We start from the raw sequence: 72,089 nt of genomic DNA, 5'->3' as shown, positions 1-72,089 counted from the left end.
AGACAGACAGATATTTCAAAGTAGAAAAAACAGCCTTCAGGTGAGCTCCAGTGTGCACGCTGTCAGAAGAATAGCTAATCCAGCATCAATATGGTCATGGAGGACACAGCACCACGGAGACTCTTTAGCAGTGTAAAAAAGTTGCTGTAAAGTTTTTTAGACAGGAACATAAAAAAAGTGCATACAGAGCTGCAACGTTTCGGCACGCAACCCCGCCTTTGTCAAGTCATGCCGAAACGTTGCAGCTCTGTATGCACTTTTTTGATATTCCTGTCTTAGTAAATTTTACAGCAACTTTTTTCACTGCTAAAGAGTCTCCGTGGTGCTGTGTCCTCCATGGATAGATAGATAGATAGATAGATAGATAGATACTGTAGATACTGTATATCAGGGGTCTCAAGGACGCGGCACGCGGGCCGCATGCGGCCCCTGGGGCTGTCATCTGCGGCCCGCGGGACACTGAGCCGCTAGACTCTGGAATTCCCTGACATCGCTGTCCACATGTAAACAGCGATGTCTGGGGCTTCCCCAGAGCCGGAGTCCCGTGCAGATCGCTAGTATCGGCTCTGCTCCGGGACTCTGTGCAATTCCCTGACATCGCTGTCAATATATGGACAGTGTGTCAGGGTCTTCCCCAGAGCGGAGTCCCGTGCAGAGCGCTAGTACAGGCTCTGCTCCAGGACTCTGTGGAATTCCCTGACATCGCTGTCCATATATGGACAGTGTGTCAGGGTCTTCCCCAGAACGGAGTCCCGAGCAGAGCGCTATTACAGGCTCTGTTCCGGGACTCTGTGGAATTCCCTGACATCGCTGTCCATATATGGACAGTGTGTCAGGGTCTTCCCCAGAGCGGAGTCCCGAGCAGAGCGCTAGTACAGGCTCTGCTCCGGGACTCTGTGGAATTCCCTGACATCGCTGTCCATATATGGACAGTATGTCAGGGTCTTCCCCAGAGTGGAGTCCCGTGCAGAGCACTAGTACCGGCACTGCTCCGGGACTCTGTGGAATTCCCTGACATCGCTGTCCATATATGGACAGTGTGTCAGGGTCTTCCCCAGAGCGGAGTCCCATGCAGAGGGCTAGTACCGGCTCTGCTCCGGGACTCTGTGGAATTCCCTGACATCGCTGTCCATATATGGACAGTGTGTCAGGGTCTTCCCCAGAGCGGAGTCCCGAGCAGAGCGCTAGTACAGGCTCTGCTCCGGGTCTCTGTGGAATTCCCTGACATCGCTGTAAATATCTGGACAGTGTGTCAGGGTCTTCCCCAGAGCGGAGTCCCGAGCAGAGCGCTAGTACAGGCTCTGCTCCGGGACTCTGTGGAATTCCCTGACATCGCTGTCCATATATGGACAGTGTGTCAGGGTCTTCCCCAGAGCGGAGTCCCGGGAAGAGCGCTAGTATCGGCTCTTCTCCGGGATTCTGTCGAATTCCCTGACATCGGTGACCATGTTTGGACACGCGATGTCTGGGGCTTCCCCAGAGCCGGAGTCCAGTGCAGAGCTCTAGTACAGGCTCTGCTCGGGGACTCTGTGGAAATCCCTGACATCGCTGTCCATATATGGACAGTGTGTCAGGGTCTACCCCAGAGAGGAGTCCCGAACAGAGCGCTAGTACAGGCTCTGCTTCGGGAGTCTGTGGAATTCCCCAGAGCAGGAGTCCCAGTGATGTCAGGACCACAGCTGGAGTCCCAGGTAGAGCCTACTAGCGCTCTGCCCGGGACTCCAGCTCTGGGGTTGCCCCTGACATCTCTGTCCATATATGGACAGTGATGTCAGGAGCAGAGCTGGAATCCCAGGCAGAGTGCTAAAAGCGGCTCTGCTCCGGGACTCCAGCTCTGAGCAAGCCCCTGACATCACTGTGGCAGCATCTGCGGAGGGCACGGCGGCAGCATCTACGGAGGGCACTGCGGCAGCATCTACGGAGGGCACTGCGGCAGCATCTACGGAGGGCACTGCGGCAGCATCTACGGAGGGGACTGCGGCAGCATCTACGGAGGACTCTGCGGCAGCATCTACAGAAGATTCTGCGGCAGCATCTACAGAAGACTCTGCGGCAACATCTACAGAGGACTCTGCGGCAGCATCTACAGAAGACTCCGCGGCAGCATCTACAGAAGACTCCGCGGCAGCATCTACAGAGGGCACTGCGGCAGCATCCACAGAGGGCACTGCGGCAGCATCCACAGAGGGCACTGCGGCAGCATCCACAGAGGGCACTGCGGCAGCCTCCACAGAGGGCACTGCAGCAGCATCTACAGAGGGCACAGTGGCCCTATCTAAAAAGGGGCTGCCCAATCTTGACATGTGTGTCTGCCAAACGCTGCCAACTGAGCCGCCGGACTGTATTTAGCGAACGTAAACTGGAAAACTGGATTGTTGAAATAAGCACGTGGAGAAATATCTCAAATTTTAAACCTAGTGGTAGTATTATAGTAATGTAGTATTAATTTTATAGTAATGTAGTATTATTATTATTATAGTAATATAGTGTTTATAGTAGTTCAAATAAGTAATTTATTAACAATAATTTTGTGTTGTATCAAATTTGAAAGTAATGCGGCCATTCAACTTCCCATTTTTTCTATATGCGGCCCACTTACCCTGCCGAGTTTGAGACCCCTGCTGTAGATAGTAACTGTACAGACTGCACAGATACCATTGACTCTACAATTAATCTCAAACTATACATTTAGGAAGGAATAAATGTATTTTATATTGTCATCAGTACCTGTTTATACAGCACTTTTATATTATGCTGCTCTGAAAATCTTTTTCTGGATACACAGATTTAGATAAAGATTGTGTGCACCCTAGTGGTCAATGCAGGGCAGAGCGGCCCGGATGTGCTGGCGTCTCCGCGGAGTGAGACTTCGGCAGGAGGAGAGAGGTCTGCGGTCGCGGCCGTCAGCAGGTAAGGGGAGTTTGCGGCCCGCGGCCGTGGCAATTACACTTCCCCCCCCCTTTTACGCCTCCTCTTCATGGGTCCAGAGCGAAAGAGGAAATTTTTAATGAGGGTAGGGGCATTAAGGTTCTCTTCTGGTTCCCAGGACCACTCCTCAGGACCAAAGTCTCTCCAGTCCACCAAAGAGAGAGTCTTCCTCCTACCCACTTGCAGTCCAGGATCTCCTTTACCTCGAACACATGAGAAGAACCGATGGGAGCAATTGCAGGAGTAGGAGTCTTACTGTAGCGGTTCTGAACCACAGGTTTCAGGAGGGACACATGAAAGAAGTTGGGGATTCTGAGGGTAGAAGGTGGCCGAAGCTTATAGGAGACAGGGTTTATCTGTTGCAGCATCTCAAAGGGTTTGAGGAACCTGGGAGCCAATTTGTATGAGGGCACCTTCAAGCGAATATTCTTTGAGGACAGTCAGACTTTGGTTCCCAGAGTGAACTGAGGTGTCTCTCTTCTTCATTTATCAGCTTTTTGCTTCATACAATCGACTGCCCCCTGATTAGAGAACCTGGTCTGCTGCCAGATTTGTAAAAAGTCCCCAATCGCATAGTCAGCTGCGGGTACCTGAGATGTAGCAGGAACAGTAATAGGAATTTGTGGATGTTGGCCGTAGACAATGTAGAATGGCGTGGAAGTAGTGGACTCACTTGAAAGAAGATGTACCCAGTCATCATGCTGCATGGAGATTAAGTGACGAAGATAATTCTCCATGATTTGGTTAATCCTCTCGCTCGACTTGACCATTAGACTGAGGATGATAGGCAGAGGAGAAGTCCAATCTCACATCGAGAAGTTTGCAGAGGGCTCTAAAGAATTTTGAGGTGAACTGAACCCCCCACGATATGAAGAGGCAAGCCATGCAGATGGAAGATATGTAGGATGAAGAGATTTGCGAGTCAAGGAGCTGATGGTAGGCTGGCCCACGGAATAAGGGCATGACCACACGTGGCGGATTTCCTCCGCAACTGTCCGCATCAATGCCGCACAGAATCTGCGTTGCAGATTCTGCTGCGGATCTGCACAAAATGTGCAGTAAATTGATGCGGACTAGCTGCTGCGGACTGCGGGAAAAGTACTTCCCTTCTCCCTATCAGTGCAGGATAGAGAGAAGGGACAGCACTTTCCCTTGTGAAAGTCAAAAAAATTCATACTTACCGCCCGTTGTCTTGGTGACGCGTCCCTCCTTCGGCATCCAGCCCGATCTCCCTGGATGACGCGGCAGTCCATGTGACCACTGCAGCCTGTTATTAGCCTGTGATTGGCTGCAGCCGTCACTTAGACTGAAACGTCATCCTGGGAGGCCGGACTGGAGACAGAAGCAGGGAGTTCTCGGTAAGTATGAACTTCATTTTTTTTTACAGATACATGTAGATTGGGATCGGTAGTCACTGTCCCGGGTGCAGAAACAGTTACTGCCGATCGCTTAACTCTTTCAGCACCCTGGACAGTGACTATTTACAGACGTCTCCTAGCAACGCTCCCGTCATTACGGGAGCCCCATGGACTTCCTCAGTCTGGCTGTAGACCTAGAAATACATAGGTCCAGCCAGAATGAAGAAATGTCAAGTTAAAAAAGCAAGACGGATCCGCAGCACACATAACATGTGCATGACAGCTGCGGACTTCATTGCGGAAATTAGAATCTCCATTGAAGTCAATGGAGAAATTCCGCCATGAGTCCGCCACTGCTCCGCAACAGACAGAGCATGCTGCGGACACCAAATTCCGCTCCGCAACCTATGCTCCGCAGCGGAATTTTACGCCTCGTCTAAACGAACACTGCTAAATTAAAGTGTAAGTCAATGGACAAACGGCTCCGCTGCGGATTAACGCTGCGGAGTGTCCGCAGCGGAATTTAAGTGAAATTCCGCCACGTGTGAACCCAGCCTAAAATGTGCCATTTTAGAGAACTGGTCCACCACCACCCAGACAGTATGGCATCCTGCTGAGGGAGAAAGATCTGTGACAAAGTCCATTGCAGTATGCTGCCATAGAGCCTTAGGCACAGGCAGGGGTTGGAGCAGGCCAGCAGGTTTGGAGTGGGCAACTTTATTAGAAGCACAGACCGTGCAGGAAAATAAATAGTCCACATTATTTTTGGGCAGCGTGGGCCACCAGAAATGACGAGCTATCAGGTCTCAAGTCTTACAGACACCAGCGTGCCCAGCCAGTTTGGAGCTGTGTCCCCAGCAAAGAAATATCCTCCTGTCTGCCAAACGAACAAAAGTACTCCCCGTAGGGATGTCTATAACTTGCAGAGGATTAGCAGTAATAATGCAGTATGGATCTATGATACATTGAGGAGTCACCACAGTTTCCTCTGTTTCAAAATGACCTGGACAGGGCATCGGCCCTCACATTCTTGTCAGCTGTTCGGAACTGGAGAACAAAGTGAAAACGGGTGAAGGAAAGCGACCACCTGGCTTGACGGGGGTTTAGCCTTTCAGCCAACTGGATATAGGTGTGCTTTTTATGGTCAGTGTATATCAGGATGGAATGAACTCCGCCCTCTAGCAGATGTCTCCACTCCTCCAGTGCCAGCTTAATGGCCAGTAATTCCCGATCCTCAATAGAGTAATTGTGTTCTGCAGAATAAAACAGCCAAGAGTAATAGCCACACACTACTGCCTTTCCCTTGAGGCCTCTCTGGAACAGAAGTGCACCTGCACCAACAGAGGAAGCGTCCACCTCCAATGAGAACTGTCAATATACATCAGGATGATGGAGGATCGAGGCTGAAGTGAATGCACTCTTGAAGCTATTAGATGCTGATTCTGCCTCCGGAGTCCACACCTTGGCGTTCACACCTTTCTTGGTAAGGGTAAAGATGGGAGTCGTCAGTGACGAGAAATTTGGGATAAACTGGCGGTAGAAATTAGCGAATCCCAAAAAATGCTGTATGGACCGCAGACCCTGAGGACGTGGCCATTCCAGAACGGACTTTACTTTCTCAGGATCCATCTTGAGGCCTTGGTCAGAGATGATGTAGCCCAGCAGGGGCAGAGAATTTCTTTCAAAAAGGCATTTCTCCAGCTTGGCATACAGGCGATTCTCCCTTAATCGCAACAGGACTTGACGGACATGCCCCCGATGAGTCGTCGAATCTGGGGAGAAGATCAGAATATCATCTAGATAGACCACCACACAGACATAAAGGTGATCTCGGAAGATATCATGCATGAAATCCTGTAAGACTACGGGAGCGTTACATAGGGCGAAGGGCATCACCAGGTATTCATAGTGCTCATCTCGAGTGTTGAATGCTGTCTTCCACTCGTCACCTCGACGGATTTGGATCAAGTTGTAAGCCCCACACAAGTCCAGTTTAGAGAATATCTTGGCTCCTCGTATACAGTCAAATAATTCGGGGATCAGTTGCAATGGATATTTGTTCTTGACCGTGATCTATTTGATACCACGGTAGTCAATGCAGGGTCGAAGAGATCCATCTCTCTTTTTAACGAAGAAGAACCAAGCTCCGGTCGGGGAGGAGGGTTTTCGTATGAAGCCCCTCTCCAGACAAGGAGAGAGGGTATACCCGTCCACGGGGTGGTGAAGCATCTGGGACCAGTTCAATCGGACAGTCGTAAGACCGGTGTGGGGGAAGCATCTCAGCCTCCTCCTTGCTGAAGACGTCCGCAAACTGAGCAAAATGGGGAGATAATCCCGCTAATGACTGAGGCAGAGAAGGCTGGACAGAGCAGATCTGTAACAGGCAGCAGTGAAGACATTTGGAGTCCCATTGGAGAACTTCTCCAGAATTCCAGACCAGGCCTGGGGCATGTAACCGAACCCAAGGCAAACCCAACAAAATAGGATTGATTCACTCCTCCCATTCTGCCCTGGGTGATTGTTTAATGCTGGTTTCTACCATCCCCATATATATGTAGGCTTAGTCCAAGTTCTGGGTGTAGGTGCAGCGTAGGTTCCCACCTCATAGAGGTCGCCTTGTCGTGGCAGGTGGGCTCACACAATTTGATCAAAATGTAAGAACCTCCCTATTGTCATGTCCATGGCTTCGGGCCGTCAGGTTCTCTTACCTCCTGACGGCCTCAGCCATGGGTCGGCGAGCACTGGCCCCAGTCTCCTCCTTAGGAGATGCCAGCGCTCACTTCTACTCACCTTGGCCGGGTCCCGGACTTTAATGCTAAATTAGCCCATAAGCCCCCTGGACAATAAGAAGGGCCCAGCCCCTTCCGGCAGTGCCTGAGCGTTGCTTGTCGTATCCTAGTTTGTCTAAGCAAATAGCTCCCAGTGTTTTCCAGTTCCCAGTGTATCCGGTATGCCGTGCTATCCTGGTCAAGTGCCGTGCTGTGCTGTGGTCATGCTGTTCTGTATTCCACGCCTGTCCTGCTACTCCACGCCCGACGTCTACTCGCTTCCTAGTCCCAGCCGAGCCTGCCTTGCTGCTGTCTGAGCTGCCACAGGTACCCTATTCGAACTATAGACTTTGACCTGCGCCCTGTTGGCCAGCTGCCATACCGCCAAGGTGGTACGGCCCAGTGGGTACACGAACCCTACGTGACATTACGCTCAGGCCATGGACCCCGCTGGTTGATCCAAGACCAAGATGACGTCACAAGAGATGCGGACGGATATGCTGGACCTCCGGTCTCGACAGAACCAACTCCTCCAGGCCTTGAACATTCTCGCGCATTGGCAGGAAGCACGAGTACTGATCCTCAGACTACACCTCCTGACAGTGTTGATCTTCGTTTTTATTTGCCACTTCCTGACCGCTATGATGGAGACGCAGGTACCTGTCGTGGATTTTTGAACCAGTGCCAGATCCACTTCAGCCTGTATTCTAGGGCATTTTTGTCTGATGGCGCAAGGGTCGCTTTCATCATCTCTCTTCTTCCTGGCAAGGCCCTTGCATGGGCGAACCCTATCTGGGAGAGACAAGGACCAGAGACTCGTGACTTCCAGAGGTTCCTCCTGACATTTCGCACAGTGTTTGAGGAGCCTAGACGAGTCTCCTCTGCCGCAGCTTCCTTGCTGAACCTGCGCCAAGGAGACATCTCTGTGGGCGAGTACGCCATCCACTTCCGCACCCTGGTGGGAGAACTGTTATAGAATAATGAGGCCCTGGTGGCTACATTCTGGCATGGACTGTCTCCTAAAATTAAGGACGAACTCGAGACCCGCCATCTACCCTGGATGACCTCATGCTTCTGGCTGCCCGGATAGATAGTAGGCTGCGAGAACGGCTCCAAGGTGTTCGTCGGGAGAGAGCTCTTCCTATTCCGGTCCCTACCTTGCAGCAGCCCCTGCCATCCTCAGATGCCGATCCTCCTAAGGAGTCTGTGAGAATGGACCAATGTATGCTATCTACCCAGGAGAGACAATGCAGATGCACTTCGGGACTCTGTCTTTATTGCGGCCTCGGAGGCCATCTTTTGCGGCTGTGCCCTCAAATGCCCCAAAGCCTAGGGTTCATAGGAAAGACAACCTTGGGCAAAGAAGGACTCCCGTCTAAATTGTCCATACCCATGACCATAGTGTCCGGTGAGTAAACGCATCAGGTCTCTGCGCATCTGGACTCTGGATCCACTGCTAATTTCATTTGTAGATACCTGGTGGACCTTCTTCAATTACCCACTACCCCTCTGGAGAGACCGCTGATGGTTGCATCAGTAAATGGACTACCTTTGCCAGACCCAGTTATAGCTGTGAAATAAGCTGCTGAGGCTCCAAGTAGGGGCTCTTCACTCCGAACTTCTTTTGTTCTATGTCCTATCCAAAGCCGTTAACCCTGTGCTGCTGGGCCTGCCTTGGCTCCGACTACATGTCCCAGTCCTGGACTGGAATTCTGGAGAGGTTCTCCAGTGGGGCCCTGAGTGTCACAGCCGATGCCTGGTGCAGATTTGTTTGGCTCAGCCTTCTCTGCCTCGGTCACTGGCAGGATTGCCTGATCATTATGCTACATTTTCGGACATCTTCAGCAAAAGGGAGGCGGAGGCACTGCCCCCACACCGGGCGAATGACTGTCCTATCGAGCAGATTCCTTGTGCATCCCTTCCCCGTGGTAGGATATATCGTCTCTCCTTCCCAGAGACTCTGTCCATGTCCACCTATGTTAAAGAGAACTTAGAGAGGGCTTCATACGGAAGTCTTCCTCACTGGCAGGAGCCGGGTTCTTCTTCGTCAAAAAGAAGGATGGCTCCCTGCGTCCTTGTATTGACTACCGGGTTCTCAACCAAATCACGGTGAAGAATAAGTATTCGTTGCCACTGATCTTTGAATTGTTCGATCGTATACGTGGTGCCAAGAATTTTTCCAAATAGACCGGCGTGGGGCTTACAATCTAAACCGGATTCACCAGGGTGACGAATGGAAAACTGCATTTAACACCCGTGATGGACACTATGAATATCTTGTAATGCCCTTCGGCCTGTGTAATGCTCCCGCGGTCTTCCAGGAGTTTGTTAATGACATTTTCCGTGACCTCCTCTATGTTTGTGTTGTGGTCTATCTTAATGACATCTTGATATTTTCTCCAGATCCTATGATGCATCAGAGACATGTCCATTAAGTTTTGATGCGGTTAAGGGAGAATCGTCTGTACGCCAAGTTGGAGAAGTGCGTGTTTGAAAAAGATGCTCTACCCTTCCTGGGCTACATTGTCTCGAATAGAGGTCTCAAGATGGATCCTGAAAAGGTAAAGTCTGTCCTGGAATGGCCACGCCCTCAAGGCTTGAGGGCCATACAGCGCTTTCTGGGATTCGCCAATTTTTACAGACAGTTTATTCCAAACTTCTCCTCACTAACTTCTCCTATCTCTAACCTCACTAAGAAGGGCATGAACGCCAACGTGTGGACTCCTGAGGCAGAGTCCGCATTAAATAGCCTGAAGAGTGCCTTCACGTCAGCCTCTATCCTCCATCATCCAGATGTTTCTCTACAGTTCTCGTTGGAGGTGGACACATCCTCTGTCTGTGCTGGTGCACTCCTGTTCCTGAGAGGTTCCAAGGGCAAGTCAATGGTATGTGGATATTTCTCTAAGCTCTTCTCTTCCGCAGAACACAACTACTCGATTGGGGATCGGGAGTTACTGGCCATCAAATTAGCTCTGGAAGAGTGGAGACATCTACTAGAGGGCGCAGCTCATTTCATCCTGATTTTTACGGACCACAAGAACCTCACCTATCTTCAGAAGGCCCAACGGCGAACCCTCGTCAGGCCAGGTGGTCACTGTTCTTTACCAGGTTCCAGTTTGGGCTCCATTATCGCCCGGCCGACAAGAATGTGAGGGCCGATGCCTTATCCAGGTCTTTCGAGACAGAAGACACCATGGAAGTTCCACAGAACATTATTGATCCGTCTTTCATTGTTTCTGTCAATCCCCTGCAAGTTGGGGACATTGCTCCAGGGAGGACTTTTGTGCGCCTGGCTGACAGAGGGAGAATGCTCCGCAGGGGACACTCCTCTAGACTGGCAGGTCACGCAGGGACCCGTAAGACCCCGGATCTGATTGCCCGTCATTTCTGGTGGCCCACGCTGCCCAAGGACATTATGGACTTTGTTTCCTCTTGCTCAGTGTGTGCAGCTAACAAGGTCGCTCACTCCAGACATGCTGGCCTGCTCCAGCCATTGCCTGTGCCCGATGCTCCCTGGCAGCATATAGCTATGGACTTTATCCCTGACCTGTCTCTCTCTGCTGGATGCAGTACTGTCTGGGTGGTGGTGAATCGATTTTCGAAGATGGCCCACTTCGTTCCTCTGAACGGTCTTCTTTCTGTTCCTCAACTGGCCAAGCTTTTCATCCAACACATCTTCCGCCTGCACGGCTTGCCGCAGCATATTGTGTCTGATCGGGGGGTTCAGTTCACCTCGATGTTCTGGAGAGCCCTCTGCGGACTCCTAGGTGTAAAGTTGGACTTTTCCTCGGCCTACCATCCTCAGTCCAATGGTCAGGTCGAGAAGATCAATCAGATCTTGGAGAACTACTTGCGCCACTTCATCTCCAAGCAGCATGATGACAGGGTGCAATTGCTCCCGTGGGCTGAATTCTCCTGCAATAATCACACCAGTGAGTCCACAAGGCATACACCGTTCTTTATCATCTATGGCCAACACCCACTAATTCCTCTCCCGGTGTCTGATATGTCCGAGGTACCAGCTGCTAATACTGATTTTAGGGACTTTCTGCAGATCTGGCAGCAGACTCGATCCACCATCCTGCTGGCGCATGAAACAGAAGGTGGATACAAGGAGAAGATAACCTGTTTCTTCCTGGCACGAAGGTTTGACTGTCCTCCAGGAATATTCGACTGAGGGTGCCATCATACAAGTTTGCTCCAAGGTTCCTCGTACCCTTCGAAATCCTGCAGCAGATCAACCCTGTCACCTACAAGCTTCGGCTGCCTCCTACCCTCAGGATCCCCAACTCCTTCCATGTCTCTCTCCTGGGACCAGTGGTTCTGAACCGCTTTACCAAGACTCCTAGCCCTGCGGTTGCCTCCAGTGGCCCTTCAGACACCTTTGAGGTTAAGGAGATCTTGGACACCAAGAAAGTGAGAGGAAAGACTTTTTATTTGGTGGATTGGAGGGGGGGTTGGCCCTGAAGAGAGGTCCTGGGAGCCAGATGAGAACCTCAATGCTCCTACTCTTCTGAAGAAGTTTCTCTCTCGTTCTGGCCCCAAGAAGAGGGGGTGTAAGAGGGGGATACTGTCATGTTCATGGCTCCGGGCCATCAGGTTCACTCACCTCCTGACGGCCGCAGCCATGGGTCGGCGAGCGCTGGCCCCAGTCTCCTCCTCAGGAGACGCCAGCGCTCACTTCCACTCACCTCAGCCGTGTCCCGTAGGGTGCACGCTCCTAAAGGGGCAGCGCGCTCACCAGACTTTAATGCTAAATTAGCCCATGACCCCCCTGGACTATAAGAAGGGCCCAGCCCCTTCCTGCAGTGCCTGAGCGTTGTTTGTCGTATCCTAGTTTGTCTAAGCAAATGGTCTCCCAGTGTTTTCCAGTTCCCAGTGTATCCTGTATCCTGTATTCCGTGCTATCCTGGTCGTGCCGTGCTGTGCTGTGGTCGTGCTGTGCTGTATTCCAAGGCTGTCCTGCTACTCCATGCCTGAAGTCTACCCGCTGCCTAGTCCCAGCCGAGCCTGCCTTGCTACTGGTAACCTATACGAACTACAGTATAGACTTTGACCTGCGCCCTGTTGGCCAGCTGCCATACCGCCAAGGCGGTACGGCCCAGTGGGTCCACAAACCCTATGTGACACCTATATTAAGTAGATTTAGCAGTAATGCATATTTATTTATATTTAGTGGCTTATGTGGCGTTAATGATCGCAGTGTGCTATCGCCATTTTCTTGTGTGCTGTAGATAGATAGATAGATAGATAGATAGATAGATAGATAGATAGATAGATAGATAGATAGATAGATAGATAGATAGATAGATAGATAGATAGAATATCCAAAAATGGAGACAGCACTCTGCGATCACTAATGCCACCTAAACTATAAATAATTAAATATGCATTGCTGCTGAATCTACTTACAATAGTGAGGTACTTAGCGCACATTTTGATCAAATTGTGTGAGCCCACCTGCCACGACAAGGTGACCTCACTTATAAGGTGGATCAATGCGCTGCTCATACACCCAAACCTGGGACTAAGCCTACATGTACTTGGGGATGGTAGGATTAAACTAATTAAAATCACCCAGGGCAGAATGGGAGGAGGTCAAGATCAAAAATGCATGCAGTCACTATCCCCACATATATGTAATATGTAAGAGACAACAAAGTTTTATCAGCACATTCCAACAAACTGAAACAAAATGTGTATACAGGTGCAAGGAAGCCTAAGACTGCAAAACAATACAATATCCAATAGTGTTCAGTTGGTATTAGTGTTCTGAGAGTGCTGTCGCCATTTTTGGATATTGTATTGTTTGCAGCTGCATACACGATTTGTTTCATTTTGTGGGCATGTGCTGATCAAACTTTGTCGTCTCTTATGTAATAGATAGATAGATAGATAGATAGATAGATAGATAGATAGATAGATAGATAGATAGATAGATAGATAGATAGATAGATAGATAGATAGATAGATGATAGATATTTGGATAATTGAGAGAGCTAATGTAGGGTTTGAAAAACTTTTCTCTTTTTTTTTCTACAATATTAATGTCATCAATAACTTATTAATTCACTTCCAGTCTTCCTCAGAATGTGTTCTTCTGTTTTGCAGTCGGAGCTCGTCTATGAGCACTCCTTATACTGTATACTGACAGGCAATAAATAACACACATTTGTGTATGTTTATAATGTGGACCGACTCTTTGTCTTTTTGTAACATTGCTAATGGCATAAAATTGTCACCTGGACCCTTCATTTTCTAATGGATACTGCTTCTTGTGGTGTGGTCTGACCGGCCTGGAGACTTTGTGAAGGGGAATATTAGTTACCCCTTATAGATGTCATGCCCTCCCCCACACACACACATACACACACTGCTTGCTTTTGCAGCTGTTCGATATAAATTCCTTGCATACAACTAAATCCTCCTTGTTTGTTTTTACAAACAATAAATAGCCATCAGTCCCCTCCCAGCCGCCTCATGCAGCCATTTGCCAGAGAGACACTAGCCAGATTAGTGTGAATTGTGCAGATGGCAACTATCACTTCACCAGTCTCATAAACACTGAAACTGTGCCCCCCCCCCTTCATCCCAAGATCTCAATACTACATTATCAGTGTGTACAAATCGCTAGCAGATGATATTAAGTTGCTTTCATAACACACAGGGTCCCCTTGCAGTGTGACATTTTTTTTCATTAGTAGACCCACCAAATCCTCTTAAATTTATAGATCGCTGCTCTCTAACCTAATTGTCAGGAGCACAGCAGGCCGCAGGCTTAACCCAGGCTCACCAATTACATCTCCGTGCCCTGATTATACAAGACACACAGGAAACAAAAGTGTTAAGAGAATGACATGGCCTTTTTGCTTCTTTTTGAACTGGTGTCATGGATGTTTTTTTTGTACATAAATGCCAATATTGGGTTGAATGATCTGACACTCAGGACACAGGAATCTCGAAGACATACACAACTAGTCCAAGGATTAGAACCACAAGCGACATATACCTGTGTCCTCTGTGTCCTCTGTCGTCATAAATTTTTCTAGCAATGAGAGCATTATTATTACTATTATCATTTATGTAGTGACATCGATTTTCATTATGATATATATGTATCGGAATATTGATTTATGTATTTGTCTATGATGCTAATAATAATTATATAAATGTCTTACTGTTTAACTTCTTTATTATATATATGTATATATATATATATATATATATATATATATATATATATATATATATATATAATGTACAAACTAGAGAACAAAAGAGTCCATATTTATCGAGTATGAAAAATAGACAATCTTTTGCTGCTATTTTTAGACCATAGTTCTTACAGTTTGCACGTCACCTTAGGCTAAGAAAACATGGTTGTTTTATTTCAGAAACATCGCCATTGTTGTCCATGGGTTGTGTGTGGTATTGCAGCTCTGCCATTGAATAATTTTGAGCTGCAATATCACATATTGCCCATGGACAAGAATAGCGCTGTTTCTGAATGTCTGAAAGCCGACCTGCTTTTCTACTGTCATACAACCCTAGTAGGTATTGCACAATTTTCATCTTAGCTATATCTCTTTTTCTGTTTGTTTGTTTTTATATGAAAAAAACGTTCAGCCAGATGTGAGCTGTGACTTGGAGAATAGGATTATCCATTTATATGCAGCCTAATTGCAAAGAGTTTTTGGTTTTTAGTACTTCCTGCGTGTTTTTTTTTTTTTTTGCACGTTGTTAGTTGTACATATTTTTGTATTTTTGTCCCCATTGACTTAAAACAGAAACATCACAAGAAAAGAAATGCATGTGTACTTTTTTTTATATGGGCTTACACACAAATGTTAACAAATAAACTGTTTTGGTAACATTTCCTACGACATGGATGACCCAAAAGTGGGACAAGGGTTAGGCAGAGTAGGCAACCGCCTAGAAGATCACTGGGAGAGGGGCGCAATTTATCGATTAAAGAAAGAAAATACAACTCTTTGCCTTTTCTTTGTGCAAGCAATTTGATGCTGTGTTCATATGAATTTTAAAGTTGTAGGTGCCGGGTAAGAGAACACTGCATTCCATTACTACAGAAAGATAGTAGGGTGCCCATTCATTGATACATTGAGCATTGCACTTATGTGAAGGGGATAAAAGAAAATGGGTAGAAAGTCTTATAAAGGCTAGGCATTGGTGGGGAGCGGTGGACAGGGGGCAATTAAATGGTTGCAAATCTGTCAGCTATGATGCTGAACTTTAAGTGACTGAGGGTGGTGGGTGCACATTCTGAAACCATTGACTTGGACACCAAAAGAGCTCTTCCCATCCCTGGGAGACCCGGTGTTCTGGGCATCGGTGAGGGTCTCAGCTCATGGATTTCCATAGATGTTACCTGCAGACATGTCTCAATGACGCGTCAAAGATAATGCACAGAAGAAATCCTCTTTAGGACTTTAGAATGTCCATGTCATTTGGAGACAATGGTGTTTTCATAAGACTAGTCTCATGTGAAGAAATAGTAGAGACTTAAAGAGGCTCTGTCACCACATTAATGTGATCGGCGCTGTTTATGTAGATCACAGCAGGGGTTTTTATTTAGAAAAACAATAAATTTTGACAGAGTTTTGACATATATTAGATTTATGCTAATGACTTTCTTAATAGACAACTTGGCATGTTTTTACTTTTTGACCAAGTGGGCATTGTGGAGAGTAGTGTATGACGTTGACCAATCAGCGTCATAGACTTCTCTCCATTCATGTACTCAGACATCGTGATCTTGCGAGATCATGATGTGCTGTCACATACTCACACATTAACTTTACTGAAGTGTCCTGACAGTGAACAGACGTCTCCTCCAGCCAGGACACGATGTCTATTCACAATCCCGACACTTCGGTAACGTTTGTGTGGGACTTACAGCACAGCAAGCATGATCTCGATGTGCTGTGCTGTAAGTCTCACACAGACATTACCAAAGTGTCGGGAGTGTGAATAGACATTGCATCCTGGCTGGAAGCGATGTCTATTCACTCTCAAGGTACTTCAGTAATGTTAATGTGTGAGTAAGTGACAGCACATCGTGATCTCGCAAGATCACGATGTCTGAGTACATGAATGGAGAGAAGTGTATGACACTGATTGGTCAGCGTCATACACTCCTCTTTAAAACGCTCACTTTGTCAAAAAGTAAAAACACGCCCAGTTGTCTATAAAGAAAGTAATTAGAATAAATCTAAAATAGGTCATAACTCCATCAAAATTGATTGTTTTTCAAAATAAAAAACACTGTTGTAATCTACATTACAGTGCCGATCACATTATGTAGGAGATAGAGCACTTATAATGTGGTGACAGAGCCTCTTTAAAGAAGACCCCTCACTAGGTCATATAAGTTGAACTGATAACTGACCTGAATAGCACTGTCTCCCTGATTCCAGCACTATTTTTCCTTTTTTCTTGGACCATCCTGTTCCAGAGATATGGCACACTGTTGTGTTGTCTCCCTATGTTATAATTTGCTGTAGTTAGGCAACGGGGTGGAGCTAACTTTCCTGCTTATGATGCTGACCAATTAGAGCGAGGTAGCTTGAGGGAAGTTCACGCCCTGTTGGCTAACTACTGCAAATTTGCATAGAGGGAACCAACACAACAGTGGGCCATATCTCAGGATTGAAAAGAAAAACAGTGCTGTAATCAGGGAGACAGCGCTATTCAGGTCAGTAAACCAGTTCAACTTATATGACCTAGTGACAGGTTCTCGTTAAGCTGCCTGTACACATAGGATGACTCTCGGTCAAGTGTGCACTTTATTTTACTAAGGAGGGGCAATAAGAAGTTTCCATACACCTCTAGTGCAGCTTATCACCCAGTGGAAAAAAGGATCAGATTGGTTAAATCTCATACTGTTGAAAACCTTCTTTTGATCAGGGGAAAGAAAGGGCCTTTTTACACCGGCCAATTATCACAAACACCCATTCCCGATAATTGCCCTGTTTACACAGATCAGCCGATAAACGAGCAAACGTATGTATGGGGATGAGCGATCGGAGTGCTCTTCCCCATACATTACTGAAAATAGCTCCTTGTGAAAGGAGAAAACGAGCGCCGATGAACCAGCTCTCTCGTTGATCGGCGCTCGTTTACACGCCCTCATCGGGCCGTGTAATAGGACCTTAAGACTATCGCTACCTATATGACTGTATTCAGGATCTGTATCACCAAGATCCCAAATACAGTGCTTATAGATTCTATGGACCAATTTTATATGAAGGCACATGGAGGGTTTTCTCACAGATTCCATGAGAAAATGATGTCCAACACATGTCGTGTTATGGTGGTATTCATATGGAAGCTCTACATTGCGGCAACCATAGTGTAGTCCGTGCGCCAACATACAGGTTTGTTGGCCAGTTTTATAAGTGTTCACACATATGTGACCCCATGATACACTAAGTACCCCGAACTGGTCATGTTTTCAGAATTCTCTAAGGGGCATCCTTAAATCATGACCCGTTGGAGAAACTTGAGGATTGCAGTTGAGAAACACTGGTATATACAATAATACGGTCACAAACATTTCGGAAGTTTTCTTTCAGTAAAGTCCCTGTATTCTAATATACTCATCTTGTAAATTCATCCCCGTTCTTGTGCCTCTGACCACAGCAGTAATGTTACCTGTAACCACTATTAGCTGTTCTGGACAACACGCCATTGTTCTGAGATGACAACAGGTCGCGGCAGGGGACCCTGTGACTTGTGGCCGGGAAGGTATATTAGAAACGTTTTAACATGTTAACCCACTTGAAAATGATTTCAAGGAGTCAGAATCCCTACTTTACAGTGTTCTATGAAATCACATAAATATTCAGAAAATTAACCCCATTTTAAAAAAAAAATAATATTTGTACACACTGCAAAAACTTTGTGAAATGAGTCACTGTTTGTGGTGCTGCTGCATTTCATACCGGTAAGTCTTATTTATTAAGTATTCACAATCCGTTAAGTAGCACAGGCTAATAATAATGTATTAGTAATATGAAGGGTGACATATTTATTTTGCAGCACGCACATTCTTGACCCTCTTGTTTTCGCTGTATGCAGAAATGACTAAACAGATGGCAGCCAATTAATGTATTACAAGGAAGATTAGAGCCTTTTCTAATTCATTATTTGTATTAGTTTGCTGCCCTTATAAATCCATGCTACATATTTTTGGACCTCTTACGACAAGTAATTTCATGAGGTGGACGGATAAATTCTCATAGCTAAGCCGATAGAGCTTGTTATTAAGATGGCCTTGTGCAAATTGATTATGCTCAAAATCCCTTTTAATCAGGATTATTTAAAAAGCCCAATTATAAAAGACTATTTCAGCATCAGAGAGAGATTAATCCACCTTTCTGATTAGAGGCATTTCTCCTTACCTCAGTTCTACAGCACAGTATATGTTAGCCTGATATTTAACATCTAAGCACCTACTAAAATGACACTAAACCCAAAAGTAGAAAGCCTAAAAAAAATTAGCATTTAAAAAGAATAGGTAATATTATTACTGGATGTTCTCAGACCTGGCGATATGTGAAATAAACTAGTGATCATGGGGCAGACACTGTTCTCAAATTCAAGTCAGTAATTCCATAGTAGAATGCAGGTGCCCTGTGCTGTCTGTTGGTGACTCCCCCCCCCCCCACCCCAATATAGTATACTGCAGTGTACATGTAACCATAACATATGAAAGCTACATAATATAGTGCCCAAATAACAGTGCCAAGCATTGGCCAAATAATACTGCCAAACAGTTGCCTTAATAACAGTGCTAAACAAGTGCCCCCACTACCATATACTGTAAAAATAATATACTGTACAGTGATTAAGTAGCAGTGCCACAAAGTGCCACACAATGCCTAAGAAAATACCATCAAACAGTGTACAAATAATACAAATTACTACGTAGTCGACTATGCTATTGATTCTGTCAAAACGACGGAACCCTCCACATCTGAGATAAACGGAAACCATTGGCACCGGATCCGTCACCATTGAAATCAATGGTGATGGAAACGGAAACCTTTGATTTCCGTTTGTGTCAGTCAGGGTCCCGTTCCGACGGAAAGCTCAGCCGGAACGTCAGAACGGGACCCTAGCTCAGATGTGAACGAAGCCTTATAGTCTGAAAAAGAAGGTACTTCTGTACAGAGCTGCTTAATATATTGGCGCTAGATAAGTAACAGAAATAAATACATAGCAAAATGAAAGTGCGGCCCCATCACACGCCATGGATTAGTTGAATACCCCTGGTAGCCCCGTCCACAACTGTGAGAGGCCAGCAGGTGATGCAGTCAGGTAATAAGATGTTCCTCATCCATGTGCCAATTTGGGAATCTGGAGATTGTACTTTTCTGGGGGCAGGTTCCTCCACTTGTCAGGCCCTATAGCATTAGCCTATCTTACCTCTATGAGAGGTGTGCAGCTTGTATTTATAAATGGATTTTTGATCAATGCTTCCATTCATAAACCAGGACACCCACTTTGGGGTCTTAGAACACATAGCCATTCAGACAGCTTATTATTACCTAGTTTTGCTTGTCATTAGTTTACATTAATATATTGTATGATGATAGTGGCTTTCCACATGAGAGACAATTTTATAGTTTGCTATAGATAAGTAAAAATACACCCGTGCTGGTGGTAGACTTGCAGCACAAGATCCAGGTTGGTCCTAAACCCCCATTCCCTACACACAAGTCCTAAAAAATTATGGGCAATGATTTTCGGCACTCATACCCTCTACTCACATGCAGGTGGTATAGTACCAAGGATCATTGTTTATATTGTTATTCACTCCATTGTTTTTCTGCGTCTCTCTCTTCTGCTCGATCCGGCCATGCCCTCCTCTTCTTCAAGGTTGGCGGCATTGGGTTGCTAGGATATCTGGCGCTTCTAGTTGGCATCGGTCCTAATAGTGCGGTTAAAGGGGACGTCAGTCTTCACTCCTCAATTGCAGATCAAGGTACATCCTTTGTTTGGCTATTGTTCCTATTTCTATTTGTCTCTGTTCCTGACTCTAATCCTGACCTAGATGTCGAACTTGATTACGCTCCAGTCTCAACCTTTGGGTTTGTTGCTTGGTTTCTGTGGTTCTTCTCCTGGTATCTACTCCTGGCCTGACTCCCGACTACGATTCTGTCTCATCCTCCAGCTTGCTACTTTCTGACTTCTAATCCAACCTCTGGCTACGTTCCTGCCACCTGCCAACAATCAGTAACTATTCTGGGAACCTCAACCTGGGAATCCATCCAGAAAAGAGCATACCTCCTTGCGGGGGTTATGGGTGAATAACAGGGTGATTTCTAAGACTCTGCACCCCATCCTAGACAGAGCTAAACAGAATGCCAACCCTGTATAAGGGCTCTATAACAGGGAGAGATTTTCTACTCGGCAAACGAGTGCTGATCGACAAAACATCATGTTAGTCGGCGCTAGTTTGCTTCTTTGAAATGGAGCAATAATCAGAATGTACGAGGACAAACAAACATTAATACGAGCGTTTGTCCCTACAAAATTGGATCTTGTCTGAAACACATCCGCTGTATACACAGGGAGATGTGCTGTTGACAAGCGATCATTTTTTGGGTCCCATAAAAGGTTTACAGGGCAATGATCGGGTGAATGAGCGTTCATGTGAGCGCTCATTCACCCGATCATTGGCCCGGGTAAATGGGTTTTTACTCTAAACCCATGGCTAATTTCCATTAGGTTAAGATTTTATAATTGTGTGAAATACATGTTCTTATTAAATCGTTTAATATATTTTATAAGCTTGCATAGAATAACACAGCTCAGCAAAAGATCAACAGGAAACTGAGCAGCAATAACTTAAGCCCAGCCATGGCTTTCAGACTACTATAATGGCCAGTTAAGATATTTAGTACAATATACATTGTCAAGTCTTCCAGACAGGAACTTGCTCTTTCATTGACAGGACTTGGGTTATTGTATTTTAATGTCTAGGACTGAGTTTTTAGTATATACTCTGTGCAACATATACATGGAAACAAAATCCAGCTCTTGAGGCTGAATTGCCCAATTGATTTTCTAATGTTAGCTGGCGATGGTTAATAATTGTAGTCATGTGTGCGGTGACATCTGTGTGGGGAAGCTGTTATTTGAAACTGTGGTCATTTATATCTGTCTTATAATGCAGAGCTGAACTTTGAAATTGGTGTGGACCAAGACTGTCCCATCCAGCTGACAAATCACCTTGCAGACATAAGCCAGCCGACCTGAAATTTGTCCCGAGGAAATGTAAATTCCATCTTTTGTTAGAGGTATAACATATGGCAGTTGAGTTTTAGCCTCAGTTTCTTGTAGTGTCATCATGATAGGATATTGCGGTTTTATGGGAAATGATGTTCATAGGGGTGTAATTGAATAACATTGAGAGTATTATTGAACTGTGGTCTATGCTGTTTGCCATATGGCTTCATTGTGAATGGGGAATTATCGCTGCCTGTTACAAAGCAAATCTGCCTAATTAGAGATATCTTCATACAAATTAACATAGAAGACTCGGTATGCATATATGAGAACTTATAGGACTTGTGTTACACAGTGTAATTGTGACGCTGTGATAGAGAATATACGGTAAGACTGAAAGAACTGGAACATTTAGAAACTTCTTGGTGTGCAGTACAATGAAAAATAAAGTAACACTACAGGCCCAACTGATTCACTGTGTTATGCCTAGTGCGAAGCCCCGAGGGGGCAGTGCATGACTTAAAGAGGCTCTGTCACCAGATTTTGCAACCCCTATCTGCTATTGCAGCAGATAGGCGCTGCAATGTAGATTACAGTAACGTTTTTATTTTTAAAAAACGAGCATTTTTGGCCAAGTTATGACCATTTTCGTATTTATGCAAATGAGGCTTGCAAAAGTACAACTGGGCGTGTTGAAAAGTAAAAGTACAACTGGGCGTGTATTATGTGCGTACATCGGGGCGTGTTTACTACTTTTACTAGCTGGGCGTTGTGTATAGAAGTATCATCCACTTCTCTTCACAACACCCAGCTTCTGGCAGTGCAGACACAGCCGTGTTCTCGAGAGATCACGCTGTGTCGTCACTCACAGGTCCTGCATCGTGTCAGACGAGCGAGGACACATCGGCACCAGAGGCTACAGATGATTCTGCAGCAGCATCGGCGTTTGCAGGTAAGTCGATGTAGCTACTTACCTGCAAATGCTGATGCTGCTGCAGAATCAACTGTAGCCTCTGGTGCCGACACGATGCAGGACCTGTGAGTGACGTCACAGATCTGCACTGCCAGAAGCTGGGCGTTGTGAAGAGAAGTGGATGATACTTCTCATCAGAACGCCCAGCTAGTAAAAGTAGTAAACACGCCCCGATGTACGCACATAATACACGCCCAGTTGTACTTTTACTTTTCAACACGCCCAGTTGTACTTTTGCAAGCCTCATTTGCATAAATACGAAAATGGTCATAACTTGGCCAAAAATGCTCGTTTTTTAAAAATAAAAACTTTACTGTAATCTACATTGCAGCGCCGATCTGCTGCAATAGCAGATAGGGGTTGCAAAATCTGGTGACAGAGCCTCCTTAAGCATTTAAAGAACACCAAAGAGAGAAGTCATGCACCTCCCCCTCAGGCCCTGCACTAGACATAACACAGTGTATCCGTTTTGCCAGGAGTGATCCGTTAAATGGTCAGTGTCGTTTGAACAATCTTTGTAAAAATCCATAGTACAAGCAAATATAAGAACCTTTATAATATATCTTATTAGGGAAAAATGTCTCTTTCTCCACTTATGAGCCACTTCACCACTTCATGTCCTCACCCTAACTCCTGCACTGATCATTAAAGGCCCTTTTACACCGGCCGATAAGCGACCGGTACAGCGAGCGCCGATCAACGAGACATCGTTGATCGCCGCTAATTTTCTCCTGTCACACGGAGCTATGGATGGGGATGAGCGGTCGTTACTCTGATCGCTCCTCCCCATACTTTATTATCATGTCGGCAGCGTGTTTCCCTCTTTACACAGGGAGATGTGCTGCCGACAACGATAATATTTCATTTTTTTAAAACGATACGACCAGCAGATGATCGAGCATATGCTTGTTCACCTGCTGATTGTTCCCCTATTTACAGAGCAATTATCGGCAACGAGCATTCTATAATCGCTCGTCTGCCCATTAATCATCCAGTGTAAAACTCCCTTTCCTCTCAATTCACTGCTAAAAGATTAAACAGATTATCAGTTCACTGATTGACCAGGTTACATGCTGCCCTAAGAAGTCTTTGGAGGGAGGAAGGGGAGGTTTCTGCTCGAGGGAGACAGAGGCAGAGACACACAGAGACGCCACTGCAGTTTCTAGTAAGTGTTCTATCTCACCGCAGTGCTGGATTAACTGCTACCTACACTGATCAATACTGCTGTATAATATCCTTCTGCTGCTGTTTCTGAAGGTATGCTACAGAAAGATTGGGAAGCAGGATGTTCTCCTATGTGTGCAGTGTATGGGAGACATGATAGCTGTTAAGGTCTACCCACTAGCTCAGAGAAAACTGAAAATTAGAGATAGAGCCTGCAGAGGGGAAAACTGTTAAAAAAAAAAGCAGAATACAATTCATATAATGGCCAGAAATAGTGTTATTCCTCATGTACACACACAACAATGTATTCTTAAAAATCACCAAATGACAGGTATAGTTGTCATCTAAACTCTACGCTAGGGCAAAACTAACTGACTGTACATCTCTTGGAAGATTTCCATCTAATATCTGTACAAGAGATCTTTAGCTATCCTATGAAAACAAGATGCTTAGGCAGGAAGTGTATATAATCGTAAGATGAGCTCACAACTGTGTATCTTCCAATATACAGTACATAACTAAATACTTGCCATATTAATTATTTTCTAAGGATTTAGCAATTATTTAGCAGATCCTATTAAGTTAATTTAGACTTCTGAATTACATGTTTCTAGGCATAGTTAGTGGTGGCCAATAAAATGACCCATGATCACGGACAGTGCCAAACCATGGCGTCAGTGTTGTATAACCTTTTCAATGCATCATCCCAGATGGATGATTGAAGTCTATAAATGTTTACTGTAATGTTCCTATAGTACTCTACGAGTCAAAGAAATGCCAAAAAAAGTGACCTTTTTTCATACATTTGAAAGGGTTTCATTTAGATACTTCTTATTGAACGTACTATATAGTATAGCCTGATATGCCATTTGTCACCACAAGAAGTTGGAATAAGTTATGGTACGTTATCTTTACAATAGAAGTTAATGGGTTGACCAGTCTTAAGGCTATGTTCGCCTTTAAACCAAATTTTTTTATTTAATAAATTCATGTTTTTAGTGATTTCAAACAACTTTTCAATTGGCTTTAAAAGATTTAACTTTTTTAAGATACAGCTTCTTTGTATCCTGTATACATAGAAGCTGTATCCTGCCATCTAAGCCGATTCCGTCAGGTCAGCTGTACTGACGGCTCCGGTGAAAGCTAGAAAGTATATAAGCCCAAAGTCCAGACAGTTTAGCTCACATAAAATTGTCTAGACAGTATACAACTGTAGCAACCTCTCCTCATCGAGAAGAAGTATTAGGTCTATAGGATTTTCACAGTCTGGATATAAACAGAAATATTTTTATTCACTGACAGCAAAGAGATATCTTAAAAGTGGTAAAGAATTGAAACACAACATGTTTCAGAAATGCATAACATTTGATAAAATAGTGATTAAGCTTTCTTTACGTGAAAACAAAAGGCCACTGTTTTTTAATAGCATTTCAGTGAATTATCTGATTTATTATAGCACATATTAAATTACTGTCCAACTATTGTTTGCTAATTATCCTGGATTTAACCCCTTGGCCTCTAAACTAGCTTTTTTTCCGCAGAAGGGGTTAATGTAATTGTCCCACCCATCAGCAACCCTGTGGCATTCTTCGGCATTGTTCTGAGCTGTGCAGTGACACAGCCTTGTGACTCTCTCCACTCGCCCCCTTAATGTATTATAGGCTGATAATTATTGTGTTTTCCCTCCAGCTAGTAATTAAAGGACAGAGGAGAAGAAAAAAAAGAAGTTGAACTTTTGCATTTTGTTGTAGAATTGATCCATCTGCAGCAGCGGGAAACAATGACTTCACAAAGTGATACACAACAAGATGAACTGTATTTTGGTTCATCTTGACACATCTTGTAGTGTTGGACAGTAGGTGGATTTCTTGATGTGTTCGGAACAATGTGCCCATTAGATTTAAAGGGCTCTGCCAGCTAGTCGTATTATGCAGAATAGAAACAACCTAACCACGGTTGCTTATCATGGTATATAAAATTTGTGATAGTTGCTGGAAATGAAACCTTAAATTCCATAAAAAACATATAAAGATAATATTTATAATCAATAGGAAGTTATTAACCTGAATAATCATTGACAATGTATTTATTGTATAAACAACTCCCCTACGTGTTTCATTGCTCGCCGCCACTCATCAAGGGGCAATTGTCACTTGGAGTGCCTAGATTCTATGGCTAAAGCTGGTCACGCACATTAGATTAATGTCAGAGAAAACTCTCAATTTCCCGATTGTCATCCAACTACAAATGTGGAGAATTTCAACATGCACATTCCTTTGTCTCCCAGCAGCTAAGGTTCTGCCGGAAGTGTCTAACAGAAAAGTACTCATTTTTGTACAATCGCTGAGGCCAATTGTAAATAATACGTAAATGTAAAGTCACCTTCATGTGACATTCCCAAGCTCACAATCGATTGCGGCTTTGTTCTTGTATTGACAAGAGCTTTCAAATGAGCCCCCCACTCGACCCCCTGTGCCATTTAAGATTTTGCTGCCCTCATCCACCCCACCGCCGCCAAGGGGATGTATTTTTTTTTGCGCTAACTGGTAGATTTTATGACCCCATTAAATCCCACCAAATTTCAACCCTCTACCTCGAGCCGTTCAAAAGTTATGAGGGTGTTCCAGAACTCTTGGTGGGCACTGTATAATGTCTGTGGTCACCCAGGTTTGCAGCTGCAGGGGTGCTGTCACACAACCTGAGGGATCCCAATAGGTCGCATATGAAGAGACCAATACTGTGAATGACATGTGATAGTTGGGTGTCTGTTACAGATTTTACATTGAGGCCAAGAAGCTTCAAGCTACACACCACTGTGGCCACAATTCAGAATTAATAATTTTGTAAGATTGTAAAATTTTAAGGCTATGTCCAGAAGATGGATTTCTCTGTTAGAAAAATCAGTTGCGAATTTGGCCAGGAATCTTTGGCAGAAATCAGAGGCTGACCCTCAGTTTCATCTGCAGCGGATCAGCAGACGGATTAGCCCCATTTAATGGGGTTAATCTGGAAACAGCATCATGTTACTTCTTTATTCCGCAGATTTTCAAGCGGTGTTCATAGTTCATATGCCACGGATTTCCCATTGACAACAATGGAGGTCGTAATTCCCACAAATTAAAGTTTGATTTGAAAGTCAAACGTGGAATCCATGTCGGAATTTGTGTGCATATTCCAACGTGGGCACATACCCTTAGATACCCTCTTTAAAGGGAACTTGTCACACTGAAAATGCAGTCTAATTTGCAGGCAGAATGTTATAGAGCAGGAGGAGCAGAGAAGATTGATATATAGTTTTGTGGCAAAAGAATTAGTAGAATTCGTAATTTATTGATCAAAACTGCTGCTCATTATGAGCTGAGGAGTCCAGTGGGAGGTACTACTCAATGATTGACAGCTATCTCTGTATGCACAGTTATTCTGGGAAGGATGTCAATCACTGAGTAGGACCGCCCACTGGACTCTTAAGCACAGAATGAGCAGACGTTTACATCAATAAATACTGAAGTTCTACTTCTACTGAATCTTTTCCCACAACCTATATATCAATCTGCTCAGCACCTCCAGCTAGGTAACATGCTGCCCAAAGATTGGACTGAATTTTAAGTGTGACAGGTTCCCTTTAATTCTCTCCAATAATCCACCAATAATTCTGACCCATGAAACTAATTTGCTCAGTAATAGACAATATGACATTGCTTTTAAGCTTAAAGCTAACAATGCCACCCCTTACATACTAGACCCCTATGCAACTGCATAAATTGCGCATATGGTATGTCCATTCCTCTGTGTGTCTGAGATAGAGAAATTAGATTGTGAGGACTGAGGTGAATGATGACAATTTCATACAGCTCTACGGAATATTTGGTGCTCTATAAACGTGAAATACCCGTTATGTGCACCAAAATTAATATGGAACTGTTATACAGCCTTTTCCCGGTCAAAGTTGCAAGACATTTATAATATTCTGAATCATTTCTTTTGAAAAATGTTTGCAGGTGCAACATTTTTCAGAGTATAAAACCTGGCCGGTGGTACACAGGGTCCCTATGGGTCTGTAGTATGGACCTGTAGGCACTCTGTGTGATGCTGTATGATGCTTTAGTAAGAGAATATCTCGGTACTACAGCAGTCAATAGAGCATGCCACCAAAGAACCTCCATGGGTCCATGTATTGAATCGAAGTCACACAGAGGTACAGTATGGGCCCATAGCAGGGCTATGAGCTCTATATTACTAGATCTAAGTTGTGTAAGGACTAACTAGACCTACAAATAACACTTTGATGCATGGCCTCCATTGTCTCTTGCTACTTTATGAAGACTAGCACATGGTGGGAGTCACAGTAGTGTAGGAATAAATGAATTTCCATGAGGTTTTGTGTCCATTTGAGAATTGCCGCATTTGGCAGCTTCCTGCTATTAGGACAATATTCCAGTTTAACTAATTTCAAGAGATTGAAATGCATTGAGCTGTTCAAAGCCTTTTAATAAATTACACCAGGAAGTCAGACATTTGAATGGGAAAACACAGGATCTTATCAGTGCCACTGACTTTATTGTTTTGCCAGGATGTCTTTCTTTGTCATAAAACAATAACTAGCGTTGAGTGGTGTTCACCCTACAGACACAAACTAATTGTATCTTTTAATCTGGGTCAAACTGCTCCGGTTTATTACAGGACCAACCAAAAGAACAACAACAGCAAAAAAAGACAAAGAAGAAAAAAAGTGGGGAAAACATTTGCTAATAATTTAGCTGCAGGATTGTAGAGAGATAAACACTAATGACTGAACACAATTACTCCAGTGAAATCTGAGACCTATTTATCTTTTGAACCCGGCTTCAGATGGGATGTGGGAAATAATTATTTATTTTCCCAGGACAAACAATCGGGCTCATCGTTAGTATGCACCTCTGAAATTATATGAGAACACATCCTCTATCCTATTTATTATGCATAGGTTTACATGGACAGTGTCAACAATACACACACCACTTGTAAACTGAATGATATTCTACCATGGGGGGAATAATGGGAGGAATGTGCTAATTTTGTAAAGAAGGAGGAGATAATAAATTTAAGTATAAGGTGGAAAAATGCTGTTAAGCTGGGTGCCCTAGGTAACACGTATTGTGTTGTTCTTGCATGTGCAAGTTCTTTTTTTAAAAAAAAAACAAGACAGTAATACAACTGAATACAAACTTTAAACTATAGATAGCTAAAAAAAAAAAAAAATCTCGTGGGCTGTTCCCGGTATGCAATGGTTAGTACCCACCAAAAGTGGTCTAAATCAGGACAACCGGTGATGGGTCATGAGCAACCAAGACTTATTAATGTGTAGGGTGAGGGAAGGCTAGTCTGTTTAGTCTGATCCCATAGAAAAGCTACTGTAGCACAAATCGCTGAAAAGGTTACTGCTGGCTTTGATAGAAATGTGCCAGAACACCCAGTGCATCCCATCTTAATGCGTTTGGGGCTGCGCAGCTTCAGCGTGGTCCTATTCTGACCTCTGTGCACTGCCAAATGTGCCCACAATAGGCGTGTGGTCATCAAAACTGGACAATGGAGCAATGGAAAGAGATGGCTTGGCCGAATCATGTTTTCTTTTATATCATGTTGATAGCCGGGTGCGTGTTTTTCGCTTACTTGGGGAAGAGATGGCACCAGGATGCATTATGGGAATAAGGCACGCCTGCGGAGGAAGTGTGATGCTCTAGGAAATATTGTCCTGGGAAGCCATGGGTCCTGGCATTCATGTGGATGTTACTTTGACACTTACCTATGCATTGTTGCAGACCAAGTACATCCTTTCATGGCAATGGTATTCCTTAATGGTAGTGTCCTTTTTCAGTAAGATAATGCGTCTTGCCACACTGCCAAAATTGTTTAGGTATGGTTTGAGGAACATTACAACGAGTTCAAGGTGTTGACTTTGCACCGAACTTCATAAAATCTCAATACGATCAAGTATCTAAATTTATATCTGTGTTGAGCATATGATAAACTCTATAAGAATGTCTGTCTGGAATTACACGGGCCATGCATGGGTAGGTTGCTCATTGGTACATCTACCCATGTTTGGAAAATTAAGGTAGTGAGGGATCTATGAGAAAACTTAAATATTGATAAATTGCATAGAGATTTCCCCAATGCTTAAAATCCCTTTCTATAACATCATCAAACTAACTCAATATCCCATAATACTAAGTAGCCCGCTACCTGCTGAATTGGGCTGAATAATTGTACTGCATAAAATCAAAGAATTTTAGTCCGCTTTGGACAATGCTTTTGTAGAAGGGTCCCATGACGATAAGCCAATCATAGGGATCAACTATAAATTGTGGGGGAATCCAGTAGCTAGTGTCCAATTCCTTTGCAGCTCCACCACAGGAGAAATTAAGCATTACACAGTTTCTATTGACTTCCATAAGTTGTGTATGCAATACATGCATGTGATAAGGAACCAAAATGGGGGTCCCCTCTATTAACTGAGAACCAGACAATCCGTTTAAAGTGCAAGGATTATAATAGTGAACTCTATAGAGAGAGCTGATAGCATCATTCACACATATATATACTGTATATGTAAATGTTCCTGAGGGTTCGCAGAACTGAAGACAGGGTCGGTCTTAGGGGTGTGCAATTTATGCGGCCACACAGGGCACATCACTTGGCACCACTAGCCCTGGTGACCAATGCACTTAGAGCTAGAACCCCTAATCTCATACTTGGTGTCTGAACCTATGGAAAGGCAACTGCACTCTATCCAGGAACATTAACTTGTTTAATGATTGGGCAATTTTATTTAGGCAACTGTCTGGGCATGTTATTTGGGCACTGTATGGTATGGTTATTTTTACTCTGTATCATTGTATAATTTGCAATACGGTAAGGGGGAGTTAATAGAAAATACTGCACAGGGGACCATCCAACCTAAGGCCAGCCCTAAGTGGAGGAATTTGTGGGATAAAGTAGTGATCATGGGGGCAAGGATTTGTCTAGACTACGGCCTTGCCCTAGCATGTATTATACTGAACAGCAAATATAATATAATGTAAGTAATATAGATAAATACACATTTATTGCAAGACATTAAACAGTTTATACATGAAGAAAGTAGATGGAATTAAGGAACATGAGCCAACTGGCCACAAGATGACCACACACTCAACCTGATGGTTGCTGTCAAATCTCTAGGAAATCGAATCGTTTTTCATCCACATCATTAATTGCAATGATATAAATGTACAGTTGCAGCTGTTTTACAATGTCTTGGGTGGCAGAAAATATCCTACTGCAAACACCGATGCAGCAATTAGGCATGTAAATGACTGACACCGCTATCGACAGTCTGGGAACCCACACTCTGTACAGACATCATTTCCTTTGGCTTCACACTTGTATGTGATATTATATAGTAAAGCAGAAGACTTCACAGAAAAGCCCCTTCTTTCTTCTCACCTTATCTTTATTGACTCTCACAGGGGGTTGGAAGTTGAGTAAACACATGACTGACAAAAGGAAAAGTACAAGATGACATTTGCTATTTATATTTTATTTTAACACAATGTAAGATGAGAAAGTGATTTATAGAAAGTTACAAACCAGATATGATTCTGCTACATTAATTGAACATACAGATGGGGCTGTAAAAAGTATTTGCCATTCCCCCTACCAGAAGTCCACGATTATTTCATATTTCACATCATTCGATTCTGATCTTGTGGTGGCAGGAATGGTGTCTGGCTAATGGCTCCCATACCTACTAGATTCATGTTAGACTAAGAAAAGATTAAAAGGAATAGAAATCAGATTATATCTCTTTTTTACATTCACAAAATAATGTCTGGAAAATGGGATTAAGATATTATGTGAAGCATGGAGACAATCGGATTCACTTTTTTTTGACTGGCGACCACACACCCTTAAGTTCTATTTACACGGCCCAATTATCGGGCGTACAAGCGTTTGCATGAATGCTCATTGACGGTTATGATCAGGGCAGGGATTAGTCGACGAATGAGTAAACACTCGTTCATCGGCTGATTTCTTAATTTATGTTGCCCTGGAAATTATTATAGCTGTCGGCGGCACATCTCACCACGTAAACAGGGAATGTGCTGGCAACATTATGTAAACTGCATGGGGACCAAGCGATTGCATTAGCGACAATTCGTCCCCATACAGTTTACATTGGCTTGTGTAAAGGCCTTATAAACGAGCGCCGATCGGCCTGTAATTATTGGCTATTGGCGCTTGTTATGGGAACATATCTGTCCATGTAAACCAGTCGATAGGCACATATATTACATATTCATGTGTGGATCTGTATTACTACATCTATAGACTGCTGTGGGGTAGTACTGTACCTATGTGTGCCTTTCATTTTGTACAGAGGCGCATAAAAGTTTTTTCTTATAGATTAATAATTAATGTTCCAACGTTTGCCATATTACACAGGTTTTCTCTCGGTAGGGACTCGGTGTGCCGCCATAATGGGTCCATGCAAACGGCTTTGTCATGAGCATGAGGCCTAAACAAGATCATCTGTGTTTAGATAAGACTTGTTACTTAGTGGGTTTCTACTGTCTTACATCCTTTATAGTTATAGAAATGAAATTCTGAATGTAGGATAAGAAAGGGAAGTCAGTGATTTGGGTGGAAAGACTGAACAATTAGTGGGATCTACCGCCAATAGTCATTGGCTATATTTGGCCCCCGGAAATTCATGTTTCATCTTCCTTACAATAATAATGGATCATAATAACCAACAAAGTAACACCCAGCCACTAGATTAATAGTAACAGAGAAGCAACATTGTACTCTACACGTCTGAGAATATTGCAAAAATTTAAAATAAATAGATGTAATTGTCCAGCAAAGCCATTGATGTTTAAGAGATTGGAGATTACCATTCAATGGAAAAATGGAAAACTTATATTGGACATAGTATGTATATATGGTATCCATGGTATAGTGGATTTGATCATTATATGTAAATGCTTTTCCAGTTCTAGCAGAGATCATTTGGCACAAATCATAGTAATATGATCAATGTGTGATTGAAGCTAATCCTATGATGTATAAACAAAGCAGTATTATAGGATTAAGTGGCATATTCAGCTTTGCTACATTAAGGGACATATTCAGCTCTGCACCATTAGGTGATATATTCAGACATGTATTCACATAAAACTAAGGACACAACTTGGAAATGTACGTGCATTGTCCATTATTAGAACTTTAAAATAATGACCTCCTTAGTCCTTACTATTAGCATGTACTTGTAGAAAGCCAACTAAACAGGTGGCAGTGTGGGAACAGTTTATGGAAGTCCAGTCTATCTTTGAGCTAGACAACTCAGATTATATTAAACAGTTCCAGATGACACCAATGGAATTCTTGGACATAAACAACCTGCTTAGCCCTCTAGGTTGTTGATCACAAACAAAAACATCTTACATGGGCTGCAGGGAAATCTACAAAAACATCACATTATTATTTTAGCGTTCATCCATTATGTACAAAGTTTTGGTTCACAGACTACAATGTACTCAACATATTACAGTTGCCATATAAGTTTGATTATGTACCTTTTTGCATCACAAATCCTTGTGATCAATTACCATATACTTTGTTTTATAACTACTTACAATTATATGTAAGATTATTTTGTGGAATCATCGTTGCTCCTGATGACATATATATATATATATATATATATATATATATATATATATATATATATGTATATATATATATATATATGTATATATATATATATATGTATATATATATATATATATATATATATATATATTGCATTGATTTTAATATTTGTCATAATAATATGTGCAATTTGTAATACAGGTTCTTCTTATAAGGCAGAAGACCCTTTGGGCCCCCTCAATAAGGCACAGGTGCAACTGCTAACCCTGTCCCCCTATAGCTATGGCCTTGATAAAAAGTATAAGTAAAAAATGGTCCATGTCTCCTAGACCCTTCTGGCGGTGGTCATATATATATTCAAGCAATAGAAAAGGATAAAGGAAGAATTCAAGTGTTGATCTTAGATGCTCATAGTATTTATTTTATAAATAAGTTCACTAAAAAACAGCAACTTTTTAGGCTATTACCTGCCCTTTATCAGTCTATTAAGTGTAGTTGCTGGAATGGGGCTCCACTCCTCCATGGCCAAATTCAGTAGTAAAGGACTTTTCACACGGGCCAATGATCAGTTGAACGAGTGCTCGTACAAACGCTCGTTCCCGATCATTGCCCTGTGTAAACAGGGCAAAAGATCAGTCAATGAACCAGCAAACGCTAGTACATCGGCTAATCGAATCTTTTATGTGAACCAAAAATGGTTGTTAGTCAGCAGCACATCTCCCTGTGTAAACAGGAAGATGTGCTGCCGACATGATGCAAATGCATATAGACAAACAATCGTGGTAATGATCGGTTGTCCCAATACATAACAGGCAATTGCTCCTTGTGAATGTAGCAAACAGCGGCTGATCGACGTGCTGTATCGTCAATCGGCATCAGATGCAACTTGTTTGCACAACCAGTATTGGGCCTCCTAAAAGGACCTTAAGAGAGTTCAGGACTTAAAAAATCTTATAATAATTTTGGTCTCCATTGTCTTTTCTTTTCATCATAAGGAATGTAACCAAGCAAGTACTGATCATCCACATAATAGTAATGCCCGGCACACATTTATTCAAACAGCATGATATTTTACCAATAGTCCATATGGCGGTTTACCAAAAGTATATATTGCTATCAGCAAAGTTCAGCGTGGAGATATTTAGTTACCTGGAATGAGCATCATTTTCACAGGACTTCTGAGGAATTACCTTTTCATTGGTTACTGATTTTTGGTATGCTGAAAAGTTACTTATCACATTAAACACAGGGAAAATAAAACCGTTCTTTGGCTTATCTCCAAGTGATCGTCATTCATTGTTCCACCGCCCTTTCCACTCTTTCCTTCCAAATTTCAATGTTAGCAATAAATGCACCTCAACACTTGTCCCTCCTAGGTGCCGGGCCCTGTCGCAGCTGCTATGATTGCCACCATGGTAGTTACTCTCATGTTTCCTGACAACCTACTAGCATGTTTAATAAAATTGCCAGGGATTCAGAAATGTTCCTATCACCAAATAATCTGTAGTATAGTACATAAGGTTGAAGAGAATTTAAGCTAACTGCCTACTTGGAGTCAAATTCAGTTTTTTTTCATGGGCAATAATGGTTTTATCAGGTCTTCATAAAAGAGGCCTATACTGCCATTTTTCATAAATAACTTCTTGGTAGAGACATACAATAGCCTGAGCCTGACCAGAGTTCCACACTTGACTTTAATATCTTCTAGTGAAAGTTTTGACGTAGTTGCGGGCCTGTGCTTGCAGTCTTTCCAGACCCTACAACATCATTGTATATTAGTCAAGTTTTAAAGTATTCAACCTTCTCCTTACCAGAAGTATAATAATGACTCAATGTATTTTTTGGGGGGGAAATGAAAAATTGCTTCACTTCATCTCTGTCTCGTCCCATACAGAGGGGTATCGGCAAGGCGCAGATTAAATCATCTGTTATCGACTACTCATGAGATAGACTATGGAGGCACCTGCGGTTTAACAGATGCTCAATCAATTATAAGGACACCAGTGAACATACACTGTATGCCTCCATTAAACATCAAATGTAAACTCTTCATGTTTGGCCTATTCCTATAAATCATAATTTTGGTGCTATTGTATTTAGTCCATGGGAGTTGAACGTGTAATTATATATATATTCAAAAAAAGAGGCAGCACTCCACAGAATGAAAATAAATCTGGTGGGTTTATTCCATGCATTACGTTTCGGTTCCCAATCTGGAACCTTTCCCAAGTTCCAGATTAGGAACCGAAACGTAGCTCGTGGAATAAACCCACCAGATTTATTTTGGAGTGCTGCCTCTTTTTTGAAGCATATTGACATAGGGCACTGGCCAGACTCCTGTGGCATGCACCCTAAAGTTTGTTATTTCCACTGTGCTGCCTTGGACTTTTCTCTTATATGTATGTATATATATATATATATATATATATATATGTATATATACATATATATATATATATATATATATATATATATATATACACTACCGTTCAAAAGTTTAGGGTCACTTAGAAATTTCCTTATTTTTGCAAGAAAAGCACAGTTTTTTTCAATGAAGATAACATTAAATTAATCAGAAATACACTCTATACATTGTTAATGTGGTAAATGACTATTCTAGCTGCAAACGTCTGTTTTTTAATGCAATATCTACATAGGTGTATAGAGGCCCATTTCCAGCAACCATCACTCCAGTGTTCTAATGGTGCATTGTGTTTGCTAACTGTGTTAGAAGGCTAATGGATGATTAGAAAACACTTGAAAACCCTTGTTCAATTATGTTAGCACCGCTGTAAACCGTTTTGCTGTTTAGAGGAGCTATAAAACTGACCTTCCTTTGACCTAGTTGAGAATCTGGGGCATTACATTTCTGGGTTCGATTAAACTCTCAAAATGGCTAGAAAAAGAGAGCTTTCATGTGAAACTCGACAGTCTATTCTTGTTCTTAGAAATGAAGGCTATTCCATGCGAGAAATTGCAAAGAAACTGAAGATTTCCTACAACGGTGTGTACTACTCCCTTCAGAGGACAGCACAAACAGGCTCTAACCAGTGTAGAAAGAGAAGTGAGAGGCCCAACTGAGCACCAAGACAAGTACATTAGAGTCTCTAGTTTGAGAAATAGACGCCTCACAGGTCCTCAACTGGCAGCTTCATTAAATAGTACCCGCAAAACGCCAGTGTCAACGTCTACAGTGAAGAGGCGACTCCGGGATGCTGGCCTTCAGGGCAGAGTGGCAAAGAAAAAGCCATATCTGAGACTGGCTAATAAAAGGAAAAGATTAATATGGGCAAAAGCACACAAACATTGAACAGAGGAAGATTGGAAAAAAGTGTTATGGACAGATGACTCGAAGTTTGAGGTGTTTGGATCACACAGAAGAACATTTGTGAGACACAGAACAACTGAAAAGATGCTGGAAGAGTGCCTGACGCCATCTGTCAAGCATGGTGGAGGTAATGTGATGGTCTGGGGTTGCTTTGGTGCTGGTAAAGTGGGAGATTTGTACAAGGTAAAAGGGATTTTGAATAAGGAAGGCTATCACTCTATTTTGCAACGCCATGCCATACCCTGTGGACAGTGCTTGATTGGAACCAATTTCATTCTACAACAGGACAATGACCCAAAGCACACCTCCAAATTATCCAGATCTCAACCCCATAGAGCTGTTGTGGGAGCAGCTTGAACGTATGGTAGGCAAGAAGTGCCCATCAAGCCAAACCCAACTTGTGAGAGGGGCTTCTGGAAGCATGGGGTGAAATTTCTCCCGATTACCTCAGCAAATTAACAGCTAGAATGCCAAAGGTCTGCAATGCTGTAATTGCTGCAAATGGAGCATTCTTTGACGAAAACAAAGTTTGAAGGAGAAAATTATTATTTCAAATAAAAATCATTATTTCTAACCTTGTCAATGTCTTGACTATATTTTCTACTCATTTTGCAACTCATTTGATAAATATAAGTGTGAGTTTTCATGGAAAACACAAAATTGTCTGGGTGACCCCAAACTTTTGAAAGGTAATGGCTTACATATATATATATATATATATTTATATAGGACTTTTGCCATATACTGTAATTTGATCAGAAAGTGTTTTGTGTTTGTTTTTAACATGTAACATGTCTGCATCTGTTTTTTCTCTGCTTGCCACTTTCCAGAATTGTTCCGCTTACATAAACAATGTTAGCTTAGCTAACAGCGGGCACATATTTATTTTTTTATGTCAGTTGTGTCAGATCAGTCTGATTTAGAAGTGTGTGTAAACTGTTTACACTGTAAAGATAAAATGAAAATAGTCAGAAGCTTCTGGGAACAAATGGGTTGTGTAATTTTGAATGACATGTTCTAAAATCAGTCTGCATGGAGTTCTACTGACTGGTGAGGGCAACCGTCAGTTTGCAATGTGGAAATCTATATACATTTTGAAATGATTAAAAATTAAAACATCTCTTCTTTATTTTTATTTTTTTAAATGTTTGTGGATGACGTTAGATTTGCAAAAAAAAATGTATGTCATGTATGTTAATGAGGCTCCTGGAGGCAGAAGAGTTTTGTTCTTACAATTGATATATGGCATATTAACCAGACACATATCAAGCAGAACAACCCTACTTGTGATCTCATTTATTATATGCCATGCATGAAGAATAGAAAAGAAATGTCCTCTACCTGTAGGATTCCTGACAATATAATATGCATATATGGTGGCAAAGTTTTCTTGGCTCCAACACCCACTGTCGTGTCGGAGTGGCAAGCTTTGACCCCACCAAAGGAATCCATTCGGACGATCTACCATTATTCTTAGCAGACCTGGTGCATGTCTGCTTTTAATCACACCCTAACTTGTAATTCTCATCATTGCATACACAGGTTATATCATTAATAAATTCTAACTTAACTTTTTAACTCAAAAAAAAATAAATACTGTGTAGTTCAAATAAGTTTTTACCACCATATATATCCAAGGGGGATTTTAATATCATTTAATAATTTTTTTAATTGAATATGTATTTTTTTAGCAATTCATTTAATTAAACTTCAATTCAAAAAGCCAAATCCTAACTTGAAATCCATACTCAACTGTCGAGTCAAAAATGGATTTTAATTAAACGTTTAAATAAAATCCTTATTTAAAAAAAAAAAATAATCTGTGTAATACTGCAGTAAAGATAGAGAAGTAATCCTAGACGTTACTAGTCCTTTCTAGCCCTTAAATCAATACTATTCCAGCCTTGAAGACTTGAGCAATCTGAGGCAGACTGATTGCTAGGAACATGCTGCCTGACAGTCCAATTTAATATAGTGTGGTTGTTAAGCCATGCATCCCTAGCAACCAGTCAGCCTTAAGAGGGTTTTACACTGGGCGATTATCATGCAGACGAGCATTCATAGAACGCTCGTTGGCAATAAATTCCCTGTGTAAACAGGGCAGCGATCAGCAGATGAACGAGCAAACGCTCAATCATCTGCTGGTCGTATCGTTTTAAAAAAGTAAAATATTATCGTTGTCGGCAGCACATCCCCCTGTGTAAACAGGGAGACGCGCTGCCAAAATGATAATAATGTATGGAGACGAACAATGGGAGTAACGACCGCTTGTCCCCACTCATAGCTCCTTGTGACAGGAGCAAACGAGCGCCGATCAACGATGTCTCGTTGGTCGGCGCTCGCTGCATCGGCCGAGCGTCAGCAGGTGTAAAAGGCCCTTTACATGGTTAGGCTGTCCAGTTCTAAGCTAGATTGTCACTGTGCGGACAGCAAAGAATGAAAGAAGAAACTTTATTATAGGCAAATCATGCAGATTGTCATCTCAACTGGCTTTATTTAGCTTAGACTTCGTTCACATCTGCATTAGGGCTCTGTTCCAACTAGTTAGGGCTAGTCGACCACGATATTGATTCTGTCAAACCACGGAACCCTTGCACAATGGAGAGAAACGGAAACCATTGGCACCGGATCCGTCACCATTGAAATCAATGGTGATGGAAACGGAACCCTATGGTTATGGTTTGTTTCTGTCAGGGCTCCGTTCCGACAGAAAACTCTAGCGCAGATGTGAACGAAGCCTTAGGCTACATTCACACGAGCGTTCACGTGCGTGAATCTGGTCCTTGTGTGTTGCATTATGCATCAGTGTGCTTTGTGAGTGAAACGCGTCATTCATGCACTCGCAAAGCATATCTTCTTTTTTCTTTTCAATAAAATTGATGCACAAATCGCGCACTGCACACGGATGTGCATCCGTGTGCTGTGCGTGGTTTTCACGCACTCATTGACTTCAATGGGCACGTAGGTGCATGAAAATGCACCAATATAGAAAATGTAGTGAGTTTCACACAGCGGACTCTCACTGCGTGAAAACTCAATGTGTCCGTGTGCTGCACGTGATTTCCATGCGCAGCACACGGACGTTATTCACGTTTGTGTGAATGGGCCCTTAATTTCTAGCCCTAGTCCTAGTGTTGCATGTCTCCTTGACCCTTTTACAATGAGCTGACTCTCCAGCCATATGCCATTATATGATCATGGAACTCATTATGTACTATTAATTTCACTAGCAAGATTTCATGAGAAAACTCTGGTGATAACTCTGTTGATAACAATAGTGTCCCATTATAATTATTCATTGTGGACAAGGAGTCATTTAGACTAATGAATCACTTTCTGATCTCCCAGTTTGATGACTAGTTGTCTGAATATCAGATCATCGCATAGCGATAGAATCCACAGTTGCCAGATCTTTGGTCTCCACACTTTATAGGAGATCTGAATATTTCTTTACTCACATTTATGTAAAATGCTTGCAGCATGTCCTGATACACTCGGCCATTACTTCTGCTGCAGCACCAGAGAGAGAGGAAGATGGCTTCTGCTCCTCAGATTTGAAATTGGGATTTCTCTGTAAATGTACAAAAAAAATGTTAACGGTAATATATCATTAGAAAGTGACCCATTGTTTAAATAAAGTTTTTTTTTTATAATAAAAACATTTGTTTTTTAAATCTGTATGAGCAAAAAAATATTGATGTTTTCACACTGGCCACTGAGCACTAAGGCCTAGTTCTCATTGTGTTTTTTCCTTCCATTGAAGGTATACGTTAGAGTACTCACGACATATACCTTCAACAGGAGACTGCAACGTATCTTACTGTCTATACATATGTGGATAGTGATGTCAGTAGCTTTGCGATGCCGTAGTCCCCGGCCAGAGCATTGGAAGTACTCTGGCCGGGGACTCTAGACACCACCCGCACGGCCATACTATATCCCTAGTGACCGCAAGACCTTTGTAGCCAGGGTCCCCGGCTGCTATCTCTGCCTGGTGAAGCTACGTCCCTGGAGTTTCCTGGGCAGCAGGACAGTTTAAAAGCAGCCGGGGACTCCGTTTGTAAAGGTCTTGCGGTCATGGGGGATAGAGCCACCGTGTCGGCAGGCTGGGCAGCCTCCGCTGCATTGGGAAGCTGTGGCGATAGCTGTCCATATATAGACAATTACGTCACTGGAGCTTCCCGACGCATACGTTTAATGGAGGTATGTGACATATGTCATATAGTGGTATTTGTCACCCATAGTCCCCCATGTTAAATAAAAACTTTTACTGCACGGTATATTGCTTTTACGGTATCCGGCGGGATGGAAAAACAAAGTCTAATATGCTATTCTATCATTTAAAAAACAAACAAACAAACACTCTTTTGGCCTTCGTCGGGCTAATGGAACCCTATGGACATGTTTAGCTCGATGTACGGCCAAAACACCATGTAAACTAGGACTTACAATTGGCTGAAACTTTTTCTCACTTTTTTCAGCTTGTGCTGTGTACACTGCGGGCAGGGGCAGAAGTAATCTAATTATCATTACAGGGCAGGATTATAAAGCTGATGGCAAGTAATAAAGGATCACGTTAGTGACAACAGATGATGGACATGGCTCAGCTCTTCCTCCCTCGTCTCACTCCCTGTATAGTGACTATTGCACATGTCACAGAGCATGCTCACCATGCTCGATATTATTCCATATGTTGCATTCAGACAACTTACTGTAAAGCAAAAAGTTCTGTTGCAGCAACTGAGGCAGAATGGTTACCCCCAAAATCATGTAAACAAAAATAAAAATGGATATAAAAAAACTAGTACGTTTCATCATATGTTTTTTAAACAGTTTAAAAAGTGATATATTCCCTTTAATTGTTGAACATTGGGATGGGGGGTATGTGCAAACATATTTTTGAGGATCCTCTTTAGGGCTCATTCACACGAACGTGAATTTCGTCCGTGTGACGGCCGTTAAAACAACGGCCGTCACACTGACTCATGTATTTCAATGGGGCCGTTCACACGACCGTTGTTTCAACGGAGGGTGTGAACGGTCCGTTGAAAAATAGGACATGTCCTATTTTACTGCGTGTCATGCATCCCTCCACAGACTAGTCTGTGGAGGATCCGTGACAACGCGTCCCGCACAGGTGCACCTCGGGCATGAAAAACTGCAGTTTTTCACGTCTGAGGTGGGCTACGTTCGTGTGAATGTTGCCTTAATTGCGTAAAATGTCAATATCCATTGTTGTAGGGGACGGCTTATCATCTGTAATGATTACTACTAAAAATATATAGAGTATATTTCTAAATATTGTCGTATTTTTCCATTCACCATTCAAAAACGTCCAAAGCCTTAAACACAACAGTCTCTGTTTTTTCATTAATATCTCACTCTGTCGAAACTTTAAAACATGAAACAAATCAGAGACAAGTTTTTTTTGTTTTTTTGCATGAATGTAAACAAAAGATGACCTTGCAAACGTGTACTTTATAATCTACAACACCACTCATTTGGTAACTTATAAATACACAGGAATGTGATGATAAAGAAAAAAAAAAAACTTTACGTTTCATCTAGAGTTACACCAGCATCTTCCACAGCTGTGAGAATATTAAAAGAGAAGGAGGTATTGCATATTTCAAAGCCGAACTGTTGAAGTTACAGAGCGAAAGTGGGATGATATGCAGAAGACGCCAAGTGTTTGAACTTCATAACTATAAACTGTAGCAACGTAGTGGACAGAATTTTTTTTGCATCTCGTATTGGAGCCTGAATGTGCTTAATAGCAGATGTTTGGTCTCTGCGAGCAGATAATTGTCCTGCGTTTAAGGTTGGCCTGACCTGTATGAATAGTATTATGTACAGTGTACTAGTAATAACAGACGGTCTGATCTTTCTTCCCTCTTTGAATGCCCAGCCACGCTTCCTTTTAAGAACATCATTACTCCATTGCAACCACAGACCCATACATTGTCTCCGGTTAATGGCAGAACATCCATTTTGCCATAATTTATAGAAGGAGAGTTCAAAGTTTTCATCATATTTGGATAATATCATTGCCAGAATGTCTGTTGGACGGTGATGGATAGGATGGTAGTGGGCAGATTTTAATTCTGAGCATGAGGCAGGGAATGTCAACCTTTATGGAAACCGTCGTAGGCTGATTTGTAGGTGATTTATAGACCAGAGCATGAAAGATCATAAACAGCAGCATCCCCAAACCAGGGTGAGCTATCCCGGTCTATCATCCTGCTTATGCAGATAATTGAATCGTAGACAATTCAAAAATGGTTTGAATAAACACTCAGCATATAATGCCTTGATAGATCTCCATAAAATACCCACGTATGGTGGCATTTGTCTGGATATTTATGTTCATACTCTACACTCAAGTGGATCTCTAAGTTTCTGGTTCCCGTCACCGGTCTAATAATTTGTGCATGTTAACTGCACCTCTGGGCATCTTTATGTGACTAGCCAAGCTGCTCCGGCATTGTACGCAGAGAATTTCCCTGCCAGCTTTTTGGTATATGATAAGTTGTAGCTGTGAATCACGGCTAAACAAGATTATTTATTATCTTCTCTTTTCTGTCCAGAAAGAAAAATATATTTTAATATTATTATCTTTCTTTTTTCTCAGATTTACTTTTATCATAGAAAAGAACATATAAAGTGTATTATTTAATATGTAAAATGTGTAAAGCTTCCAGTCCAGGGAAAACCAGAGGAAAAAACTCAACAAAATTCCACGTTTAAAGGAAGGGTGTCGCGAAAATTTTTTTTTTATATCAATTTGCTTTTAGTGTTTTATTAAAAAAAATGTTATTTATTTGTGTGTTTGTGTTTTCCTTTTTTTTTTTTTTTACTTTTTCTTCACTATGGGGGCTGCCATTTTTTGTTCATCTCTGTATGTGTCGATTAACGACACATACAGAGATGGAATACGGCACATACAACCCCATAGAGAATGCGAACGGGAGCCGTTCGCATTCACTATGGTGTAAGCCGTCTGTGTGGGAACGCCGCATGCATCGCTCCCACACAGTCCAAATGGAAGGTCTTCGGCCGAGCGACATCCGGCGCCATTTTCTTGTGGACCGGAAGCCGCGGACGGACAGTAAGATGACTACTTCCGGTCACGGCTTCAGGACATGTGTTCAGAAGCAAGCGGACGGACCAGAGGGAGCGGCGGCAGTGGCGGTGGCAGCAGCAGGTAAGTTATGTTTGTGTATGTTTGTGTTTTCGTGTGTGATTACCACTGTATGTAAGCCTACTACACTGTGTGTTAGCTCAAAAAATGGTAACACACAGTGTAGGAGGTTTGAACATTCAATCCCCTCCTTTCTCCTGGCACTAGCCAGGAGAAAGGAGGGGGGATTGTTTGAGGACGCTAGAGCGAGTGTGTCTTCTCAAATTTTGCAGCATAAAGCAATGTGGTTGCTTTACCACATGCCAATGCTGCAATTTTGGGAATTGCTGCCTCTAGTGACCAGCACAGGGAAATGTTATAAATTAGAATCTAATTTATAATATTTCCTGACTCGTGAAAAAATTAGAACAATGTCTAATCATGTATACACACTAACTGTTTAACTAAAAAAAAAAAAAAATTCTAGTGACACATTCCCTTTAACTTATAGGACCCCCTTTTACCATGACTTTGGTTTAGGTGTTGGTCAGGGCTGGCGTTAGGTGTGTGATGTGTGCACAGGGCACATCAGCTGCCCCTGCTGGTAGCAGCTCCACAGATGGCCTGGCACCCTAGTTTGATGATCACCACTGTCACGGAGCGGGTTAGTGGACCCACTAGGCCGTACCGCCGCAGCGGGGGGGCAGCTGGCCAAACTACAGGACACCCCAGAAATACAATGTCCCGCACAAGGGTACCTGAATAGTCCAGATGGTGGCCGCAGCTCTGGCACAGATGAGATGGGTGCAGCAGATGGCGCCAAATGTGGCGGATGACACAGGAGCCGCAAGTTGCGCCAGACGTGGCGGATTCCTCCGGACGTGGCAGATAACACAGGACGTGGCGAATTCCTCCGGACGTGGCAGATGACACAGGACGTGTCGGATTCCTCCAGACGTGGCAGATGACACAGGACGTGGCAGATTCCTCTGGACGTGGCAGATGACACAGGACGTGGCAGATTTCTCTGGACGTGGCAGATGACACAGGACGTGGCACGACTCGATACTTGGGCAAAGCACGGGAAACAGGAACGGGGAACAAGGCACGGGCAACAACAGGAACAGGAAACACTAAGGGACCATTTGTAAGACAGACTAGGAAAACTAACAATGCTCAGGCATCGAACTAGGGGGCTGGACCCCTCTTATAGCCAAGGGTACTCACGGGTCAAAGGTCGTTCAAGATGTTCGGTGCGCGCGCTGCCCCTTTAAGAGCGGGGACGAGCGTGCGCGCGCACCCTGCGGGCTCCGGCGGAGGTGAGTGGATGCAAGCGCTGGCGTCTCCTGAGGAGGAGGCTGGGGCCAGCGCTTGCCGACTCCTGGCTGCGGCTGTCAGTGGGAGGCTGGAGCTGACAGCCCGCAGCCACGGACATTACAGTATCCCCCCTCTTACGCCCCCTCTTCTTGGGACCGGAGCGAGAGAGAAACTTCTTTAGAAGAGTAGGGGCATTGAGGTTCTCCTCTGGCTCCCAGGACCTCTCTTCGGGACCAAACCCCCTCCAATCCACCAAATAAAAGGTCTTTCCTCTCACTCTCTTGGTGTCCAAGATCTCCTTTACCTCAAAGATGTCCGAGGAGCCGCTGGGAGCAACCGCAGGGCTGGGAGTCTTGGAATAGCAGTTTAGGATCACAGGCTTCAGGAGGGAGACGTGGAAGGATTTGGGAATCCTGAGGGTAGGAGGCAGCCGAAGCTTGTAGGCGACAGGGTTGATCTGCTGCAGGATCTCGAATGGTCCAAGGAACCTGGGAGCGAACTTGTATGAGGGCACCTTCAAGCGAATGTTCCGAGAGGACAGCCAGACTTTAGTCCCCGGAAGATACTGAGGCGGCTCTCTTCTCTTAGTATCTGCCTTTCGCTTCATGCGATCTACTGCCAGCAAAATAGAGGACCGGGTCTGTTGCCAGATTTGCAGGAAGTCCCCATATGCAGAGTCAGCAGCGGGAACCTGAGATGAAGTCGACACAGGAAGAGGGACTCTGGGATGTTGATTGTACACAATTTGAAACGGAGTGGAAGTGGTGGACTCACTTGTGTGGTTGTTGTAAGAAAATTCGGCCCATGGTAGAAGCTGTACCCAGTTATCGTGCTGTGAAGAGATGAAGTGGCGGAGATAATTTTCCATGATCTGGTTGATCCTCTCAACTTGCCCATTGGACTGGGGGTGATAGGCAGAGGAAAAGTCCAATCTCACATCCAGGAGTTTACATAGGGCTCTCCAGAACTTAGAGGTAAACTGAACCCCCCGGTCGGACACAATGTGAAGAGGCAAGCCATGCAAGCGGAAGATGTGCTGAATGAAGAGACTTGCCAGACGAGGAGCAGAAGGTAGGCCGGTCAGCGGGATAAAATGAGCCATCTTAGAGAACCGGTCCACCACCACCCAGACAGTGTTACATCCTGCTGAGGGGGAAAGGTCTGTGATGAAGTCCATCGCAATGTGCTGCCAGGAGGCATTGGGTACAGGCAGAGGTTGAAGCAGACCGACAGGCTTGGAGTGAGTCACTTTGTTAGAGGCACACACCGTGCAAGAAGAGACAAAGTCCAGAACATCCTTAGGTAGCGTGGACCACCAAAAGTGACGAGCAATCAGGTCTCGGGTTTTACGGACACCGGCGTGCCCAGCAAGTTTAGAACTATGTCCTCAGCGGAGAATTATTCTCCTGTCCGCCAACCGAACAAAAGACGGGTCTATGATGGTCTGAAGGGACTCCACCGTGTCTTCCTTCTCAAACGATCTGGACAGGGCATCGGCCCTCACATTCTTGTCCGCGGGACGGTAGTGGAGCACAAACAGAAAACGGGTGAAGAACAGCGACCACCTGGCTTGACGAGGATTAAGTCTTTGAGCGGACTGAAGGTAAGTGAGGTTCTTGTGGTCGGTGAAGATCAGGATGGGGTGAGCAGCACTCCTCCAGAGCCAATTTGATGGCCAGCAGCTCCCGATCTCCAATGGAGTAATTCAGCAGAAGAAAACAGTCTAGAGTAGTAGCCACATACTACTGCCTTTCCTTTGGAGCTCCTCTGGAACAGAAGTGCACCTGCACCGACAGAGGAAGCGTCCACTTCCAGTGAGAACTGCCGAGATACGTATGGAGGATCGAGGCTGAAGTGAAGGCACTCTTCAGGCTATTAAATGCAGACTCTGCCTCTGGAGTCCACACTTTGGCGTTCACACCCTTCTTGGTAAGGGTCGAGATGGGAGATGTCAGAGAAGAGAAGTTAGGAATAAACTGCCGGTAGAAATTGGCGAATCCCAGGAACCGCTGTATGGCCCTTAAAGGAACAGTGTCACCACAAAAAAAAATTTCATGTCAGTTTAATGTTAGTGTTTTATTAAAAACGTTTTTATTTATTTGTGTGTTTGTGTGTTACTTTTTTCTATTTTTTCACTTTTTCTTCCCTATGGGGGCTGCCATTTTTTTTTCCATTTCTGTATGTGTCGATTAACGACACATACAGACATGGAATACGGCAGCCACAGTCCCATAGGGACTGCGAACGGGTCCCGTCCCATCCACTTCTGTGTACGCCGTCTGTGTGGGAACTGCGCATGCGCCGCTCCCACACAGTCCAATTTGAAATGCGCGCCGTCCGGCGCCATTTTCCTGTGGACCGGAAGTCGCGGCCGGACAGTAAGATTACTACTTCCGGTCGCGGCTTCCGGACTTGTGCACTTGGACCAGCGGCAGCAGACGGAGCGGACGGGCCGGAGGGAGCCGCGGCGGCAGGAGCAGGTAAGAGATTTCTATGTATGTTCGTGTTTGTGTGTGTTTACTACTGTATGTAAACCTACTACACTGTGTGTTAGCTCAAAAAATGGCGACACACAGTGTAGGAGGTTAGACCGTTCAAACCCCTCGTTTATCCCGGCACTAGCCAGGATAAAGGAGGGGGGGATTCTCAGAGCTCACTAGAGCAAGTGCTTTTTTCCCAATTTTGCAGCAAAAAGCAATGTGGTTGCTTTACCACATGCAATGCTGCAATTTTGGGAATAGCTCCATCTAGTGACCAGCAATGGGAAATATTATAAATTAGAATCTAATTTATAATATTTCCTGACTCGTGAAAAAAATAAAAAAAATTTGAACAATGTTTAATCACCTACACACTAAATGTTTAATTAAAAAAAAACAAACATGTTTTGCTGGCAACACATTCCCTTTAAGCCTTGGGAACGTGGCCACTCCAGGACAGCCTTCACTTTCTCAGGATCCATCTTGAGGCCTTGATCCGAGATGATGTAGCCCAGGAAGGGCAGATAACTCTTCTCAAAGACGCACTTCTCCAGTTTGGCGTATAAATGATTCTCCCTCAATCATAGTAGAACCTGACGAACATGCCTCCGATGAGTCGTCTGATCTGGGGAGAAAATCAAAATATCATCGAGATAAACAACAACACAGACATAGAGTAGATCTCGGAAGATGTCGTTAACGAACTCCTGAAACACTGCTGGAGCGTTACACAGTCCGAAGGGCATCACCAGGTATTCGTAGTGCCCGTCCCGGGTGTTAAATGCCGTCTTCCATTCGTCACCCCGGCGAATCCGGACTAGATTGTAAGCCCCACGCAGGTCTAGCTTAGAAAAATTTTTGGCCCCTCGTATGCGATCAAATAGCTCAGAGATGAGTGGCAATGGGTATTTGTTCTTGACTGTGATCAGGTTGAGACCCCTGTAGTCAATGCAGGGACGAAGGGATCCATCCTTTTTTTTAACGAAGAAGAATCCAGCCCCGGCCGGGGAGGAAGATTTTCGTATAAAACCCCTCTCCAGATTCTCCTTGATATAGGCCGACAAGGATAGAGACTCAGGCAAGGAGAGAGGATAAACCCGTCCACGGGGAAGAGAAGCATTAGGAACCAGTTCAATGGGGCAGTCATAGGTGCGATGTGGAGGCAGCGTCTCAGCCTCCTTTTTGCTGAAAACATCTGCATACTGAGCAAAATGGGGAGGCAGTCCCGACAGCGACTGAGGCAGAGAAGGCTTGACAGGATGGATCTGCAACAGACAACGACCATGGCACTTGGAGCCCCATTGGAGAACCTCTCCAGAATTCCAGTCCAGGACTGGGGCATGTAGTCGAAGCCAAGGCAGGCCCAGCAGAACAGGATTGATGGCCTTGGGCAAAACAAGGAACGAAATATATTCAGAGTGAAGTACACCAACCTGGAGCTTCAATGGCTTGGTTTTAGAGATAATGGGATCAGGCAGAGGCAGTCCATTAACTGAGGCAACAGCCAAAGATGTCTCCAGGGGAACTGTGGGCAGCTGAAGATGATCCACCAGCTCTTTCTGGATGAAATTTGCAGCAGAGCCAGAGTCAATATAGGCAGGGACTTGATGCGTCCTGTCGCCGGATACCAGGGTCACAGGAATAGTCAATTTGGAAGCGAATCCTCTGTTAGATTCTGTTTCACCTAGTGTTGTCTCTCCAACCAATCCTAGGCAATGGGGTCTCTCCGGCCTCTGGGGGCACAGACGCGCAATATGGCCTCCATGGCCGCAATACAAACAAAGTCTAGAAGTGTGTCTGCGTTGTTTCTCCTGGGTAGACAATTTAACATAATTACTCTGCATCGGGTCCTCTGGTGGGACGGCTGAGGAGGATTGCGGGACAGCAGAATCCAGCCTGGGAAGTTCTCTCCCCCGGAGAACCTCTTGGGAACGTTCCCGGATCCTCATGTCGACACGGGAGGCGAGTAGGATAAGATCGTCCAGGGTAGATGGCAGATCGCGAGCAGCCAGCTCGTCCTTGATCCCTGAAGACAGTCCCTGCCAGAATGTAGTCACCAAAGCCTCGTTGTTCCAGGTAAATTCAGCAGCCAGGATACGGAACTGAATGGCATACTCGCCCATGGAGAGGTCTCCCTGGTGTAGGGTCAGCAAGGTTGCAGCAGCCGAAGAAACTCTCCCAGGTTCCTCAAAGATCGAGCGGAAGGTCTGTAAGAAGCACTGCAAGTCCCGGGTCTCTGGTCCCTGATGTTCCCACAGAGGATTGGCCCATGCCAAGGCTTTGCCGGTAAGGAGAGAGATGATAAAGGCGATCCTGACGTCATCCGAACAGAAGGACCTGGCATGTAGTCTGAAATGGATCAGGCACTGATTCAAAAATCCCCTGCAGGACCTTGGATCTCCATCATAGCGTGGAGGTAGCGGCAAGAAATACAGGGGGTTGCTACCGGTACAGACAGGAAGTGTAGCAGGCGGAACTGCAGGAACGAGTGCGGTGATGACTGTGGACGGAGCAAGCAGCCGATGGGCTATGGCGTTCACCGACAGGAGGAGCTGGTCTTGTCGTGACTGGAGATCCTCCATCTCAGCCAGCATGGCTTGTGTAGTCAACGTCTCAGGTTGACCAGCGGGGTCCATGGCCTGAGCGTACTGTCACGGAGTGGGTTAGTGGACCCACTAGGCCTTACCACCGCAGCGGGGAGGCAGCTGGCCAAACAACAGGACACCCCAGAAATACAATGTCCAGCACAAGGGTACCTGAATAGTCCAGATGGTGGCCGCAGCTCTGGCACAGATGAGATAGGTGCAGCAGATGGCGCCAAACGTGGCAGATGACACAGGAGCCGCAAGTTGCGCCAGACGTGGCGGATTCCTCCGAACGTGGCAGATAACACAGGACGTGGCGGATTCCTCCGGACATGGCTGATGACACAGGACGTGGCGGATTCCTCCAGACGTGGCAGATGACACAGGACGTGGCAGATTCCTCTGGACGTGGCAGATGACACAGGACGTGGCAGATTCCTCTGGACATGGCAGATGACACAGGACGTGGCACGACTCGATACTAGGGCAAAGCACGGGAAACAGGAACGGGGAACAAGGCACGGGCAACAACAGGAACAGGAAACACTAAGGGACCATTTGCAAGACAGACTGGGAAAACTAACAACGCTCAGGCATCGAACTAGGGGGCTGGACCCCTCTTATAGCCCAGGGTACTCACGGGTCAAAGGTCGTTCAAGATGTCCGGTGCGCGCGCTACCCCTTTAAGAGCGGGGACGAGCGTGCGCGCGCACCCTGCGGGCTCCGGCGGAGGTGAGTGGATGCAAGCGCTGGCGTCTCCTGAGGAGGAGGCTGGGGCCAGCGCTTGCCGACTCCTGTCTGCAGCTGTCAGCGGGAGGCTGGAGCTGACAGCCCGCAGCCACGGACATTACAACCACAAACATTAATATTACTTGTATATCAGTATTATTTAGACATTGTATAGTAGTTATTCGATTACTTTATGTGTTTTTTGGATCACTGCATATTGCTATTATTTAAGCACTGTATGGTGGTATTTACTTTGGCATTGTGTGGTACTGCTAATGTGACACAGTACAGAATATAATTTTTGCCGTTTATGGTGGTGGCAGCTGTTTGTTATTGCTATTTAGCCAACTATATGAAAGGGTTATTTGGCCACTGTATGGCACTGTTATTTGGGTCCCATACTGTATGATGCTTATAATTAGACTCTGAGGGGTATCTGAGGAACAGTCGGAGGACATCTGTGGTAGAAAATCTAGGTGGTATCTGAGACTGGGGTACTCTGAGAATCATCTATGCTTTGCATATTAGGGTGCATCTCTGTGGCAGGCATCCTAAAGGGCATCTCTGTGGCAGGGGGAATATGGCAGACAGTCTAGTGACAACTGAGAAATTGTATGGGGGTGTCCTGGCTGGCACTTTAGTGGCAATCTCTGGGGCAGTTAATCTGGTGGTTATCAGAATTATTATAAAATTCTGGGGCACCTCTGGCTGGCACACACTGTTAAGGCATTGTTGTGGTAAAAAAAAAGTCTATAAGAAAAATTTGAACAGTGTTTGTCTAAATTTTGGACCTCACATTGTTGTACTGTAGCAGAGGTACTGTAGCGTACTTTGTTTCTGTTCGGCTTTTTCTGGAAATCAATGTATCGGTGTACGGACTCAATTGAAAGTCTATTAGCCCGTTCTCCGATACATCGGCTTTCCGGAAAAAGCTGAACAGAAACGAAGCAGCAGAGCGCTCCCAAGAGCTTCGTTTTAGCGATTGGTGGGGGTCTCAGTGCTCAAACCCCACCAATCAAAACTTCTGACATGTCACTATGACATGTCAGAGGTTTGTTGAACGTTCAGTTACACTTGAAAAACTATATCAAGAAATGCAGAGAAAATAAAGTAGATCCAGTTAGTGGTTTCATGTATGATATTGCCCTCATACATCTCTATATGAATGGATGCTGCCACATTTCGTTAGACAAAACGGCATAGAGAATGTTTTTTATATATGACCCTAGCAATATTTTATTCATTATTAAAAGACAACCAGAATGTTTCCTACACGTGTGCATCGTGAATGGGATATTTCTTTCACGTCTTGTAAGGTTGATTGACTGCACAACGTCTAATAGTATTTTATTGTTTTCTCAATACAGAGAGAGCTAAATGATTTCAACTGAGTTTTAAAAAAAAAAAAAAAAACAACATTTCTACTAATACACATCCTTACATTATATTATCTCATAATAAGACATGGTATAGGATAATTGCCAGCCAGAAGATCTTCAGCCGTCAATATAAATCAGTTATCCCCCATTAACATGCATTTTCAGCACAGTTGATGGTGTATGTTAATACTTATTAGCACAGTAGACACAAGAGGCTAACAGATACTGCTGTCAATGCTTACCCAGGGAAAACAACATAAATACCATGGAAAAACCCAATATGGCCAATTTACTTTTATGTCAAAGACTCCGACGGTGTCTGACTGCCCTTATAGGTATTAGAATTTCAATACATTAGTGTGACAAATACAAACTATTGTATTGCCTATGTACAGAGCTAAGTTAAAGAGGCTCTGTCACCACATTATAAGTGCCCTATCTCCTACATAATCTGACTGGCGCTGTAATGTAGATAACAGCAGTGTTTTTCTATTTAGAAAAACGATCAATTTTGACGGAGTTATGACCTATTTTAGATTTATGCTAATGACTTTCTTAATGTCCAACTGGGCTGGTTTTTACTTTTTGACCAAGTGGAAGTTGTGGAGAGAAGTGTATGGTGCTTACCAATCAGTGACCAATCAGTGTTATACACTTCTCTCCATTCATTTACTATGCACATAGTGATCTTGCTAGATCATGATATACAGTCACTTACATTTACTGAAGTGTCTTGACAGTAAATAGACATCACCTCCAGCCAGGACGCGATGTCTATTCACAATCCCGACACTTCGGTAACATTTGTGTGGGACTTACAGCACAGCACATTGAGATCACATTGTGCTGTCATTTACAGCGTGATCTCGTGAGATTACGCTTGCTGTGCTGTAAGTCCCACACAAATGTTACCGAAGTGTCGGGATTGTGAATAGACATCGGGTCCTGGCTGGAGGTAAGGTCTATTTACTGTGAAGACACTTCAGTAACATTAATGTGTGTGTATGTGACTGCACATAGTGAACAACGCAGGATCACTATGTGCAGTGTAAATGAATGGGGAGAAGTGTATGACGCTGATTGGTCACTGATTGGTCAGCGTCATACACTTCTCTCCACAACGCCCACTTGGTCAAAAAGTAAAAACATGCCCAGTTGGGCATTAAGAAAGTAATTAGCATAAATCTAAAATAGGTCAAAATGGATTGTTTTTCTAAATAAAAAAACACTGCTGTAATCTACATTACAGCGCCGATCACATTATGTAGGAGATAGGGCACTTATAATGTGGTGACAGAGCCTCTTTAAGTACATCTATATATAGAGAGAATCAGAGTTCCTATTTACTCTCTTTTTGAAAACAAAAAGTCCTGTCATAGACATTATCGATTGTTGTCATCACCCAATTTTTTTTCCGGCCTATATGTTTGTATCAGTTTTTAAAACATGTTGGAAATGCTCTAAGGTTTTGTCCATACCATGTTCCGGGCTTTATATCCACTGTGCACACCGTCAAACATATGCCTAAGACTTAGGCAACTGTATGTCTATACAGCTACATACCTCTGACTTTGCCTGTCATTGTAAATAATATATATATATATATATATATATATATATATATATATATATATGTATATATATACGCTACCGTTCAAAAGTTTGGGGTCACCCAGACAATTTTGTGTTTTCCATGAAAACTCACACTTAGATTTATCAAATGAGTTGCAAAATTACTAGAAAATATAGTCAAGACATTGACAAGGTTTAGAAATAATGATTTTTATTTGAAATAATAATTTTCTCCTTCAAACTTTGCTTTCGTCAAAGAATGCTCCATTTGCAGCAATTACAGCATTGCAGACCTTTGGCATTCTAGCTGTTAATTTGCTGAGGTAATCGGGAGAAATTTCACCCCATGCTTCCAGAAGCCCCTCCCACAAGTTGGATTGGCTTGATGGGCACTTCTTGCGTACCATATGGTCAAGCTGCTCCCACAACAGCTCTATGGGGTTGAGATCTGGTGACTGCGCTGGCCACTCCATTACAGATAGAATACCAGCTGCCTGCTTCTTCCCTGAATAGTTCTTGCATAATTTGGAGGTGTGCTCAGGGTCATTGTCCTGTTGTAGGATGAAATTGGCTCCAATCAAGCGCTGTCCATAGGGTAGGGCATGACATTGAAAAATGGAGTGATAGCCTTCCTTATTCAAAATCCCTTTTACCTTGTACAAATCTCCCACTTTACCAGCACCAAAGCAACCCCAGACCATCACATTACCTCCACCATGCTTGACAGATGGTGTCAGGCACTCTTCCAGCATCTTTTCAGTTGTTCTGTGTCTCACAAATGTTCTTCTGTGTGATCCAAACACCTCAAACTTCGATTCATCTGTCCATAACACTTTTTTCCAATCTTCCTCTTTTCAATGTCTGTGTGCTTTTGCCCATATTAATTTTTTCCTTTTATTAGCCAGTCTCAGATATGGCTTTTTCTTTGCCACTCTGCCCTGAAGGCCAGCATCCCGGAGTCGCCTCTTCACTGTAGACGTTGACACTGGCGTTTTGCGGGTACTATTTAATGAAGCTACCAGTTGAGGACCTGTGAGGCGTCTATTTCTCAAACTAGAGATTCAAATGTACTTGTCTTGTTGCTCAGTTGTGCAGTGGGGCCTCCCACTTCTCTTTCTACTCTGGTTAGAGCCTGTTTGTGCTGTCCTCTGAAGGGAGTAGTACACACCGTTGTAGGAAATCTTCAGTTTCTTGGCAATTTCTCGTATGGAATAGCCTTCATTTCTAAGAACAAGAATAGACTGTCGAGTTTCACATGAAAGCTCTCTTTTTCTAGCCATTTTGAGAGTTTAATCGAACCCACAAATGTAATGCTCCAGATTCTCAACTAGCTCAAAGGAAGGTCAGTTTTATAGCTCCTCTAAACAGCAAAACTGTTTACAGCGATGCTAACATAATTGCACAAGGGTTTTCAAGTGTTTTCTAATCATCCATTAGCCTTCGAACACAGTTAGCAAACACAATGTACCATTAGAACACTGGAGTGATGGATACTGGAAATGGGCCTCTATACACCTATGTAGATATTGCATTAAAAACCAGACGTTTGCAGCAAGAATAGTCATTTAGCATATTAACAATGTATAGAGTTTATTTCTGATTAATTTAATGTTATCTTCATTGAAAAAAAACTGTGCTTTTCTTTCAAAAATAAGGAAATTTCTAAGTGACCCTAAACTTTTGAACGGTAGTGTATATATATGTACTTTGCAGGATCCCCTTGAATTGAAAGCATAGCTGACATGTACCAGCCAAATGTATGCCAAAAGGACACTTTCGTAGCATATGTTCAATGATTAAAGTTTATGGAAACGTTGATGTATATGCAGAATTTCCATTACAATGATTATGTCAACAAAACCTAATTCTTTCAAAAAGTTTACTATGCTGAATAGAGATTACACATTACACCTATTATTTGTATTGGATTCATGTGTTAATGTGATCCTTTGCTATTCTTATTAGGCTTCTGGGAATTGGAAGATTTTTTTACAACTATAGGTGGACTACAACATGTCTTGTAAATAACATACGGATATAGATTTACAATGTCCCACACAATTCAAGGTAAAATACTTGACCTACTGCAAAGTGAAAAAAAGTCTGTACTACTAAGGCTATGTTCACATCTGCGTCAGGGCTCCATTCCGACATACCATCGGAGCTTTCCTTCGGAACGGAGTCCTGACTGACACAAACGGAAATCATAGGCAATCAACTACGGTATTCATTCTGTCAAACGACGGAACCCTTGCACAGCTGACACAAATGGATACCGGATCCATCACCATTGAAATCAATGGTGATGGAAACGGAAACCTATGGTATCTGTCAGTTAGGACTCCGTTCCGACGGAAAGCTCAAACGGAATGTTGGAATGGAGCCCTGACGTAGATATGAACATAGCCTAATGTAGCTTAAGAGCATTTACTCTTGTCATATAAATTAAGTCAATAACTGATGTATTAACATTATATTAAAAGGGAAATCCAATTAAAATACATAATTACTGTGTTAAATGTTGGACTAAGGTACCTTGGCCCCACCAGAGGATTTAATTCCAAGTAGATGCGGAAAACATGGGCATATCCAGCTTTAGTTGAATAGTAAACTCTATATACCATTATACTATAGTAAACCCTAATTACATTGCACGCATGTAATATGATCAATAAGGCCTAATAATATTTATATATTCTAAGAAAGTTACAGATCCAGCAGAAAGAGATCTACTGTACCTCTACGCTAGCTTCAGATTTGGTTGTTGTCTGGAGGGACCTCATGAACCTTGTGATAGTGACGATTGTCATGTCAGAATCTGGGACCACCGGAGGATCCAGTAGTCTTGTGGTGGGCTAGTACAGTCTTCTTTTTCATTGAGAAGCCAGACTCAGCTCCATCCCTTTTGTCGTTATTGCTAACTAGAAGTTTTATCATGTCAAATCCAGATCTGTCACAATTTTATTCAGTTCTCAAAGTTTTATTAAATCTATTAGATCTACCATAACAGGGGATCGGGAAGGTCGACGCAAAATCTCACTTTTTGATAGATTCAACTTCCGTAAGAAATGTAATGGGGCTTAAGTTGTTATGTGATATATTGGATGATAATAATAATATTTGTAATAAACACATTAATGTAAATAATAATAATAATGTAAATAATTAGCATTTCCTTGATATTATAAGGTTTTGTACCATAGACTTTTTTATTTAACTTTTATTTTTATACACAAACAATTTTGCATTATTCCACACTGCTGGTGTACCATTGTTTTAACCTCTTACGGTATAGTAATTTTCACAGTTTGTTCTATCCCTGTACAGTATTTTAGTTATAAGTATTACCCTTATAATTATAGCTGTTATAATTAGAAAATAACAGTGACATGAATGTATTTTCTCTGCATGGTATCAAATTTCCAGCGTCTGGTGTAGTCTTCTTGAGTCTGTCTACTGTATAAGTGCCATAACACTCAATACATCCTGTTCCCTATATTCTTCCCAACCATACAGATATACATTGATAACAGATGTGAGGAGATGTGGAGCCCCATAGGGAATCTTTAAGTGATAGCATTCCTTTTAGATGAGGTCATTTAAAACATATAAACTTTTTGTTTGTAGTAATCATAATATAACTAATAATCTCTCTCTCTCTCTCTATATATATATATATATATATGTGTATATATATATATACATATGTGTATATATACATATATATATATATATATGTATATATATATTTATTACAATAACTTTCACTTTTTGCTCTCGCAATCGTCATATATTGCAGATGTCAAAGACAGTTATCAGACAAAAAAAGTGTCATCCTGTGCTCTCTTGATATCATTCTTTGAAGTCCAGAGATGAAAGATACTAAGATCTACATCACTCTTTGGTAAAAAAAAAAACTTGCTGAAAGGAAGTTACATATCAGCACTACTGGGGGCATGTTTTACTATACAAAGTAGGTACTAGTATGATTAATGACAATGTACTGACAAGTTTACATTGTAATTTATGTTATCTGCAGCATATGGTGAAGTCAGTTTGATGGTCAAAAAGTGGCTGGAGATAAAATTATATTGTATAAATCAGCAGGGTACCTGAATTCCCGGCTTGCGTAGATATCATATCATATATCATATCCTCATTTGCGAATGTGCATTGCCCAGGTGTTACTGAGTTGTGCAACATATACAAATAGCAGGGCAAGGATCAATCCAACAGGTGAAAACTGCAAAAAAATGCAAAATACATTTTAATATAAGGAATATAATGGCCAGAAATAGTGTTCTTCCTCATGTAACACATATGGCAGCTTATTCTGAAAAGTCACCTGAAAAGTTAGGTACGCTTTGAAGGGAAAGTATGAATGGAAACCTGATTTATTTATTTTATTATAAACATATTTTGTAAATATTCCAGTTTTCACACTGGCCACTGGAGAAGACTGTGCTCTCAATAAGCTGACATTTTCAGTTATCTGCAGCTCACTTGTCAGCTTTGCTGTGCAGACTTGGACAGAGTCAGCAGAGGGAAAGGGATTTAATGACTGCTCTATTGTACTGCTTGAAGCCTAGATAAGGCAGGATAATATCACATTATACACATATAAGGCTTTGTATGTAGCTCGACTGTGATTTACTGGTGTCTGAGCAAAGCGGCTTCACTTCCTAGAGATTTTTATGGTCTATGACATTTCTCTGTAAATTAATTCCCATTAATTTCAAGTAAATAAAGCGCGCACACACCGTGCTGCACTGTCTATACAGACAATACAGGAAGGAAGGAAGGAAGCAGCCTCCAATAAGCCATCGATAGAGATTTAAAATAAATGTAAAATAATAAGCTAGAACATTAAGGCAACCTTCACGTAATGTTTGTTGCACCACGTTTGCCATATACGCTGGGAAAATCCTCTGACATATACGTTAAATAGTTATCTATGATGCTAGGAGTTCCTGCATCTGGCTCTCAGAATTTTGGTCAGTCTGGGAAATACGGCCGTCTGAATAAGGCCTTTATCTAATTAATAACACTAACGTATGCAATATCAAAAGTGTAAAAATGTAACTGTCCCCTCAGTTAGGGTCCTGATACACGGCCCGACGAGGGCTGTGTAAACGAGTTACCGATTAACAAGACAGCTTGTTGATCGGCACTCGTTTGCTCCTTTCACAAGGAGCTATTATCAGTAATGTATGGGGACGAGCACTTGTTACTCCGATCGTTCGTCCCTACATGTATCTATCATCTCGGCAGCGTATCTATCAAGTCGGCAGGGAGATGTGCTGGCGACAACAATAATATTTTAGGCTGCGTAAATTATACAATCAGCCAATGAACGAACGTTTGCTCGTTCATTGGCTGATCGTTGCCCTGTTTACACAGTGCAATTATCGGGAACAAGCGTTTTTTGAATGCTCGATTGCCCGATAATTGGCCCGTGTAAGAGGGTCCTTAATCAACCAACTGATTGTAATTCCTAGTTTGATAAAGAAAATTGCAGTCAATGGATATAAAAGAAGAGATAACAAAAAGAGTGGTGCATATATATCAATCTGAGAAAGATGACAGAAGCCTTTCTAAGTCACGAGGAACCATAGAGAACATCATTATTTCCGAATGTAGAAGACTTGCATTGGTGGTGAAAGTTAAATGGTCACATAGACAACTTATTGAAGGCATAAGTTGTCCTAGACCACTTGAAAGAACTACAGGCCAATCTAGCATCAGCAAAATTCATTATAATTATAGCATTCTATAATAGATATTATATCAATAACTGTGTAACTAATCATAAAGGGGTAACATCCACGATGCATGAGGCGTTTCCAGACACCCTCTGGTGTTTGTTCTTAGGGAAAAATTCATCACACAGGTTTCATTGTCCCAGCTGCTTCTCTTCAAGATAAGTGCCACCACAGGTTAATTGGGGGCATCAGACTGAGAAAAACTGGCCATACATGATGATATGGCTCATAGATACTGTATCTCATAGATATAGTCAGACACTCCCCTATGCCATCAGGGCAGCGGCTTCTTATCATTCACTTTTTAATGGGCTTTAATAATTGCATATCTCATTTTGGAAAATTAAAAGTATTCTGTCAGCAGTTTAAACCCCCCAACCAATAACACCACTAGTGATAGCGACGTGGAAACAAGCTTAAGCATACTTATGTTGCCGGTCATACTGCTAGCATTACTGAGAAAACAAAGTTTTAATCGCTCACGTGACTTATGCTAATTAGACGCCAAGTGTCCGCCTGGCATTCCTTAACCAGGGAAGTTAGTTCTTCTAGAAACCCTCCCCAACCCATCTGTTTTGCCCTTGACTAATGGCTTGAGTAAAGCGGAGGGGTTGGGGAGAGTTTGCAGATGAATAACTAGAATACTTTTGTAATGGCAGGAAGGAGGTGAAGCGAAAGTGAGCCCTAATCTACCCACCGCCCTGTCCCTGCCTACTTGCAACGACCCGCCCTAGGCGACGGGGTACAACTGGGCGGCGGTCCCTACGCTGTCTAAGTGCACGGGAGAACAAACAGGGAACACGCAAGGGAAGGGGCAGTAGCCACGGAACGCCGCGAGGAAACGGAGCGGTGAATGAGTAGTCAGGACCAGGATGAAGTGGAGTATACCAAAGTGAGCACGGAGAAGGAAGCAAGCCAGGGGCAAAGCAGAGCAGGTTAAGCGGAACTGCAGCAAGGCAGAAGCACGGCAGAAGCAGGCTGGAGCAAGCAGCAGTGGGGCCAGGAATCCAGAAAAATTACAAGCACTGAGGAAGAGAACACGGCAGGTAGTAAAGGACAGGGGGCGGAGCTAACTCCGACTGACCAGTCCGCGATAGGCTCTCCCACTCCTGAGCCTGCCACCCTGGTTGGTGGGAGATGGTGTCAGTCGAACAGGTCTGGCCTCAGGTGTGGATTGATTAATCCCAGGAGTATACCTAGACGTAGTACCTGGCAGATCCCTAACAACTTTCATGTTAAGGAACGCCCACAGGACACTTGGCATCTAATTAGCATACAGCTCGTGAGCAATTAAATATTTTTTTTTCTCAGTTATGCTAGCAGTATGATCTGCATTAGAGGTATTTTTAAACTTGTTTCCCCACCTATCCAGCGTTTTTGGTGGTTTTGAAGGGGAAGTGACTAAAACAAATGTGTGAAACATAAAAAGTTTCACTGAACAGAGATTGTCCTATTACTTAAAGGGGTTGTCCTATGAAAACCTATTTTTTACTCTTATGGCCCATCAAAAATACAGGTCCTTCTATATAGAAATAAGTAGGCAGTTTACCACCATGAATAAAACCATCAGAAAGAACCAAAACAATGTGTTTGGTCGTTTTCCACATCTGACGGATACAGGTTTCAGCACTAAATACAGCTGCTCTGTATACAGGATACAAAGCAGCTGTATCTCAAAAAGTTAAAATTTGTTTTAATAAAAAGTATTTAGAAAGTTGCACCAAACACACTGATACACAATTATATATATACTTGAAGAAGATCTTGCAGCACTCCAAGTTCAAAGTATAAAACGGTGGTTTATTCAGACAACATAAAAAATTTGCAACGCTTCAATCCCACATTGGGATCTTTCTGAAGCATGAGAAAGATCCCAATGTGGGATTGAAACGTTGCACCTTTTTGATGTTGTCTGAATAAACCACATTGAACCTAATATTTTAGGCTGCATAAACCATATAATCAGCCAATTATGAAACGCTCACTCATCGGCTGATCGTTGCCTAGTTTACACAGGGCTGTGATCCGGAACGAGCATTCTGTGAACGCTCGTATGCCCAATAATTGGCCCATGTAGAAGGGCCTTATATGTGTCATTTCTGTCATAGAGCCGCAGAGCTCTGTGCATGGAGCCTGTAGGGCAGCACACAGCATCGCTACGGCAAGTATGTTGCTATAAAGTGCCTCTGTATTGCAAAATATTACTGAGATGTGCTTCAAGGGGAGAATATCAGCAAAATATGGCCTCCAATGGTACATGTCAGATAGTTACAGATTTTGACAGGAAAAAAAACCTCTGTAGGCCTCCATATGAAATCAGAGGCAAACAAAGGTACAATGAGGCCCCACCGAATGCTTGGGGTACCCTATAGACAGATAGGCTCCTCTAAATGCTAACCTTGTATGTGGACGTGCCCTATGTAAACAACACAGGAGTATTTGCCACTAAGAAAGCTAAAATGTTTATTGCTATACATAGGCCTTTTATTTTTTAAATGAAAGAAGCGCTCCAATTGGTGGATACGGGCACTGATTCCCCTTTTTTCCTTGCACCAGTTTTGAGAGCATGTACTTTGTTCACTTCAACAAACTTTATTTGTAAAGTACAGAAAAATCCCTCTAGCATTATACTGTCTTAAAGGCAAATAACCAAAAGCTGTTAGTGCAGGGGATAGACACAGGAGCGATAAGTTTTCCAGGGCTGGCATGGTATTAGCTGGAGTTTACACTGCCTGCTCCAGGGATTGGGATTACTTGTTTGGCACCCTGACTTCACATGCTTTTTTGTGAGTTTTGCTGTTTATATATATATATATATATATATATATATATATATATATATATATATATATATATATATATATATATATACATAGAGTTGCTTGAGAAAGGCTCTAGTGGATAGAGCTGAAACGTCGCACTTGGGGTTAATAAAGTACCCTCTTTTTCACTGATTTCTATGGTGTGCTGCCTATTTTTTGGATCTCTCTCTCTCTCTCTCTCTCTCTCTCTCTATATATATATATATATATATATATATATATATATGTGTGTGTATATAAATGTATATATATATATATATGTATATATATATATATATATATATATATCGAAGATATACATAGCCTTTAACCTATCTTGACAGAAGTATGATTCTGTAATTATAAAAACGGGAAAATTAATAGTCACTGAATTGGCTTTAGCCTGTAAAACTTGTTCATCTCTACTGAATAACTATAATATTAAAATGCATGAAATGGTCAAAAATTGTACAAATTTAATAATATTATTATCAATCGTAATAAAACTGCATTAATATTAATATTATTATTATTTTTAGTCCTCATTGTCATCATCATCATCATCATCATAAAAGGGCTGATAAGACTGAGAGTGACATCTGCTCCAATGCAGCTGCCTCCCCTGCCTAAGCACATAAGGCTCATTTATCTTATTTATCTATTTTTAACTAGAGTTGGTGATGCTGTTAGAACAGGATCTGCGGCCGTAGGAAATAATGAAATTGCCTCTCTGGGATCTGCATGATGAGGCGTTGATGTCCTAGTAAAGTTTATAATTTGTGTAGCTTATTAAATGGGGATTTAAATGCAGTCTTCTTGTGCCGTGACAATGAGAAGTTGCAATGGTGGAGGTTGCAATGTGACAATGAGAGGTTGATGGATTTTTACAGAAAGAATCCATCAGCAACACTTTGTATACACTGTGTGATTGAGTAACACTTGCAAAATCCTACAGCTATATTGTAATTTAATACTTGGATAATGCAAGTGCGTACGTAGCACGAAAGGGGGGGGGGGTGTCGATGTTGGCGGTGCATGTGTGTTAGGTGCTGGGTGTCAGGATGGGTACCAAAAAAGCACTCTGCGTTGGTCAGGGTATTTCAATAAAGTGCTATGGCAGCAAACAATCTTTGTCACAGGTGAAGGAGAACATAGCTATACCTTTGTAAGATAAAGCATCTTCTATGCATTGAGTATTTTCTATGTATTTCTGAATATTTTAAATACATTATCACTGATGATTCCTAACGCGTGTTTATATAGAACAATTCTCATATTGTGTCGTATCACACATAAAGGGGCCTTGTAGTGATTCCAGTTATGTCATATAACTGGTTATCATTTACATTTTATGCTTGTGGGATAAATTTACAAAAAATTATCAATTTACTATAGTTTTATTTTATTATTAGCTTCAACCAATAATCTCCCTGTATAAATGAGTTATATTGTGGATAAACACTGTTTTTTTATGGTGTTTTTGCAGATGTGTAAAGTCGGTTTCTTTCAGTAATTTTAGATTATAGAATGCAGAGTTGTATCTAGGCTTTACTTTATCCATGTAGAAGATTATTTTTGCTTTCCTAGCCCTTTATCTAACTACACTGGATAAGGCGGAGTGGCTTATTGTCGCCGCAACCCGTCCCCCCACCACACTACCAGCGGACATGTCCCTTCAGCTGCACCCTAGATACACCCCTGGTAGAATGCTCTCTGTACAGAGTATGGGTCCTCCTACACAGCCCGACGTGGGCCATGTAAACGAGCACCGATCAATGAGACAGCTCGTTGATTGGCACTCGTTTGAAGCTTTAACAAGGAGCTAGGTAGGGAAAAGAGTGCGCATTGCTAAGATCGCTCGTCCCAAAATATTTCTATCATGTCGTCAGCACGTCTCCCTGTTTACACACCAACGATAATATTTTAGGCTGCGTAAACCATATAATCAGCCAATTATCGTTGCCTAGTTTACACAGAGCCGTGATCGGGAACGAACATTCTGTGAATGCTCATTTGCCCAATAATTGGCCCTTGTAAAAGGGCCTTATGTGTGGCATTTCTCTCATAGAGCCGCAGAGCTCTGTGCATGGAGCCTGTAGGGCAGCACACGGCATCGCTACGGCAAGTATGGTGCCATAAAGTGCCTCTGTATGGCACAATATTACTGAGATGTGCGTGAAGGGGAGAATATCAGCAAAATATGGCCTCCAATGGTACATGTCAGATAGTTACAGATTTTGACAGGAAAAAAAACCTCTCTAGGCCTCTATATGAAATCAGAGGCAAACAAAGGTACAATGAGGCCCCACAGAATGCTTGGGGTACCCTATAGACAGATAGGCTCCTCTAAATGCTAACCTTGTATGTGGACGTGCCCTATGTAAACAACACAGGAGGATTTGCCACTAAGAAAGCTAAAATGTTTAACATAGGCCTTTTTTTTTTTTTAAATGAAAGAAGCGCTCCAATTGGTGGATATGGGTACTGATTCCCCTTTTTCTTTGCACCAGTTTTGAGAGCATGCATTGTGTTCACTTCAACAAACTTTATTTGCAAAGTACAGAAAAATCCCTCTAGCATTATACTGTCTTAAAGGCAAATAACTAAAAGCTGTTCGTGCAGGGGATAGACACAGGAGCGATAGGTTTTCCAGGGCTGGCATGGTATTAGCTGGAGTTTACACTGCCTGCTCTAGGGAATGGCTAATTTGGCAACTCCTAATTATTCACTTCCACTCTAACCCCGTTCAAAGCCTTTGGAGTCTCAGCTTCAGAAAACAATTTAGAGTCTTGTAATAGAAAACAAAAATCTAACGTAATGGGGTGTGACACTTTTGTGGAATGCAATGCCAGAGCTTCCGAGGAGTTTATACAAAAAACACACAAGTTTGGAACTTGGGAGAGTGACCGAGATATCAGAATGTCTCTTAATGCATTTCATCCCGTAGACCCTGCAGCAATGCTTTATAATTAACTGTGACATCGCACTGATAATGGCAATCCCTTACTAATTGTCTCAAGTCAGGGGGGAAACAGATTTTAACTCTTGTTATCTCAAGAAATACAACAAAACTGATTGCGGAACATTGGAAATACTTCTATGACTGTAGATATATATATATATACAGTATATAAAAATCTCAGATACATCCTTTTTCGTGTGTGTCATATTCTTGATATGAGTCTATAAGAAAAATTAAGAAAACAGACATTTATTAAATTATTATTTATCATTTTTATTATTTAATTATAAATAAAAAATATATAATTATAATATGTATAGATATATATTGCTTATCTAAAGTGAACAATATCAGGCAAATGTAAAACCTGACTTCATCTTTGACAGACGCACATTATATAACTGTTCTGGTATTGATAGTTATTTATTAGCTGATCTCACGTTTGTTGTGGTCATTTTGTCTCTTGCTATTATTGTGATAAAAAAAACGTAAATAAATTTTTTTTTATATATATATATATATATATATATATCTATATATATATCTCTTAAAACATGATATTGGTTTAATACGCATATGTATATTATATGTCTTTTAATTTATAATTTTCTTTATTTCTTAATTAATACTGTTTTCCAATTTACACTTGGGCACGAGAATAACTTCCATCAAATATATATTGTAATGTAACTGTTATATTTGTAAATATTAGGTTAATCGGGCGCACAGTTTAATCCTTGATATATTGTCTAGAAAAGTCAATGGACTAAAAAGTCAATTGTCTTCTTAGAACAAAAAAGAAAATAAGCTTTTGAATGACTGATGTAATCTGCAGCATATGAGATGAAATTCAGGATTGAAAAGTACATAAGATAAGAAATAATGAACCATTAACATAGAAATAGGTCGAGTGCTAATTAAAATTAATCCATGAATTAACCTGAAGGCTTTTGGTGTTTAGAAAACAGATACATTTAAGAGGGAGTTGATTCCTGTAACCAACTGGCCAGAGTCACAAGCTATGCAAACCATTACCTTTCCTTTGTGTTTTGTTTTTTTTCCTTTTCTTTTTTTTTTCTTTTTTTTTTTTCTTATACATTGATTTTAAAGCTGTAGAGAAAGCCATTAAAAGATTATCACGTCTGATTTATGAAAATGGAGCATAATAACAACAAGCCAGACAATGAGATGACAGTGTTCTGTGGAGGACATTTATTCATTTCAGAATAAGGCGTGTTAAACACTCGGAATGAAGGGATACACAGAACAATACAGAGATGGCTTTACAATCTTGTCATTATTGAACACAATACAAATGTTTCTTTGTGTGTGAGAATTTTTTTTTGTTATATTCGAGATTGGTAGAAAACTATACATGGCATTGAATGCATAGATTATTCTGTGTTTCAAAATTGACATCTGTATTTAGTTTTGTAAATAATGTTGTTTTTTTTACAGATTGTATATTTTTAGGAATTAGCCGCCATACATGGCTTTAGCTTAATTTAGCAATATTATTTTTGATGTTTAATATATATATATGATATTGTATTAGAGATGGTTAAAAAGTTGTCGTGTTATCTATCTATCTATCTATCTTTCTTTCTATCTATCTATCTATCATCTATCTATCTATCTATCTATCTATCTATCTATCTATCTATCTATCTATCTATCTATCTATCTATCTATCTATCTATCTATCTATCTATCTATCTATCATATATCTGTGTGTCTATCTATCTATCTATCTATCTATCTATCTATCTATCTATCTATCTATCTATCTATCTATCTATCTATCTATCTATCTATCTATCTATCTATCTATCTATCATCTTGGTATGTATGTCCAGCTTGGCAGGGGGTAAAGAGCAGCCAGGTACTTTAGAGTTGAAACCAAATTTAGAATAAAAGTTTACATGGCCTATTCAATTTACTCCTAAAACCAAACACCCAAAAGTAGGATCCACCAGAATAGAGAGAAATAATATCTGACAAACAGAGCACAATAATAATACAATATACTTGGACTTGCTTATGAATGCTTAAAGTTTTAATTAATTTAGGGCTAATCCAAGGGGTGCTCAGATTTGTAATATGTTTAAAGAGACTCTGTCACCACATTATAAGTGGCCTATCTCCCACATAATCTGATCGGCGCTGTAACGTAGATAACAACAGTGGTTTTTATTTTGAAAAACAATCATTTTTGAGCAAGTTATGAGCAATTTTAGATTTATGCTAATTAGTTTCTTAATGACCAACTGGGCGTGTTTTTACTTTTTACCAACTGGGCGTTGTACAGAGGAGTGTATGACACTGACCAATCAGTGACCAATCAGCATCATACACTTCTCATTGTTCCAGCCCAGCTTCTTTCACTGCACAATCACACTGTAACAATGGGCTGGAGCAATGAGAAGTGTATGACGCTGATTGGTCACTGATTGGTCAGTGTCATACACTCCGCTGTACAGCGCCTAGTTGGTAAAAGTAAAAACATGGTCATTAAGAAACTAATTAGCATAAATCTAAAATTGCTCATAACTTGCTGAAAAATGATCGTTTTTCAAGATAAAAACCACTGCTGTTATCTACATTACAGCGTTGATCAGATTATGTAGGAGATAGGGCAGTTATAATCTGGTGACAGAGCCTCTTTAATTTGTTGCTGTGTCTTGAAATCAGAGCTTGGGAACTAGTTATTTCTTAGTCACTTTAACCTTATGTCATGTTCTGGATGGGTCTTACAAAATAAGCAATAACTGGAAAGTTTTATATTTCTAGAGATACTGTTATAGTTACATTTTCTTATGACTAATATTAATAACAGGGATGGGGCTGGGACAAATTCATTTGTTTTCATTATGAGGAAGTGGTTAGAAATTGAAGTTGTCGCTCTAGAAAAGTTCTTCTGTGTAGCTCCATCCTTAATAATATTTATTGGGGATTCTTTTAGTCTAGTTAAAATAAAATTTCTGCAAGCACGCAGCTACAGATTAATAGCTCAGGCAAGTGCCATATTACCACCACATTATTTAGTGCCAATGATAGGATTAAACCCCATCTAGATTGTACTAAAGATACATGGCTCATGCATGGAGCAGTAATATGGGCCATGTTTTTCAGCTGTAAGTTTGGGCAGCTATCTAGCAAAGACTCCACTAGAAGCAGGTGACATGGATCTCCCTGCTCTTTTTGGAGCTCTTACTGTGTCAGAGCTCAGATTTGTGTAATATATACCATGGAGGCAGAACATGTAGTTGCTTTGGGGCCTTTGGGAATTTAACCCTGGATAGCGCCATCCCATTTGCTGCTAGTCGACTACGCTATTGATTCCATCAAAATGACGGAACCCCTGCACAACTGAGACAAACGGAAACCATTGGCACCAGATCCGTCAGCATTGAAATCAATGGTGATGGAAACGAAAACCTTTGGTTTTCGTTTGTGTCAGTCAGGGCTCCGTTCCAACGGAAAGCTCCGACGGAACGGAGCCCTGACGGGGATGTGAACAAAGCCTAAATAGCATCAAAACTAAAAATCACCATACCCATTAGAATCACATTATTATCAACCTGGTGAAGAGTCTGTTTTTATCTGTCTTACATTCTTCTGCACTAATTTATACAATAGCATTTTGTATTTGCATATGTAAAGGCAAGAAACCCCCCACCCGGAATGCCAACAAATATTCTATCCGGAGACTTCAAAAACTTACACCACAATAAAATAAGGCACAAAGACAAATAACTGTTATCACCTGTTTAGTAACTTCTTGTAAGTTCTGGCTTTGTATTGACTTTATTAGAATATAGTTTACTATGTACATGAAGTTTATCTCTGTAGATCTCTACCTATGCTAACTACACTACATGACCAAAAGTATGTGGACATACCAATTGCTAATTTGTAGATAAACCCAAGCATATGGGCATGCAATCTCCGGAAAGCAGTACAACTGGTTGTACTGATGAGCTCTTTATCTTTCAGTATGACACTGTGATAAGATGCCACCATATTAAACATGGCCATATACTGAGTTTTCATTAAAATGATATTCCAGTCCATAAGTATCCTTCCTGACTCTCCAATAATAGGTCTGCTAAGGGCCTGTTCACATCACCGTTGAGGGGTTCCGTCTGAGGTTTCCAACGGGTTAACCGCTCAATAGAAAGGCAAACGGAAACCTAAGCTTCCGTTCCCCTCTCACGGTATGCCTCAGTGAAAAGGAACGGTGATGTGAACACAGCCTTAGTTTGGTCAAACTGGCATGTTTTTTCTATGGAAGGAGGGATGTAAGTAGTTGCCAGACGTCTCTGCCTCCACTGACCTTGAAGGATAAAAATGGACAGGTAAACATCCAATCTGGTAGTTATCAGGGGACCATAAAGCTGAACTCGTAGAAATCAGATTGTTGGCAGATCCTCAGATCACACTCTCTGCCAGCTCAACAGCTCACAGTGGGAGCCCCAAGTACGGAAGAACGTAGCATGCAAAGATGAATATACAAATGTCACCCAAGGTGGGGTTTGAACCACTGAGCCAACACACTGACAAATCCACATGGAAAATTTGGAAAAATCCGCCAGAGACTTATTGTCGTGCGGATCTGTGACATAAACTTGAAATCTGAGTTAAAAATCTGCGAGTGTACGCGGTTTCCTGATGTGTTCCCTTGAAATCCGCGGGAAGCATAACCTTAGAATGTATTGTTCACCAAGTATCTATGGATTTGATGTTTGGGTCCTTTTGACTTGTAGTTCATACATACAAAAAAGTGTATTGGGTCCATGTATAAATATATATATTAATATATAACATATGTCATGTTGTGTTATAAATACGGCCAAATCACGTTTGACTGTCCTGATCTATTGTACATTTGCGCTATTTTAAAACAGAATGGCAATGCATTGCTTTGGTCTGCTTTTAAAATTCCAATGCTGTCTACCACAATACTTACACGTACGTGCATACATTTCCATGTGTGGACTGAACCGGTTAATGTTTATACTTAAAGGATTTGTTTTAAAATGAAGGATCAGTTTACTACGTAATATCAGGTGGGAGTGGCTTCCTCAACTCACAATATTAAAAATAGACCATAACTTTTTTATTTTTATTTCTGCTAATTACTTTTAGAAGCCGAATAACAAACATCTCAGGATATCAAGAGAAGACAAAACGAGATGCAAAATTCCGAGCAGACACAAGAAGCACTAAAAAGCTATTTTATAACATGAAAGAATGTGTGTATTCTATTCTATCATGTCATTACAATAGTTCAAAGCCGGGGCCGTGTATGTTTTCTGACTTAATTACCACAGGATATCTCCCCCACCAGGCCTTGTTTAATCAAACCATCCCATTTTACGGCTGTTGAGTAACAAAGGATAACTTTTACAATTCACATTGTTTGACATTTTTCATCTCGACATTAATTTTCTGTCACAATTAGGCAGAACAAAACATGTCTGGTATCTGTAATCTGACCTCATTGTGAGTAAAGCAGAATCCAGGAAAATATTCATACGTATCACATAGAGTGATCACATAATAATTGTATATTTTATGAATGAATATATCACCCGTATTACATATTATAGTTGATGAACATAGCATCTAGTAAACATGTAAAAACAGACACAAATACAGTATAGAAATATAATATCTATCTATCTATGTGTATGTATAAATATATATATATATATATATATATATATATACAGGGTGGGCCATTTATATGGATACACCTAAATAAAATGGGAATGGTTGGTGATATTAACTTCCTGTTTGTGGCACATTGGTATATGGGAGGGGGGAAACTTTTCAAGCTGGGTGTTGACCATGGCGGCCATTTTGAAGTCGGCCATATTTTATCCAACTTTAGTTTTTTCAATGGGAAGAGTGTCATGTGACACATCAAAGTTATCGAGAATTTCACAAGAAAAACAATGGTGTGCTTGATTTTAACGTTACTTTATTCTTTCATGAGTTATTTACAAGTTTCTCTTTGTTTACAGCCATTGACATGTCGCAGAGGTTAACACGTGAGGAGCGGATAGAAATTGTATTGATGTCTGGTGAACGCAGTGCCCGAGTCATTGCAGCAGATTTCAATGCAAGACACCCTACGAGACCACCCATCTCCCATGCTACCGTTTGCAAACTGCTTGCCAAGTTTCGTGAAACTGGTTCCGTGTTGGATTTGCCCAAATGTGGATGCATGAAAACTGTCACTAATGAAGAAACATCAGTGGCTGTCCTAGCTTCATTCAGCAAGAGCCCACAGCGTAGCACTCGCCGCATGTAACTGGAGAGTGGCATCAGTCGAACATCCCTTCGGCGGATATTAGCTACTCACAAATGGCACCCTTACAAACTCCAGCTGCTGCAGCATCTCAACGAGGATGACCCAGATCGGCGCACTGAATTTGCAGAATGGGCAAAACAAAAATTGGAACAGGACCCTCAGTTTACACAGAACATTTTGTTCAGTGATGAGGCAAACTTTTATGTGAATGGTGAAGTTAACAAACAAAACCACCGCTATTGGTCTGACACTAACCCACATTGGATAGATCCCTCCAAGACTGTTGGAACACAAAAATTGATGGTATGGTGTGGTATATGGGGTACAAAGATAGTGGGGCCATTCTTCATCAATGGAAACCTCAAGGCCACGGGATATCTGAAATTGCTACATGATGATGTGTTTCCCTCTTTATGCACTGAAGCTGGCACGTTCCCTGAGTTTTTCCAGCAAGATGGTGCACCACCACATTATGGGTGTCAGGTCCGAACATTCCTAGATGAACAGTTTCCTGGAAAGTGGATTAGTCGTCGGGGGCCAGTTGAATGGCCCCCTAGGTCTCCCGATCTGACCCCCTTAGACTTTTATCTTTGGGGTCATCTGAAGGCAATTGTCTATG

The 72,089-nt window shown here is 42.3% G+C and overlaps 1 long non-coding RNA gene across 1 annotated transcript; it reads right to left on the bottom strand.

Moving 5' to 3' along the window:
- Positions 1-30,998: 30,998 nt before the first annotated feature.
- On the bottom strand, positions 30,999-61,855 carry LOC142660325 (uncharacterized). Its single transcript, XR_012850460.1, has 4 exons — positions 61,787-61,855; positions 57,739-57,869; positions 39,903-40,015; positions 30,999-31,228 (listed from the first exon to the last, which is right to left on the bottom strand). It is a non-coding gene; the product is annotated as an uncharacterized LOC142660325 (long non-coding RNA).
- Between the last annotated feature and the right edge of the window lie 10,234 nt (positions 61,856-72,089).

Source organism: Rhinoderma darwinii, chromosome 9 (assembly GCF_050947455.1).
Source record: "Rhinoderma darwinii isolate aRhiDar2 chromosome 9, aRhiDar2.hap1, whole genome shotgun sequence".
Lineage (NCBI taxonomy): Eukaryota > Metazoa > Chordata > Amphibia > Anura > Rhinodermatidae > Rhinoderma > Rhinoderma darwinii.
This window is presented reverse-complemented; position numbering and strand designations above follow the sequence as displayed.